Source organism: Schistocerca americana, chromosome 1 (genome assembly GCF_021461395.2).
Source record: "Schistocerca americana isolate TAMUIC-IGC-003095 chromosome 1, iqSchAmer2.1, whole genome shotgun sequence".
NCBI lineage: Eukaryota > Metazoa > Arthropoda > Insecta > Orthoptera > Acrididae > Schistocerca > Schistocerca americana.
The window spans coordinates 1,024,967,201-1,025,039,289 of record NC_060119.1 but is presented as its reverse complement, the minus strand read 5'-3'; the positions used below and the strand labels follow the sequence as shown (position 1 = coordinate 1,025,039,289).

Sequence of the window (72,089 nt, the reverse complement as noted above, 5' to 3'; positions counted from 1 at the left end):
GTGTGACATACCCGAATGTTACGCTACCTTTCCCCATACCTATTATCGCTCGTCTCTCATTTAAAAAATCTGCACCTATAATCAAATCTACAGTTAGTTTAGGTATAATCACGAAGTTGGCTTCGATCTTTTGACCTTGGCACGAAAGAGTTAACCTTGTTTGTCTCGTAACTTCCGCAGCATTGTTTCTAATAGGACCTCTTACTTTAATCTTACGTGTTTTCAGAACTGGCAATTCCTCATTGGCATTACACTGCATGAATAAATTTTCTAAGATCGCAGTCAGTTCACTTCCGCTATCAGTTACAATATTGACTGGAATATGCTTTACGATGGCCTTCACAATTGGTTGAATTTGAAAGGGTTGTTTCTGTTCTCCTTCTTCTTGCATCAACGAATCCGCCACTGAATCATACATGAGTCTTTTTAGGAATTTCCCTTGTGAGTTCGAACTTTCTGTAGGTTAAGCTTCGACTGCTACTGCTCTCTCTTTTATTTCCTCTTCTCTATTTCTTCCTTCATTTACGCTTTCTTCAACATCCTCTACTATTTCCTCATCCTCGTCTATTTTCTCCTTCTTCGTCGCTACGTCCACATAATCGCATCTAAATGCTCTAATTATCGCTTCATAACTTCCTTCAGTATATACGTTGGGTTGCGTGCCCACTCGTAACTTATTTTCAACTTCTGCCGACTGCGCATTATCCTCATTGAATTCGCTTTCCCTGGTTTCCATCTCAAATAGCTCTGCAATTCTCATTACTTCGTCCTTTCCTCCTACATTCGTTGTGCATGCCTCTGGTAATTCATCTTCCTCGTCAGTATTCTCCCAATTAATTTCGCCCCGACACGATATTGTTATTTTCTTGTCTTCGTTTTCATCTGGTCCCTGTGGATTCGTTTCTTCCTTTTTCTCTTCTCGTGATAAGGTATTTACTTCTCTGTTCAAGGTGCTGCAATTGTCCTGGGTCGGTGCGTCATTCTCTTTGGCATGGGCGCTTAGCTGTCAATTCGAACGTTTATCGGGGTTTGGTGGTCTTACCTCCACCTCTTCTATATGTATTCACTTTTCTTGTTCAGCTTGTTGATAGTGGTTTCTTTGTTGATAATTTGTCGGTCTATTGGTTCTCCAGTACCCGTTCCAGTTGTCGTTATTCCCTCTGTAATAGTTGTTGCCATTCCTGGGTGAATTATAGTTATTGCCATATTCTCTTCTAAATCCATAACCGGTTCTTTGTTGAAATCTATTGTCGTTTCTTGGTGCGAAGTTATCACATGGTTCGTAATTATTGTTTCTTCGTACTGTGTCTTGTGGATTCCACTGCTTTTTGCTTTCGTTTTCACGTGCGCTTCGTCTTTTTCTCGCGTCATCTTCCGAAAATATGAACTCTAGTTCCCTTAGAATACTTTTAAATGCTTCGACGTCATTGCCTCCGCGACCTACTAGTGATTGTTGGTATTTCAATGGAAGTTTAATCGCGCATAATTTAATCAACTCTCCGTCACTGTATTGTACATCTAAGCATTGATTTTTGTTTGCCATTACTTCGAAAAATTTCACGCGACTCTTCTCTCCTGAATTTTCAAAATATGGGTTCTGTAATAATTCGTACTTCACTCTGTTCTGTGCTTCGCTGGACCAATATCGTGAGAGAAGTTTCTCTCTGAAATCTTCGTTCGATCGGCATGTCGCTGCAACATTCTGCATGGTTTCTGCGACTGTTCCTGACATGTGTGCACATATAAAGTCTAATTTGTGTGCTAGCGTCCAGTGTTCTGGTAATCCTACTCGGAATTGATCAATAAAAGTTCGTGGATGTAATGAGTTTCCTTCTCGAAAGTGTTGAAATTTTCTGACTGTGAAGAAATGGTCATAGTTCCATATGAAATTCGCGATTCTTCGCCACTTTTGTTTCTGATCATTTTTCCCGTCGTTCTTTCCGTTTGTGGTAGATCCATTGGATATTGTCCACTGTAACTTTCGCCTACACTTGCGTAGTATCGTTGGAGTGGTAAGCAATAATTTTCTTCCATCGGTTGTGAACGTGTAGCTGAATGCATTGCACTGTACTCTTCGCGACCTGGCTTTCCATTGTCACGTATGTTACTTTCCGCCTGTGACTGGAATTGCAAATGCCTAATATCTTCGTTAACTGCTTGTTTTTCCGGTGCTGTTACAGATACGGATGTGGTTGCAGACTCTGTGCTTGTTCGATCCTGTTCACTACGCTCTTCAATGGTTTGCAACAACTCTGTTCGCAATTTCTGAAACTGTCGCTTCGTTTGCGCTTCTATTTTGACTATGCGGTTATCATATCTTTTCAGCGCTGCGTTGGTGATACGTTTGTGTAACACACTGTTTTCAACAACTTCACGCGCTGTACCTGCTGCTTGTCTAGTAATTACGTTTATCGGTTTCTCTAGTTTCTTGACTTCTCACTGGGTGTTGTTACGTAATGTTTTTATCTCGTCCTGAGTGTCATTACGGAATGTTTGTACGTCCACTTATACCTTGTCAATGTCTGTTATCAATTGATTGTAACCTGTTATTAAGTTTCCTATCACTTCTCGAGATTCTTTTGCCTCGTCTTCAATATGACTTAGGTGTAACTGAATTTTTTTGTTTTGTTCTTTAATCGCACGCATTTTTCTCGTGGTTTCTGCATTTTGTTTCGTCATTTCTGCATTCTGAATTTTAATTTGGTTCGCAGTTCCTTTATTTTGTCTTGTCATGGTTTCCATCATTAATTGTAATAATTCTACCACATTGGTGGGTCCTATTGCGTTTTCTTCCGACGTCCTACGCTCTGTGTTTTTGCCCAATTGTTGGTTTGCAACCGATTGCATTGAACTGTGCTGTGATACGTTTCTGCTCGCATTCCTTGTACTCTGTGGTGAGGGAACTCTGATTACTTGTACTATGGGTTCTACGTACTCAAGACGCAAATTAGAATCCTCATCGACAGTCTCTCTACTTTCCTGCTCCTCTGTCGTATGCTGACTTACGTTTTCTCTGCCTTGACGTACATTATCCTCGTTAAGGTGCGTTATATGTTCTATTTCTCGCGATACTGCATCGTCTGTTGTACTGTCCAATATTCTCTGTCCATTTTCATGCTGGGTCTCTACCTCAATTCGGTCAAGGTCTCGATCTGCCATTCCTAATCTTTCCAAATCCCTTATTTTCTGTTTTAAAAGCAATTCACGCGCCCTACTTCGAGTCAACATGCGCTCATACCATCTCACGCGTTTCATAAACTTTTTGTTCACACGACTTGACACTTATTATACCCAAGACTGACAATCCATTCACTTACTTGATGGGTCAGAACCAACTTGCGCTTGCATTGGGGAGAAAACTTAATTCTAACAATTGTTAAAATTCATAACTTAATTATGCTATTTTCTCTGACACTTTCTTACTATCTATCGCTGCAGCTACTGTTTTCGAGTATTTAAAACTTTAGGAAAAAAAATTTTTACTACGAAAATTTTTCAACAGGATATTTTTCTGACCTAGTTAGGCATGTGGTCGACCTTCAATCATGGTATTTTACCATCCTGGCTGGGTCGACATTTTCTAAACATTCAGCGTGGTGTCTGTTTGTTCTATATCGTGTCCCCCTACCACTTTCGCGCAACGACGCTCTGAGCGTGATTTTTAGGGAATTGACTAGTTTGAAACTGGGACCTGTTGCTGGTAAGGAGACGCCAGACCACACATGAAATGTAGAATTCAGAAGAGTTCAGTGAGACTAGCGATGATATAACCAAATACGTAATGAGTTCAGCGTCAGCTCCACTGCACTACCTGTAAAAGAATCTTAATACTAACTAAATTTAATGGAAGGGGTTCAAGGCTTTCCTATTTTTAGTTAGCTGGTAAAATAACGTCGAAAAAGCAGTTAAGTTTACCATTGGAAATTTTATTCTACTCACGAAACATTGTTTATAAATTGCACTATTGGTAAATGGAAATGTTTTAATACAGGGTGGTAAAAACCAACTGCGTTCAACAAGAATGTGAACGAATATTCCCTGAATGTGTTTCCAAGTTCTACAATGGATCGAATGATGACCTATGCCATATCACATCTATAATCTAGGTTTAAATTAAGTTTTACAAAAGAGAAAACTATCAAAATGGTCTACAGTGACTGTCAATTATCTTTAATTACTTATCTAACTTTTAAATTACAGTGGCTGATGTGGCTGCTCAATAACTATATAACTTAAAAATCATCGCGTTTCAGACTTTTACCTCAAGTGGCAAATGTGAACACCATGAGCTTTAATTGACGATCAACATTAGTATTACGCAAAAAGGGTGTGTAACAGATGAGACTTCTGCAGTTCCGAGTGAAGTTTTATGCGCTGTTATACGGCATCACGTGCGTTCATTACCTTGTCGGTGTTCGTCAGGGGGCGGCGGCCGGCGCAGCCCCATCCAGCTCGCCCTCTCTTCTCCTAACTTCTCCTTACTACAATTTGCCGAAGTTGGTTTAAAAAAAAAGTATCTGGCTGTGTTTTCATCTGACCAATCAGGGTCTCAATGTTAACATTAAGCTCTGCCTACAAAAATTCTGTCTATCCAATACTTTTCGTGGTGGGGCAATGTTTTTAAAGTTTGCAACGTAACAGAGACGCAAAAAAGTCTCACGCTAAAACTTGCGGGAGGCGTAGCCCTTTTTGTGTTATCGTAAGATCTATACTGTTCTTCTGGAGGGCTCTAGCTTTTAACATGGGCTGGGGAAGTGGTCCTAACGTAACACAGACGCGAAAAAGTCTCACCCTAAAACTTGCGTGTGGTGTCCTAGCGGTTAGCTGGCGACGTGGGTGTCCGTCCGTCCCTTAACGTAGGGCCTTCTCGCTTAACACGGTTCTGCTCTCGGCTTCTGTTCTCGTTTCTCCCCTCGGAACTGCGTCTGTCTCACGGTGGAAAGGTATGACATGCATTTAGGCATTCTTGTGTTAGTCTGTGGTATTCCATTTGCTCACTCATTACTCGTATTACTTTGGTTAATTTAATGTCACGATTTATTCAGAGCTGTGTGACATACTACTGGATTTGCTTATCATGTCAGGGTTTTCATGGAAGGTGTTAGATTTGCCTGACACCTTACAATAGGATGTGTGACATACATTCGTGCAAAGTCAATAAATGGTCACTCCCACCATGGCCAAGTAAAAGAATACTGCTCAGTATCTTGTATGTGATGTGTTGCGATGTGTGCGTTGAACTGTACGAGGTACTCTGTCCGGTCTTCCTTTGCCTCGTCAAACTGACGAAATGGCAGCAGAAAGCATGCGATGCAGGCGGTAGCTCTGCCTTTGGATCCGGCGTCTTGTGTGCACTCATTTGCGTCGCCAGGAAGCAGTTCATCATTCCCAGCAGTTGCGCCATTTGTTTACTCTGAAACTGAATAAACTGATTTAGATCAACTGCAGGCAGTACAGCAGGCGATTTTGGCATGACAGTTATAGGAAGTAAGCAACATACAAAAGAAAAGACAACAGAGCAATGCACAAAAGACAACCAGCACAAAGTAAAAATAGCAAGACAATGAAGCTGTTTATCCTTGTGAATATCAGAACGTTAGACACGAGAGAGATAAGGAAGAAGTAGGCGCCGGCCGGGGTGACTGGGCTCTTCTAGGCGCTACAGTCTGGAACCGCGCGACCGCTACGGTCGCAGGTTCGAATCCTGCCTCGGGCATGGATGTGTGTGATGTCCTTAGGTTTGTTAGGTTTAAGTAGTTTTAAGGTCTGGGGGACTGATGACCTCAGAAGTTAAGTCCCATAGTACTCAGAGCCATTTTCTTGAAGAAGTAGGCAATGTTCTAAGTCTACGGCGACACACAATTTGTAAAATGTTTTTATACATTTAAACGTCAATCTCTGGGAAGGATTGTCCAATTACGTATTGCTATTATTGTTCTCGTTTAACACGGCATTTGCATGGTCACACTGCACAATGAAGCTGTGGTGTCACCGCCAGACACCACACTTGCTAGGTGGTAGCCTTTAAATCGGCCGCGGTCCGGTAGTATACGTCGGACCCGCGTGTCGCCACTATCAGTGATTGCAGACCGAGCGCCGCCACACGGCAGGTCTAGAGAGACGTCCTAGCACTCGCCCCAGTTGTACAGCCGACTTTGCTAGCGATGGTTCACTGACAAAGTACGCTCTCATTTGCCGAGAGATAGTTAGCATAGCCTTCAGCTACGTCATTTGCTACGACCTAGCAAGGCGCCATTATCAATTGCTGTTTATCTTGTGATGCATGTACCGTCAGACCGATGTTCACCAATTATGGGCTAAAGTTAAGTATTCCAACAGCTACGTACTTTATTTGCTAGACTCAAATCCTTTAACTGTTCCAGACCTCACGCCAGCCTGCGTGAGCTTAAACGCGTGCCTTTCGGCTTCACCTCCTGGTGTCTTGGCTGTCTTGCCAAGTCACAACAGAAGCATTACGGATTTCTTTACACGACACCTACCTTGCGTTTTATATCGTACACACGAATTAATCTTGAATTATGGAGATTTCTGTGGTGAGCAGTATTGGAGGATGGTAGTATCCTTTCGCAAGCAGCAGGTAAAAATGGGGGGAGTGGTCGGGGCGACTGGTAGGAAAATGAAGAATGAATGAAGACCAGAGCGATGGCTTCACTGTATCGTCATTAGCTAATTCCTATGGGCGAGAATCAGATGATCAGTCGTGCACGCTCATCTTTAATGTAGCGTTTAGGGATGTGGGACATGAAAGTATCAAACGCTGGACCAGTTCCGACGTAACTATGACATCGGCAGGTCCATGGCATTCTTCCTTGCGCGAATGCAACGGCTAAACGAAATAAGCTTGGTAGCTAGTACCTTTTAGCTAAGACATTTGAATTGCATAAACTGCTGAGATCTGCTGCTTTGACGCGAAACGTTGCACTGCCAATGTAAGTAAACATCCATTTAAGAGTAACCACGGAGCTGATGCCCGTTGAAATCACATAGCCGTGAACACCAATATACACAACGTGTTTCAGAACCGACAAACTACGAAGGAATGTAGGAGGTGTCTTGAGGAACGGAATGCGGATAGGAAACCGTTTCCGAAAACGCTGAATACCGAGCGAGGTGGCGCAGTGGCTAGCACACTGGACTCGCATTCGGGAGGACGACGGTTAAATCCCGCGTCTGGCCATCCTGATTAAGGTTTCCCGTGATTTCCCTAAATAGCTCCAGGCAAATGCCGGAATGGTTCCTTTGAAAGGACACGGCCGACTTCCCTCCCCGTCCTTCCTCAATCCAATGAGACCGATGACCTTGCTGCCTGGTCTCTTTCCCCAAACAACCCAATCCAACCCCGGAAACGGTATGCAACGATGCTACAATGCATCGAAGTCAAGGTGCCGTTGACTGCCGCTACGCCTCTCCTCCGGCAGCAGGCATGACGTTGTAGGCCAACAGACCGCTTGCAGAACATCTCACAATGTGTCAGATGGTAGTCTGGACGTTAGATGGCCACGCCTGTCACACACGTGATGGTAGTTTTCAACACCCACAATTACCAAGTGTGGATAGAGGCAAAATCCCCATACCAACCACAACCCACGTCATCAGGGAAACTTCACCATAAACGTATGGGCTGGCATGGTCTACAATTATTTGAATGGCCCCTACATGCTTTCTCCATCGACTATCAGGCTACGGCTACAAAACGTTTATCTGGGAAGTGCTGCCGCAATTACTGGAAGACGTACCACCCGCTGTCCGTCGACGTGTGTGGTTCCGGCACGATAGGACAACCACCAACTGCAGTCGAGCTGCTACAACGAAGGTGAGACGGATGTTTGGGGATCGCAGGATTGCTCGAAGTAGCCCTTTAACGTGGCCGGCTCGGTCACCTGACCTCACCCTATTGGACTTCTTCCTGTGGGTCCGTCTGGAGAATATGTCGTATGGAACCCCGGTGGAGTCAGTAGAAGACAAAGGGGCGAAGCTACCAGGTGTAGAAGCATGAAACCGGAATTTCCCTAAAGAGGGTGCTAGCTGTCGGTGTAGGGCCCGTGAGACCACGTCTGCAGTGCCATCTGCATTCTGTAACGGCTGACGACGAATGTCAACACAACAAACCAAGTTTCATGCATCGGGCCGCGAGGAGTGACCGCGCGGTTTAAGGCGCTGTGTCACGGACTGCGCGGCCTCTCCCACCGGAGGTTCGAGTCATCCCTCGGGCATGAATGTATGTGCTGTTCTTAGCATAAGTTAGTTTAAGTAGTGTGTAAGTCTAGGGACCGATGACCTAAGCAGTTTGGTCCCTTAGGAATTCACACACATTTGAACATTTTCATACATCGGTATCTGTTTCAAACCCGTAAATATGTCGCGTTTTTTGCCTACGAACTATGATTTGCTGACAGCATTGGTTTTGTGTTATCATTTGATGAAAACTGCTGCAGAATCGCATCGAATGTTTGTCGAAGCTTTCGGCGAACATGCTGTTGGGAAAACACATTGTTTCGAGTGGTTCGCAAAGTTCAAATGTGGTGATTTTGACGTGAGAAACGACGAGCGCGGAACCACCGAAGAAGTTCGAAGACAACGAATTGCAGGCCTCATCGAATGAAGATGATATTCAAACTCAACAGGAATTCGCGGAACAACTGAATGTGAGGCAGAAAACAGTTTATCTTCTGTTGAAAGCTATGGGAAAGGTACAGAAAGTGGGAAAATGGGATCCGCATGAACTGAGTGAAAGACAGGAAGCAAATCCAAAGACCACTTGTGAAATGCTGCTCGTCAGATACAAAAGAAAGTAGTTTCTCCATCGAATGGTGACAAGTGATGAAAAATGGATCTTATGCGTCGTTAATCATGGGTGAAGCCACGCAAATCATCGACATCCACTGAAAGACCAAATCGCTTTGGAAAGAAGGCAATACTGTGTGTTTGGTGGGATCAGAAGGGTGTCATCTGTTATGATCTGCTAAAACTTGGTGAAACCGTTAACAATGATCTCCACCAACAAAAAATTATCGATTTAAATCGAGCATTACGTGAAAAATGACAGGAATAAAGGAAAAGGTAACACAAAGTCACATTGCTCCATGATAACGCCCCATCGCACACAGAAAAACGGGTCAGGGAAACGATCGAGGCAACCAGTTGGGAAATGCTAGGGCATGCGGCATATTCTCCAGATTTGGCTCCGTTCGATCATCTTCCATTTGCATCACTGGAACACGCACGCTCTCGCTGAACAATGCTTCAGTTCGTATGAAAATGAATGGAAATGGCTCGCTGACTCGTTCGCTTTAAAGGAACGGTTTTTCTGGCATCGTATTCATAGCCTGCCGCAGAGATTGGAGAAATGTTTAAATAGCAATGGAGATTATTTTCAATAAAATATGGTTTATCAGTTTCAAACGGCAGACATGTAATTATTGCCACCAAATTCCGGTTTTACACTTCTACACCTGCCGCACGCAGTGTGAGATTGTTCGCTCCACGTCCGGTATCGTTGCGCGAGTGCAGCAGTCAATGACGCGCAGTCGTCAGGAATGTTGCGACGCCGGAGGAAGGCATTTTGAGCACCTCCTATAATTATGTTTAATTCGTCAGTGGTGAAATTGGTGAAAGTGTGGAGTACTAACGGTGCAATAAACTAATTTAAACAACTGAAGGTAAGTCAACATCTTAATGGAACATTTAGTTTTAACGTTTGTTTCACATGCTATTTACTTTGCATTAAATTCCCTGTACCTAATGAATAAACAGTGACGCACATTCCTTGACTCCTGTTGTCTGATGAATACTACTGTGTCTATATGTGTGGTTGCTCCCCGTTTCCTTGCCTTAAAGGTTCCTGATGATACTTCGCAAGTCAATACGCTATAGCATTTTATTGCAGTAAGCTAGTTTGCAATACGGCTAGTAGCTAAGGAGCCGTTGGCGGTGATAGAAACATCCGTTTGTATCTTAGCGCGACTCATTCGCACCTGTCGCTAGCCTAGCCATGGGAAGCGATACCTGTGTCAATTCGAGCGACAGAATATTCAAGCCCATGAGAATCTAAATAAACTATATTAAATATTATTCCGTTTAGTTAAAAGTCAATATACTGCCCTTTGCTGTTTACAAGAAGATTGTATAAAAATTTCAGCTTTCTGTCTGTCATACTTTCGGAGTTAGAGAAAATTACCTCAAACACCCCAAACCGACACTTATATGATTAAAGTCAGTTAGGATTCGTAACAGTTTGTCTGTTGGTATCATTTGGAATCATTACTGAAGTTCACAAAATGGCTGAACAATTTATTTAGGTTTTCATAATTTAAAAAATTTTAACTACTTTTAATTTTTCGTAATATAAAATCAGAAACGATTAGTATTTATTTAATGTGTTGTTCTGTGAGTAAATGAGAATGAGTGAGTGTGTATGTGGGACATACGAAAAATTCAGTACTATCTCATGTGTAACATTACGTAAATATTTCATGGGAAAGTGTTAAACAAGCAATTTGCAGTGAAAAATGTAATTTTCCCACCGTGCTGATGACGTATGTCCAAGGGTACTTGCTTTTGTAAGAAGGCAGCCAGAATAGTTGTTTGTAGAGTAATAAGTTTTCTACAGTTTTTTCAAGATTAGTTTTCTTTTCGTTCGGATTTGTTAAACATTCTATTAATATTTGCATGGTGAAGTGACGTAAATGCATCTGTGAATTTTGATTGGCATGAGACAGTTTTAGAGCGAAAAAGAACTCGAAGGATTGTTTTGATTGGCTGGTCATTTTGAACAACCAGTCAGAGTTAAGCATTTCCCGCGCATTTCCGGTAGTTATAGGCTGTGGAAGGAGCAGCAATTGGAGGAGTCGCTTGTAAGCTATTGCGTGCAGGTCATGTTGAACGCTTGCGTCTTTATTGTGTATAAAATGAAGAAATAATTGGCTTCTCGGTTCCAGATTGTGTGGCCGTAATAGCAGTTGCTATAGGCTGTGGAAGGAGCAGCAATTGGAGGAGTCGCTAGTAAGCTATTGCGTCCAGGTCATATTGAACGCTTGCGTCTTTATTGTGTATAAAATGAAGAAATAATTGGCTTCTCGGTTCCAGATTGTGTGGCCGTAATAGCAGTTGCATTAACGGACAGTTTTGAGAAGTTTGGATCGTTGTGCTGGAAAGAGAACCGCGTTTGAACTTCCGGCCTTTGTAAAATTGCGCGTTGCATGTTTCACATTCGCCCATGGAATATTTGGTGAGCAGTTTATTTCTTAGGTATCCACTGAAAAAGGACCGAATGTGAAACTCGTATATTGTAGCAGAGCGATGACTGTAAATCACGTGATAATTCGGGTTGAACTTAAGTACATTTCTGGCTGCCTTGTGTGTGTGTACTGGGTTGTCTGAACTGTGAGCTGAGGACAGTGATATTATTCGCTAGTTAAATGCGGTCTGATGGCAAGTTTTATTTTGAACCTACAGAAATAAAAGAAATTGTTGCAGAATCTTGATGTTTTTCTAAAGAGATGAAGTAATCGCCCTCCAACCGAAAACTGTTATTAGATATTACAGGATAGTTTGCTACCAGAGTTAACGCGGACTTTGCAAACCTAAGTACTGACGGTGTTTTTCTTCAACGCTGTTTTTAACGCCGCCTGAGCGGTTTCTACGGACTGGTGATCAGACGTCGTACTGAAATAGGTGGAACTTTTGTAGTGCACAGTTAGACGAGAGACAGTGAACAAACATTTACGTCACATTTCAAACCCGCCCCGCCGCACTGCCCTTTAAATTCGATACAGGTGATACGTCTTGGATTGTCTACAATTATTCACGTAATGCGGCCGATTGACGCACACTCGTGCGGACTATGTGGCGATGGCTGCTGCGTAGGCCAGCGTTTTACCCCGTAATTTCGACGCTGTCGTCCTCTGTTTCTTACATCCTGTATACTATACCGCAAAACATTGGAGTCTGTATAGAGGTTCCCGACACTGCCAGCCATCGCGGTTACACAGCATCACATCCACACCAGACGAGGGCTGGCCTCGCGGCAGCTAGCTCCATCTGCACCACTCGCGATCGCGGCAATCAGCAGCGATCATCTAAAATCAAAAGCGAAAAGTCTCGAGCTACACGAGATCTGTTCGTGTACAACGTCACGCTTTCTGCTGGTGAGGAAGCATAGCGGCAGGTGCCTGCGCCTGTAACTTGGACGTTATGTCTCTACACAGGGTTCCTATCCTTAGTTTGAGCCTCAAAACGCCGCCTAAATTCCCTCGAAATTTGTTGTTCTAATTTTGAAACACCCCATATATGTTTTACTGCAGTGTCTGTGCTGTTAAAAAGAACGATAGAATGCATGTCTGAAGGAACACTGCAATAGTAGCAGAGACATTGCAATATCCCCTTTATCCGTCGACACCAGGGAGCGACTTTCAATTCAGAATCTCCTCTGCTGTATGGGAATTACATAATGTGAGTACGAGTACACGCTGTGACGCAGGAACGACGGCTTATGGAAGTTTGGGTGTGGCCATGAATCGTGCACGGATAGCCAAAGCGCTTGAGGAGACAGCTCGCGTGACGCGGGATATCCGTTACAATCACACGAAGGATTCAACGTCACAGAGACACAAAAGCGATGTTATTTTACTCTGTTATCGACTCAGGATGCACCGATGATTAATAAAATCACAGAGATAACTGTAAGCAGTAAAAATGTCTACACTGTTTTCTTCTGCGCCGCTCTTCTCCCACTTTCCTTGCCTCTCTCAGGTATTCGCTTTCCCTTCTTCTGCAACATGTTTTTCTTTCTATTACCTTCCTTCATTTTTGTCTTAACTTTGTCCGTTCACCTTGTCAACAATACCTAATCATTTTTCGAAATCATTGATAGGTTTGCACAGTCAATTTCTCACGTACATTTCACGGCAACAGTTTGATCAAGACCCTAGTGCATTTATCATCAGTAATAGGTTCGTTTAAAATGTAATTTTGTCGCAGTATTCATACAAGAAACAGTTTGCCATCCTTTACATTCTGTTCTGTAGTTGTTGAGCAAGAAATGTTTAATATTTAATGCGCCATTGTTTTTCCTTGGCTCAATATCTGACTCATTAATCATTGAACACTGAACAGTAACGCGATTACGCCACATATACCGCTGTTATCTATGTGTCGTACACGCAGTTCTATGTTTCCTTCGTCATTCAGAATACGTCAAATTCTGACCTGCTTCGTGAAATTAGCTGGGTTAAAATGTTAATGAAATATGACGATGTGAGATCTTGGTAAACCACTGATACAATATTTCCAGAACATCAGACAGTGACAGACATTTAAGAAGATGAGTTCTTCCTTGTGGAAGACGTTAGCTGTTATATTAACAATATCCAGCAGAGAGAGAGAGAAGAAGCAGATAATCTACACATATCAATGGTATTCCCCAGGTAACAACAGATCTTCCACATTACATATGAATTGATAATCTACTTCATGAACGAAATAAACTACAGACTTCTGTAATCAGAGAATCACTAACATCCTTGTCATTAATAAAATTCTCTGTGCGAAATTGAACCAGAAATCTAATACAACATTGAGACTCTTGGGATACACTAGTTTTCTTCAGGACCAGAACTAAAATATGGACACTTGAATTTCAAGTGTGCCTATAGCACCAACTGAGCTGCCAAGATTGGAGGGCGGCTAAGACTTACCGGTTCAATCAATCAATAGACTGGACATACGAACCAGATCGCCATGTTTCCGTGGGTACCCTTTAACACAATGGAGATTTGGATTTGGCAGACACTCTTAATTCGTCAGAAGACGGTTTAGCTAGTCATATGTGAGAGGGAGACATTAAAATACGCATGTCTGCCTCATCGATCAATCACAACCACATACCAGTGGATGCCAAAACATTATTTCTGTGGTAAATGCTTAGTTTCAAGTAATCTGAGCGAAAACGAAAGTTGAAGATGTTCCTGTTCTGTCACGAGCACCATTTTATAATCATCCAGTTCTATTACATGCCATTTAAACATTAGCAGCCTTTACATTTCGCTTTAACTCAGCATTCTCAGCACAAAACTTCAGCCATTTGTCTTTTTTTGAAACGGTGAAATGTAAACTTTAATCATTTACTTTCCTCTCACTCTACATCCCTTTGTGTGGAGAGGAATTAGTTCCATCTTTTCCGCTTTTCCGCCAACATCCACGCGAAACCAGCAAAGAGAAATTATGCACAGGTAGAAGCAAATGCCCCAATATCTATGATGTTAAAATGACCGAACAACGTATGAGATGTAAAGCATATGGCTGAACGCTAGCGCAGACCGCAGTGAATTCCCGTTTAATTAAAAAAGCGCAAATCACTGTGGTATCTCGTTAACGTTCACTGCACTGTAATGAACAAAGAGACCTGACTTCTCTCGCTAATTATTCGCGTCACCGTATGGGCAATGAGACTGTTAAACACACCTGCATGTTCCCTCATTTCACGCATGCTACGTACGATAATATACCAGCGCAGGTGGCTGCGTTAACACACCTTCGTGTTCCCCGATGTTAACTGCCTTGTGCAAAACATATTATAAACGCATAACTTTGCTCTAGAAATACTTGTGTAGTGTGAGTCTCTCATTCAGTAAATATATTCAGACGCTTGAATGATTTAGTAAATTAAAGAGAAAACAATCGTGTCGTTGAAGGAGGAAAAGCTGGGTCATTCAAATCTTCTGATCGTTTGGACTGGAGACACATTATCCATATACTACTCTGGAAATACACTGGCTGTCTATGGTAAAAATAAAAGTAATGTTTTGGCACACGCCCGTGACTGGACTATTGGTCTGACTGCAGTCAGTGTGTAGCCAAGCCAACCAACGCGGCAATGGAAGGGATGGTGTGGGGGGGGGGGGGGGGGGAGATTTGGGGGCGGGTGGGGGGAGTCCCATCCTCCTACCGTCTTTTACCCCTCCCCCCCAAATGATCTTCAGTACTTATCCTACCAGCAGGCTGAGTGTATTTCTGTCAGTTCTGGAGAGACAGGAAAGGGGAATGTACCCACTCCATCCAATATTGAATCTAGGACCTCCACTGCCACAGTTTTGTGCTCTACCATCTAGACCACCAGACAATATACACTGAGTGGCGGTAGAATAAATTAATCAAGATAACCTGTTTAAGAGTCATACAATGTAAGATTTCACTGGTGGTACTGACATCGTCTCAAATTTCCGGGCTACAAGGCCGTGGTCGATGCATAAAACTTTATCCTAACGTTTCCTCTCCGACTGCGGGAGACATCTTCAGAGAACTACGGCCATTTTACGTCAGAAGATGTCTACTGCAGTCGTAGAGGAAACGTTAGGAGAAAATTTTATACATCGATCACGGCCTAATAGGCTGGAAGTTGTAAGTGATGTAGTTTAAGAACCATCACATGAAATCGTAAACCGCGAGAAGCTACAACATATAACCATGAATCCATAATAAATACTGGCAAAATAACGGAATAGACAACTGCTGGTACGTTGCCTCATAGAGGTCGCTGGCCATATCCTAAAACAACATGAGATACGTTGATTTTAAGATCCGGCAGAAAATCCGATGACACAACCAAGAAAGCCTACGCAGTCACGTACTGTCTTATTCATTGCCCTACTGATAACGTACATTTGAGCAATTTTTAACTGGAGTTTGCTACAGAACACTCTTACCTCCTGTTACGTACTAGATACTATTCAATAAAAGCTGTAATTCCGGTGGACACATACTTGCATTTTTAACGTAGTGATTTAAGTGACTCTCTACGCACCTGCACTGTCCATAATTGGTCACTTGTGATGGCGCAAGAAGTGTTAGACGGTGATAAAGTGGTAAAGGAGGTAACATCCACGGTCAGTAATGTAGCATATGCTAGAGGACAGGTGGCGGTTGTATTATGCTATCAGGACAGGAAAGCGTTTATCTTATGGAATACAATGAAAAAATAACTTTCTAGCGGTCGTTTAACTGTCTTGTCGATGTCACTGTAGTTAAAGAAAGATTACTAATACTGTATACGACGTAAGGGGATGACAAAGTCGTACTACCTGCCTCAAATGAAGACCAGTCTCGGAAATTCTAAGGCACCAAAAAATAAACTGCTAAATCCGCGAACTTTAATTCTGAGTTCTGTGATGTTGGTAAGATAAATGTCCTATGTATGAATGTGTTTAAACAAGTAAAATCCTATTCGGTGAGTCTCAATTTGTCGCATTCCTACACGTGGACTATTTGTCCTCTGGAGTCGATGGCACGTCAGTGTAGTGGTAGCAAACGATGTAGTTTTTACATCACTAATGCCTTGGCGAGAACATCTATTGTGAGATATATCCACAACAGTGGAGAACAGGAAAATATATGCCGATAATTCAGTTACGATTTATACACCCCTTAGTGCAACACGAGATACAGTTCATTTCTCAGACAAACTTTCCTTATACAGGGTGGTCCATTGATTGTGACCGCGCCAAATATCTCACGAAATAAGCGTCAAACGAAAAAACTACAAAGAACGAAAACTGTCTAGCTTGAAGGGGCAAACCAGATGGCGCTATGGTTGGACCGCTAGATGACGCTGCCATAGGTCAAACGGATAACAGCATTTTCTTAAACAGGAACACCCATTTTTATTACATATTCGTGTAGTAGGTAAAGAAATGTGAATGTTTCAGTTGGACCATTTCTTTCGCTTTCTGATAGATGACCATGTAATAGTCACAAAGAATGGCTCACAATTTTAGACGAACAGTTGGTAACAGGTAGGTTTTTTAAATTAAAATGCAGAACGTAGGTCGTTTGAACATTTTATTTCGGTTGTTCCAATATGATATATGTACCTTTTTGAACTTATCATTTCTGAGAACACATGCTGTTAAGCGTGATTACCTGTAAATACCACATTAACGCAATGATCAAAATGATGTGCTTCAACCTCAATTCATTTGGCAATACGTGTAACGACATACCTTTCAACAGCGAGTAGTTCGCCTTCCGTAATGTTCGCACATGCATTCACAATGCGCTGACGCATGTTATCAGGTGTTGTCGGTGGATCACGATAGCAAATATCCTTCAACTTTGCGCACAGAAAGAAATCCGCGGACGTCAGATCCGGTGAACGTGCGGCCCATGGTATGGTGCTTCGACGATCAATCCACCTGTCATGAAATATGCTATTCAATACCGCTTCAACCGCACGCGAGCTATGTGCCGGACATCCATCATGTTGGAAGTACATCACCATTCTGTCATGCAGTGAAACATCTTGTAGTAACATCGGTAGAACATTACATAGGAAATACGAATACATTGCACCATTTAGATTGTCATCGATAAAATTTGGGCACATTATCCTTCCTCCCATAATGCCGCACCATGCATTAACCCGCCAAGGTCGCTGATGTTCCATTTGTTTCAGCCATCGTGGATTTTACGTTGCCCAATAGTGCATATTATGCCGGTTTACGTTACCGCTGTTGGTGAATCACGCTTCATTGCTAAATAGAACGCGTGCAAAAAGTCTCTCGTCGTCCCGTAATTTCTCTTGTGCCCAGTGGCATAACTGTACACGACGTTCAAAGTCGTCGCCATGCAATTCCTGGTGCATAGATATATGGTACGGGTGGAATCGATGTTGATGTAGCATTCTCATCACCGACGTTTTTGAGATTCCCGATTCTCGCGCAATTTGTCTGCTACTGATGTGCGGATTAGCAGCGACAGCAGCTAAAACACCTACTTGGGCATCATCATTTGTTGCAGGTCGTGGGTGACGTTTCACATGTGGCTGAACACTTCCTGTTTCCTTAAATAACATAGGTATCCGGTGAACGGGTACATAGCACACGCAACGCATACATAGCAAACGCCCGTTGGGCATTTTGATCACAATAGCCATACATCAACATGATATAGACCTTTTCCACAATTGGTAAACGGTCCATTTTAACACGGGTAATGTATCCCGAAGCAAATACAGTCCGCACTGGCGGAGTATTACGTGATACCACGTACTTATACGTTTGTGACTATACTACAGCGCCATCTATCACAAAGCGAAAAAAGTGGTCCAACTAAAACATTCATATTTCTTTACGTACTACAGGAATATGTAATAAGAAATGGGGGTTCCTATTTTAAAAAACGCAGTTAATATCCGTTTGACCTATGGCAGCGCCATCAAGCGGGCCAACAATAGCGCCATCTGGGTTCCCCCCTCAAGCTAGACAATTTTCGTTCTATGTAGTATTTTCGTTTGATGCTTATTTCGTGAGATATTTGGCCCGGTCACGATCAATGGACCACCCTGCATATGAGGATGACATACATCTTATAGTACGTAGCACGGTGTTGCTTTGGGATGGAGTGGGAGAATTGTTGTGAGTTGGAGGGTGGTGGAGCTTCATGCAATGTAGACAGGCTGACTGTTGGCAAAATTATTCGTTATCAATCACACGCGAATGTAGAACAGCGCTTATGCAGAAGGCATACAGTAGACGGCAGACAGTTAACATTTGTGGTAGCACGTGTGGCCCCACTAGTCTACGGCCAAGGACTCCTGCCTATACGATGACTGAGAATCAGTGTTGATCCCAACTTTCTTGAATTGCTTGGGGATTTACACCTGTCCATACAAGCTGGATACGGAAATTCACATACCATCTCTTATGAATCCTGTCTCATCGGTAAGTAAAATCTTTCATGTGAAAAGAGGATCTGCAGCACACTTCTGCAACAGCCGTTGACAGTACCGCCGTCTGTAATGTCGATCCCGTGGCCTTCGGGCCTGAAAGCGCTGTATATGGTATGGGTACAGCCTTTATTGATGAGTACCTGCCCCCACCCCTACCCTTCCCCAGATAAGAGAGTGAGATACTCCTTGTGCTGCTGTTAATCGCCGCACATTGGTCCCAGTGTTTTCTTCCACTGAACATAGCACACGCTCCTCCATGTCAAGCGTGTCGACTGGGAGGGGCCTTCCACTGTCAGTCTTCCGAGTTCCAAGGTTACCGGTGCCCCTCAGACGTTCGAAAAGTCTGCCGAACGGGTTATAAGAGGGCTGCTGTGGATATTTTTCAGCGTAGTGGGCACGGGCTCGCAGGGTACGTGCATTTGACAAACCGTAGCAGAATATCCTACCCGTCATTTCACTTGTCGAATAGTAGGCGTCCGTTGCTAACAAAAGGTGAAAGAGAGAAAATGTAAATGTAATACACTATTTGTAAGTACAAACAGTGTAATAAAAGGAAATACATTAGTGTACACGCCTATGGCAAAAGTAAAACACCAACATACGTACCCAGAGTTCACAGTACTGTACAATAAGGCACACAAAGACGACGAAAAGGAATGTAGCCTACTACACGACTCGAACCACACAACTGACTGGAGACCACCTAACGGTAGGTAGAGTACTGTGTGTAAGACATCATAATACGCTGCCGACACATTTGGTGGAGCACCAATGCAACTACTGTGCAAATATACGCAACCAAGTGTCGTGCAGCCCTTCCTGTAAATACGTGCATATGTCGGAAAGTATAAGTTTCCTCGTCCATGTTTGTTGGACCTATTTTTCTTGTTTCGATGAGTACTACCATCTTTCAAAGTATTCGACAGATTTTTGGAACACCCTCAATTGTAAAAACTTGATCTCCTGCCTGATGGATGATTGAATAAATAAAAGCAGTAGTTGCCTGGCGTCTTAGAATTATTATTATTTTTTTATCATAAAGCTCAGTGTAGGTTCACCTACTTTGAAGTCTTCAAAATCAAATTAAAGAATAAATGAAGATGATTATTCGCGAGGACCTGACACACAGAGCTCCTGGCGAGACATATTATGGCAAATGAAGCAAACAGGCTACCTTTAAAAAATGCAATAAATTAGTGTTAAAATCAAGTGTGAAACTGCATGCTATTAATTAAATCTTCATTAAAATTTATGTAAACACCTGTTTAAGAAGGATGTACATGTTGGAAACATTAGGTTAAAAACTAAACTCCCCCCAAACAAGCCATGAAGGACCAACGGTACCGACCGGCCGCCGTGTTCTCCTCAGTCCAGAGGCGTCACTCGATGCGGATATGATGGGACATGTGGTCATTCAACTAGCTCTCCAGTTTGGTTCGCAAGGGCTGACTGTACCCAGCTTGCCAACAGTGCTCGGAAGACCTAATGGTCACCCATCCGAGTGCTTGCCCAGCCCGACAGCTCTTAACTTCGGTGATCTGACCGGAACCGATGTTATCACTTCGAAAAGGCAGTTAGCATAGAGGTCAGGTTATCATTGCTAAAAAAAATGAGATAGCCTAAATACTTGTTGAAGCAAAATATCCATTTAACAGGGTATAGACTACTGAGACCATTCCTATATTCATAACTAAAATGGGAGGTATCAATTAAATATCTCATTAAAACCATCAGAACTTCCTACTGGTGATGATTATTGAATGCCTTCAAAACTGAATTTATCGTGTTTGCTATCATTGTCCATACACTGAATGAGATATCGTAGGTAAGTGTTCAAAGCGAAAAGATGTGAAAACTACAACGATGCTGACGCTCTGGTAGTCTAATAGATCAACCCAGTTCATCGTGGAGGTTTACCTCCATGCAGTTCTCTCCCTTCAACATTTCAAGAATCTTTCTCTTTGTTGGCATCCGCAAGTCGTGATAGCTTGCCTTGCTTACTTCTTCCCTGACTGCACAGATTTATAGGCTAACTAAGACAACGGAGGTATGTTTTTCGCAAACATGAACATTAAACATGCTGGACATGATTTGAAATTTGAAAATGTAACAGCCGGCCGGTGTGGCCGAGCGGTTCTAGGCGCCTCAGTCTGGAACTGCGCTACCGCTACGGTCGCAAGTTCGAATCCTGCCTCGGGCATGGATGTGTGTGATGTCCTTAGGTTAGTTAGGTTTAAGTAGTTCTACGTTCTAGGGGACTGATGACCTCAGCAGTTAAGTCCCATAGTGCTCAGAGCCATTTCAACCATTTGAAAATGTAACAAGTAAAAATCAGTAACAGTAAACAAACAGTACTCTTTTCGGAATTCTACCTTTAGCAGCTATCGAAGGAAATACATTTAAAGAGGATTTAAATTGGTTAGGAAAGCAGCCTTTCCAGATTACATAGTTGTCTTCTTGGTTGTTTGAAATGTACAAACATAAATAAACTTACTTTTACAAGGGAAAGCGTGTCTTTTTGCTGGATCAAATACGGGTTTGAGAACAGAAAAACGTTGTCAGCCGCCTTCCCGGCAGTTTTGTTAACGTAAGCAATGTAATATTTACCATTCTGAACAACTATCGCGTGCACTCGACAGAAATTACGAACGAACAAACCATTTAAAAAATACTCTGCTAATGCTTGGGACATCTAATATGGTGGCCCCAGCTTGAAAACAACGTATACTGCAAGTCTGTTGCGACCTCTCCACTTACTTTAACCGCCATGCAAAATACAGTTGTGCTATAACATCCTGTGAGATCAATAAGTACTGAGTTGATTGTTGACATCTGTGATTGCTTAGTCTTAGTTTTTTTTTTTTTTTTTTTTTTTTTTTACAGCGAATAAGAATTACGCATTAAGTGGCGTAGTAGTTAGTACCCTTAAACCTATGTTTCACAGAAATCTGGTACCAAAACGATCCGTACAACTAACTAACCTGTTACATATCCATCATGTAGGCTAACACAAGTTGACGGTTGCTGCAGTTGTGTAACAAAAGATGCCATTGTTGAAACAAATGTTTACGAGAACTAAGGATGCCTGGCGGTAATAAGAATTAGACTTAAAGACTGGCAGCTGATTCTAAACAAGAATGAATAAACGACTCGCCAGCAAAAACTGGTGCGGGCTTACAAATAAAAATGAAATGATGTGAAGTGGTGGCCCTCAACCACGTACCCTCCGACTCAACGTTGAAATATTAAAAGCTTTGGCTGGTTTCGTTGTCTAGGGGCTGGGATACGTAGTTGCCGTATTACAGGCCAAATAATGCTGAGTCTACAGTATACAATAAGAATACACACATGAATCGAATGGTCGAAGGTTTCTACCACTCGGCAATTGCGAATTGTGAATGTAACATAGAAACTTATAAATGAAAGATTTCAAGTAAATAAAATTGCAGGTAATATCTTAACGACATTAAATGAAGAGTGCGATAGTAGCAGTACTTTTGAGAATGCTGAATATTTCTGCAAAACACTTATTGGTGTCGATGGTCCAGCAATTAAATAAAATATAAGTTGAATAATAAGGAAACAATAGATTCCTACTTCACGTAATTAGTTACGAACAACAACACAGCTAGCGAGGTATTCACTTCTAAACGCACACTACATCTTCACTGTAGAAGACACAGAAATCTCGCCAGCCGGTGTGGCCGAGCGGTTCTAGGCGCTTCAGTCTGGGACCGCGCGACCGCTACGGTCGCAGGTTCGAATCCTGCCTCGGGCATGGATGTGTGTGATGTCCTTAGGTTAGTTAGGTTTAAGTAGTTCTACGTTCTAGGGGACTGATGACCTCATAAGTTAAGTCCCATAGTGCTCAGAGCAATTTGAATCATTTTTTGAACGGAAACCTCACAAGTGCACAAGTCCGCACTCCGGAGTATTTCTGTCAGCCGCGACCACGCACAAACCGCTCCGCACTCTCCAACTGTCTCACGCGACCGTGTGTCCGCCGCGCTGTCCAGCACTTCCGTGTCCTGTTCCGTACTGTCAGCACTCTTCATCCGAACTCGCTTCTGTCCAGTCTACCCAATCACAAGCGGAGTGATTGGCTATAGTGCTCGCACCATGTTTTCATGCCAATGCACCAACACAAACATAATGAAACACATACGAAGTACTAAAATTATGTAAATATTCCTACGGCTGGACCATAAACACGCTCTAACACCCATTATTAGAAACACAAACAAATTAAATTATCATATATCAAAGCACTAGAACAAAAGGTTACACCAGTAGCCTAATACCTCTATGCTTTCTAAAACACAGTAAATATTTAACCAATTTCTTCAAGAATAGTATATAGCGGATATAAACAAAGACAGAGACGAATAATTATATTTATAAACATGATGCTACCGTTTTTCTTGTAACTGTGGAGTACTTATGGCCTGATGCGATTGATAGTAATAGGCCACTTTGGCCTCCAATAACTCGTATACTATTCAAGTTACATGCCTGTAATTTATACCAATTTAGGTTTATACTAATAGCTTTCTAAAGACACGTCAATCGACGACATCAGATGAAGCGTTTAAATTTAGGAAATTCGTTGTTGGGTATTAGTTGTATAATTTACCGTCAGATACTAAACTTTAAACTAATAAAGATATTGAAAATCTGATTACACCATCAGAATCGTCGTGCAAATAATAGTAATGTTTATGTTTCTTTTTGAGGTATCATGATTCATCTGGCTACTATCAATTTCTATACGAACTGTGAAATGTCTGCCGTTAAGGTTTCACAAATTCCGCCATCTCTGGCCGTCCCGGCGCACAGCGTCACCAAGGATTTCTCAACCGCGTGCTCGATGGACCACGTGGTCCGGCCGTTGTGAGACACCAAGCGAATGCTAACGAGCTCGGCCCTGCCGCACGTCCCGAGCGGTGCCAGCCAACTCTGAACTTAGACTATCTCCAGGGCGCCTCAACTCGCCCGTTTCCTCACAATGGTAAGCGACAAATCAGTAGTTCTGAGAAAACGGACCACAAATATTTTAATAAAAATCCTATAAATCATATATTTGAAATACATACAAAAACATTTTCTTTTTCGGGCACAGCATTGCTTTATTACACAGCGGCACTGATTAAATATTTTTAGTATGTAATATCAACTCGAAATTTTTTTTCTTAATTTCATAAACATGTACTTAACATTATTTATCGAAACATTGTAATCTTAATACACTTACTTAACGCACGTACAAAAGAGGATCAAAGTCATAATATTAACATTCTGCACAGTTCCAAAGACAATAAAACGCCAAAACTATACATCCACTGTAGTTTTCATTAAGGAACATATACACTGACGTTCTCCCACACACATTCTTTAAAAAAAATCTTGTAAAAGATGAGCATGTGAAATAAAGAAACTCTATAATAACAGTTCTGTAACTTACTACCGATTGATGCTAGAAGGTTAGGTATTCACATATGGATAAATTTACAGATCCTCAGAAAATTAATCAGGATTTCTTACTACGATAAGTAAGTAGTCGTAAGGATAGTCCTTAACATTATTGGCATCACATTGCCAAGTAAATTCAGGTACATAATGTTAAGGAATGCAACTTAACACTGTTTACTTGCAGAAATAAATATTCATATTTGTAGCTTGTTTTTCACACGAACGTTGGACACTATACTCTCACTTGCCGGCCGGTGTGGCCTAGTTGTTCTAGGCGCTTCAGTTTGGAACCTCGCGACCGCTACGGTCGCAGGTTCGAATCTTGCCTCGGACATGGATGTGTGTGATGTTCTTAGGTTAGTTAGGTTTAAGTAGTTCGAGGTTCTAGGGGACTGATGACCTCAGATGTTAAGTCCCATAGTGCTCAGAGGCATTTGAACCATTTGAGCCATTGTTTACCTGCACACGAATCGAAAAAGCTGCCAACAGCGATTATCTGAAAGTTGGCAAAATGACGCCATCTATCGATTTTTCGTGGAACATTTTACTAATATGAGTGAAACGTGCCATCTCTGACATTTGACAATTAATTTACAGACTGTTTCTCGCCCCTTACCATTGTTTACTGCCGAACCCCTCAAATATAGTGCAAGCACACATCTAAACTGAAAGAAATGATATTCTTTGTGAACACGATCGGAGTTCAGTCACTGCAATCTTTTCAAGTTTCTTTCAATATCTTTTGGGAGAAATCTGAGGAAGGAATACGACATTGAACATACTGTAGAGAGAGGTAACGGCAGAATGAGACTTTAGCGCAGTATCACAACCACGAAATTATTTAAAATGGAATCTTGAAAATGTTGGACAAAATGTTACCGAAAAACAGAGTTTGAGCTTAGCTGCAGTAACATGCACCGTGACCTAATGTCGGTCGAAAATCTTGTCCAGCCAGCATGACAGTAATATTCTGAGACGTTTGTCAGACAGAAGTGTCACTTCTAGGCGGCACATGGGTTGTGTTTATATGTTGGTCGTCGTCACTATTGCACGCTAACTTATTAAAGTATTGAAAATACATAGCGGGTAAACACAAACACACCGACATGCAAACACAGGCACACAGAACACAAAGAGACAGCACAGAATCACACATAAGACCAACAAACACCTCGTACACACTCAGTTATGAGTTTTAGGCAGCCGATGAGGTTGACAACTTACAAAACATAGACTATTATTATTACTACTATATGGCATTACAGAAGCTACACAGTAAATTTACAGTATTAGGTTTAAATTTGACGTTCAGATTGCAGCACTTGATGTCACTTCATGCAAATCTCTCTGACCGCCACAATGTCCGTTCCTGCGTATCACACTTCTCTTACATAACAGACCTGCTGCTTGTAGATGTAGCCGGCCGGCCGCCGTGGTCGAGCGGTTTTAGGCCCTTCAGTCCGGAACCACGCGGCTACTACGGTCGCGGGTTCCAATCCTGCCTCGGGCATGGATGTGTGTGATGTCCTTAGGTTAGTTAGGATTAAGTAGTTCTAAGTCTAGGGGACTGGTCGCCTCAGTTTAGAAGGCTTTCGACACCGTTCCTCACAAGCGTCTTCTAAGCAAACTGCATGCCTATGGAATATTGCCTCAGTTGTGCGACTGGATTCGTGATTTCCTGTCAGAAAGTTCACATTTCGTAGGAACAGACGGAAAGTCATAGAGTAAAACAGAAGTAATATCCGGCGTTCCCCGAGGAAGTGTTATAGGCCCTTGGTAGTTCCTGATCTATATTAATAGGAGGCAATCTGAGTAGACCTATTAGATTGTTTGGAGATGATGCTGTCATTTACCGTCTTTTAAAGTCATGAAATGAGCAAAACGAATTGCAAAATGATTTAGATAAGGTATCCTTATGGAGAGAAAAGTGGCAGTTGACCCTGAACAAAGTAATTTGTGAAGTTTTTCGCATGAGTACGAAAAGAGATCCGCTCGATTAGGCGATATGTCACACAAACTTAACGCTGTAAATTCTATTAAATACTTAGGGACTACAATTAGAAATAACCTAATTTGGAAGGATCACATAGATAATGTTGTGGGTAGGGCAAACCAAAGACTGTGATTCATTGGCAGAACACTTAGAAGGTCTTTCTACTAAAGAGACTGCTTACACCACGTTTGTCCGCCCTATTCTGGCGTATTACTGTGCGGTGTGGGATCCCCATTAGGTGGGACTGGCGGCTGACATCGAAAAAGTACAAAGAAGGCCATCTCGTTCAGTATTATCGCGAAATAGGAGAGATAGTGCTACAGACATGATACGTGAATTGCAGTGGCAATCATTAAAAAAAAAGGCGTTTTTCATTGCGACGGGATCATATCATGAAATTTCAAGCACCGGTGTTCTCCTCTGATTGCAAAAGCATTCCTGTGGCACCCACCTACATAGGGAGAAATGATCATCACGATAAAATAAGAGAAATCAGGGCTCTCACGGTAAAATTTAAGTGCTAGTTTTTCCCGCGCGCCGTTCGAGTGTGGAACGGTAGAGAGACAGCTTGAAGGTGGTTCATTGAACCCTCTGCCAGGCACTTTATTGTGAGTAGCAGAGTATTCACGTAGATGTAGATGTAGATCACATCCAAATTTGTAATAAAATTTCAGTCACCTAAGACACAGAGTTGAAATTTTCGGACAATTACCTCTCGTCTCCCAAAGCTCAAATTCATAATTATAAAAAAAAGAACCTCCTTGTTACCTTAGTAAATATGGCCAAATCAACTAGCAATTCCCCCTCTTTATAACCCGATAGGAATATGGGCGTAGGCCTGAAGAAATGTTATCGGTTTCCGCCCTAGTTACTGAGTGAGTTGGTTTGTGTGCGTGTCTTGTTAGCCATTGCGTGCAGTAGTGTTTTATCAACAATTAAAAATTACCGTCGTACGCACACGAAATATTATCATGCACTTTCAATCACAGCATCCAGTTGCGAGAGATAAGAATACTTCGTCACACTAGTGTATGAGCACCAAACAGGCAAGCGGGCAACCAGCACAGGCCAGCACCCCAAACAGGAAAGACGGTTACCGCGCAGTTCCAAGCAGACAGCTGTCGCATCGTAGATATTCAAAGACGCTAGCAGGTCATCTGCAGCGACCTGGTAGTGAACAAAAGCACGGTGAGTCGTTGGGCGATGCGTCTGTCATCATCGCAACAAGGTCGCGCAAACATGTCCTCATCTCCAGCGTCCCGGCAGACCGGACATACTGTAACTCCTGCAATGTTGGACCGTGCAGATTTTCTCATTCGACGTGATCGACGGACCACAATCGAACACCTCGCTGCGCAACTACACGGCTCTGTAGGTAGTGATGATACATTCGCCCCTCAGTTGGGGAACTCAAAAAGTGTGCCTGCTGGGTTCGTCGCCGCCTAACAGAAGAACGTAAAGAGCAACGAAAGACCATCTGTGCGGAGCTGCTTGCACGTTTCGAGGCCGATCGTGACAGTCTTTTATCGAACACAGGGTTCGTCACTTCGAACCGGAAATAGCATCGTGGTTGACCGTCAGGTATAGAGGTATAGAACTATCGTACGCTACGGTAAACTACCATAAGTAACCGTAGATTTCAGTAGCCGGTAGCTTTCTTACTAGCCTTGGTCAGTTAAGGTCGTAACCACGTTACTTGCACATTAGGTATTTTGCATAACTTCCGGGCGTTACCTAATTTCGATCATTTTGTTCGGGTATTTGATCAGTGTCCGGTCTGCCGAGCGCTGTTGGCAAGCGGGCTGCACTCAGCCCTTGTGAGACAAACTAAGGAGCTACTTGACTGAGAAGTAGCGGCTCTGGTCTAGTAAACTGACATACGGCCAGGAGAGCGGTTTGCTGCCTACATGCCCCTCCATTTCCGCATTCAGTGACGCCTGTGGGCTGAGAATGACAAGGCGGCCGGTCGGTACCGTTGGGACTTCCAAAGTATTTTCCGACGGAGTTTACTTTTAGTTTCATTTGATCAGTGTGTCAGTAGATTCCTGAGAAAGGGAAGCGGTGAACCGCCTAGAAAATGAGTCAGATTGTGTAAAGGGTCATGTAACCGATGCAACATTTTTAATGTTCATAGCTATCTCCCTGTCTGTTGCTTGTGAAAAGGCAGTATTTATAGAAAAATGGAGACTACACTGAAGCGCCAAAGAAACTGGTACAGGGATGCGTTATCAAATACAGAGATATGTAAACAGGTAGAATATGTCGCTGTGGTCGGCATTGCCTGTATGAGAAACAAGTGTCTGGCGCAGTTGTTAGATCGGTTACTGCTACTACAATGGCAGGTTATCAAGATTGAAGTGAGCTTGAACGAGCTGTTATAGTCAGCGCACGAGCAATGGCACACAGCATCTCCAAGGTAGCGATTAAGTGGAGATTTCCCGTACGACCGTTTCACGAGTGTACCGTGAATATCAGGCATCCTGTAGAACATAAAATCTCCGACATCGCTGCGGCCGGAAAAAGATCCTTCAAGAACGGTACCAACGACGACTGAAGAGAATCGTTCAGTGTGACAGAAGAGCAACCCTTCCGCAAATTGCTACAGATTTCAACGCTGAGCGATCAACAGGTGTCAGCGTACGAACAATTCAAAGAAAGATCGTCGGTCAGGATATTCGGAGCTGAAGGCCCACTCGTCTACCCTTGATGACTGCGCGACACAAAGCTTTACGCCTCGCCTGGGCCTGTCAACAACAACATTGGACTGTTGATGACTGGAAACATGTTGTCTGGTTGGACGAGTCTCGTTCCAAATTATATCGAGCAGATGGACGTGTACGGGTATGGAGACAACCTCATGGACCCATGGACCCCGTATGTCAGCAGGGGACTCTGGAAGCTCTGTAATGGTGTGGAAAGTGTACAGTTAGAGTGATATGGGACCTCTGATACGTCTAGATACGACTCTGACAGGTGACACGTACATAAGCATCCTGTCTGATCACCTGCATCCATTCACTTCCATTGTCATTCCGACGGACGTGGGCAATTCCAGCAGGACAATGCGACACCCTACACTTCCAGAATTGCTAAATTGCTACAGAGTGGCTCCAGGAGTTTAAACACTTCCGTTGGCCACCAAATTCCGAGACATGAACATTATTGAGCATACTAGCGATGCCTTGCAACGTGCTGAGATCTCCACTCCTCATACGCTTACGGATTTATGGACAGCCCTGCAGGATTCATGGTGTCAATTTCCTCCAAAACTACTGAAGACATTAGTCAAGCCTATGCTCACTTCTGTGTGCTCTTGGGAGCCCAACACGATATTAGGCAGGTGTACCAGTATCTTTGGCTCCTCAGTGTATTAATGTTTAATTCAAGCTGTATTCGAAACATGTTAATTTGTAATGTGAAACAGATAGGTGTTGCAGTAATAATTTAAAAACTGAACAGCTTTACTACACAACTCTAGAAAACGCAATGTTCTCAATTAAAAGCTAAAATTAAAAATATTTTATGCTTTTTAAGGTTAAAAATACAGAATGAACTAACAGTGAAAAATATGCGGTTCTAATTATGTGCAAAAGAAACAAACAAAGCATAAGAAAAATTATCCGCTCCCTATTCCTCTTTGACATATCCATTTATGTTATTATCCATACCAACGCTACCAGTGTTACCGGTAACCCTATAATTTACTACGTCACTTAGGCCTATAAGTATACTCTGTTGGCTGGTAATTTTGTTACCGGAACGTATTGTTATTTAATAGATAAGAAAAGGATTCCGTTATCAACGATAACCTACTTAACAAATGTAGAAATGCATGTTACAATGGATACGTCAGTGTGAATTTGAAATGAGCTTAACAGTTAATATGTGAATGGACGAGCTTACTGATTATAAGGGGCGTGTTAATAATGAAACGTGTTCTTACTGTGAAAAAGAGAAATGTATAGAATAATAGAGTGATGTGTCGATGCACGAAGAGTGTGAAAATATTTGTCGTCGCCAAGGAAAATCGTGGATGAAACGAAAATCTACAGTAGTTCGAGACAACGAACGATTCAACAACGCACATGGAGCGGCGCAGTTTTCAGCACCGCACTGCGGGAGAGAAACCAAAATTCTCAGAAACAAATGGAAGTACTGCAATAATGTCAGGTGTGTGCGATTTGAAATAGCCGTTGTAAGCGAAGCTTTTGAATCAACTGGCGTGTGACGTGTTTTGTGTGAAGGAAGTTAGGTATTTGTTTTCTACCTTTGCCTTTTTAAATGTGAAAATGTCATTAGCAAAGGCAGAAGTTCCAGTAGATGTAACTGTCAGAGCTCACCTCAGTAAGGGTGAAGATTATGGTAATGCAGGATTAAAAGATTCCGATTCTGAACATGTGACTAACGGAGAATCGATAGGAAAGCCCACAGCCAAAGGCAGTCGTACTGCACAGACCTGTGCGCAGAAGAGTAATCGAAGCTGAAGCATAGCGTCGTCGCCTGACAGAATGACGTAAATATTATGTAGTGGAATAGGAGGCACAAAAATATGGCGAAAGGATAGACAACGATACGTTTGTTCCTGTTGTATGTCCGCAAGAAGCCTGGGTGCCTCACACAAAATAACAAACCTGTCAAATATCTATGAACAGCGATATATTTGGTAGTCAGAAACGTTTGTGTTAATGTACTTTATGCATTGTCATAGCAGCAAGGTAGAATGTCGTTTTTAGTGAATAGCTGAATGTTCTTTCTTCGGACATCTTGCAAATGTAACACTTGCTGTGGACTTACGGAGAAAATAGAAGTGTTCTGCACTGTGCATGCTTTTATTCTTGTTGTGGGCACAGATGCTGTGCCACACTATTGTATTTGCTGTGCATGTTCGCTGCGGGACTGACAACATTGAACGGAGATTCAGTGCCACGCCGTGCCTTACTTGCTGTAGAAGATGGGAAATAAGTTGTGGGTGCACAGGAAGGGCTGCGCACTCGCTCTGTTTACTCCTCGCCGTAGCAGCCAGAGGTGGCCATCCCTTGCCTGCGCAGCCACCGAGAGCTCCCGTCTTCCAACCCACTGCATCTACTACTGCTAGGAATTCCTGTCAGTGAGTGTTGCGGATGCTTGAACTGTTTTGCGGAAAGTAAAACGACAATTAGACGTATGTCTGCAATTGTTCTTTTTCAGGACACTAATCATCAGCTGTTATTTCACATAACTTACACAAATAATAAACTTTTATATCTTTCTTTTTGTTATGCTAACTAGTATACTTGAACTATTACTCAGACTATTTTTACTGTGTATTCATGTGTATTTGAGGTATAAATGTTTCCAATTTTTTTTCTATGCCTATAGATGTGCCGAAATATAGTAAAAATTTCCTTTTTTTTATTAGAAGTATTGAAGCAAGTGCTAAATGTTCTTGTGCTTTGTTTTTGTAGCTTACTCTATTGGCACATCCAGAGTAAAATAAAAGTGGGCTGAGACGTGAATGGGAATTTGGACTGAGGAGCGAGTCGTTTTAGGATAGTCCTTTCAGTTGTGCAAAGATACTTGAAGCAATTCATATTAGATGCTCCAACTTCATTAATTCAGTTTTATACAATTTATAAAGTTACTTCTGTTACTGTGGAATAGTAGGTGGTTATAAAATTTTGCTATTAAGAGAGATATAAAAATGGTTCGAAATGGCTCTGAGCACTATGGGACTTAACTACTGTGGTCATCAGTCCCCTAGAACTTAGAACTACTTAATCTCCCCTGAAAGCATTTCCCTCCTCACCCTTATATGACACCCTCCTTCTACCTGTACATGCTCCCCAAAATCCACAAACCCAACATTCTTGGTACCTGGTTATTGTGCCCCATTGAAAGAATTTCGGGCCTCATTGGTCAACACTTCTAACCAATTGCCAGTGATCTACCCTCCCATGTCAAAGATACCAACCACTTCCTTCACCGATTCTCCACCATCCTCACCCCCTCACTGTTGATGCCACCTCCCTATACACCAACATCCCTCAAGCTCATAGTCTTACTGCTATTGTGCACTAACTTTCACAGCGTCCTTCAGACTCTGAACCCACTACCTTATTCCGCATACACCTTATTAACTTCATCCTAACCCACACTATTTCTAATTGGAAGGGAAGGTATATAAACAAATCTGTGGCTCAGCCATGGGCACCCACAATGCACTCTCCTACGCCAACCTTTTTATGAGCCATCTAGAGCAGACCCTCTTAGCCTCCCAAAATACAAAATCCCTAGTCTGGTTCAGGTCCACTGACGATATCTTCACGATTGGGACTCAGGGCAAAAACACCCTATATTCATTCCTTCACAACTGCAGCACCTTTTCTCCCATCTGCTTCACATGGTCCTCCTCAAGCTAGAATGCCACCTTCCTACATGTTGATCCCCTCCTCTCAGATGGCTCCATCCACACCTTTGTCCACATTAAATCCACCAGTCAACATCAGCTGCCACTGCTTTCACACGAAAATATCCCTCCCATATAGCCTGGCTGCAGTGACCAAAAGTTCCTTGCCCACTAAGCTTTGGTTCTCAACATGCCCTTTACAGACAGGCACTATCCCCCAGACCTGTTATGGAAATTGATATCCTGTGCCATTTCCCCTCACACCCTCAGTCCTCCCAAGAACCAACCACAAGGGAATGTCCCCTTCATCACCCAGCATGACCCTGGACTGGAACATCTGATTCATGTCCTTCCTCAGGGCCTTATTTACCCAACATCATGCCTTGAAATGAGATACTTCCCACCATTCCTTAAGTGCTGTTCTGTCAACCACCTAACCTCCACAACATCCACGTCCATCCCAATGCCACTCCCAACCCCTCCCCTCGCCACAAGGGTCCTATCCAGATGTGAAGCTGGCCCAATCCACCTACCCAGTACTTCTTATTCCAGTGCTGTCAAAGGTTTGTTGTGCTGTTTTGGGGGGCCAGCCACCTGTGAGAGCAGCCGTGTCATTTATCAGCTCTGCCACAATCATTGCATACCTTTTTGTATTGGCATGATAACCAACCAGCAGTACACCAGTATGAATGGCCCCTGCCAAGCTGTGGCCAAGAGGAAAGTAGACCACCCCTGCACCACAACACGCAGCTGAAGATACCACACTTTATTTCAATGGCTGCTTCACTATCTGAACCATGTGGACCTTTCCTTCCACCATCAGCTTTTCTAAACACTGCAAATGGGAGTTATCCTTATAACACATTCTCTGCTCCCATAGTTATCCCAGTCTCAACCTAAGGTAATTCACTGTCCCCACACTCTCCACCCAAAAGTTTCCATCCCGTTTGTCGTATCATATCCTTGAAATTCTCAACTCCCACCCTCTGCCAACGCATCCGCTCTTCTTTCCGCGCTGCTCTCCTTTTTTGCTCCTTTTTCCGCATCTCCCTGCCCGACAACCTCCTGACACCGCATCTGTTGACAGTCTAGCCCTTCGCACTCCATCAGACAGCATTCGTCTCTCTCCCCACCCATACACTACTATCCCATCCCCTTTCCCTTCTCCACCCCCTCTGCACTGCTGCTTGCATCCCACACGATGATTCCAGCCCAATATGCTGGAATTGGCGATCTTGTGTGCGTGAGGTGTGCTAACTTGTGTGTGTGTGTGTGTGTGTGTGTGTGTGTGTGTGTGTACGTGTGTGTGAATGGTGTGTGTGTCTCTTTCTTTTCTTGACGATGGCTACGGCCGAAAGCTTTATTGTAAATGTCTTTTATTGTGCCTGTCTGCAACTTTAAAGTAAGTTGCAGTCTGTCTTTTCCTACATTGTTGATATTCCTACCAGAAATTTCCACTGAATAATATACTGTAGCGTAGCTACAGTAAGACAGATGTTCGAATGGCTATACAAAACTAAAAGCTTTGTGCCACATATTCCTAGCTCAGATAGAGCACAAAGACTCCCCACACAATGATTTTGCCTGTGGTCTTTTTACACACACTGCGTGGCCGGTTTCCAAATTCTGTAGAAAGAGAACAACTGTTCAGAATGACGTCAAATTTGAACTGAATGTTATTGACATTGGGAGAAACGTCATGGAATTAAAAAAATTAACGAATTTTTTTTATATGTATTACAGTTAGCACTCGAGCGTCAGAATATGGAAACCTACACACTTGCAACACAGCTGTTTCTCAGTTTGCGTCAGAGACTCCCAGCGTGAAGTATTGTGAGCTTCTGATAAAGCTCCGCCGCTGGTAAAGCTCTTTTTACAAGAATGGTGACTTTGCGCCAGTAGCCCTGCAGATGCTCCGGATACTCAAGGGTATGAAAAAATCCGTTGGTCTGATGATTGCTAAGGTTTGGAGAAAATTCTTACAAAATTAGAAAGAGCAAGTTCTTTTGAAGTGCAGGGACAGAGGAATCAAGACAGTTAATCTGATGCCAGTTGAAGAAGCCGCCACAGCATTACAGCAGGGTTCGAGTGATGCTGTCAAACATGCAGTGCGAGGGAAAGTGTCCGAAAGTCGCACACGTGTGCGAGCATTGTGTATTAAATCCTACGAAACATCGTGCATTGCTATCCATAAGAAACAGCCTATGCTCAGGAGTTGCTTCCTGCTGACCTGCAATCAAGACAAACGTTATGTTAAGCCCCATGATAATATCCTTGATGGGCACTAAAAATTCGTCCAAGTTCTACTTTGGCGACTCCCAGAAGCTGAACTACCTGTGTGATTGACCAACAGACTGGAGGGAAATACTGAGCGAGTTTTGGCTAACACGGAGCGTATTGTTGTGCCAGGGAATGATCGAGCACCAAATCTGCAAGAAAATCATAACGTAATTTTTTGGTAACCGAGACACCGTCATACTAGTAACAAAACAGAGTGTTGCAAAGAAGACCTAGGTACAAAGCGACAATTCAGGTGCTGAATCAACAGAAAAGAGCCTCTGGAACGAGAGGCTGTGAAAGTCTGAAGACAACAAGGGAAAACCAGGACACATGAAGTCATTGCAATCCCCACTACTGCAGAGGGCACAGAAAGAACCAGAGTATATACCCCAGCCTTCTTAATAAATGTCTCATTTACTGGGTGCTGATTGCTGACAGCCCAGTGTGCGTTCCCAGCCTTTGCCCCAGTTAAAGCTATCCGGTGAGAAGGGAGGCTACGGAAGTCGACCCACAGCATGGCTAAGCATATTCGATCATCTATGGAGCGACAAGTCCTCCTGGAAGGACCCATCTCCTGCCACCTGCAGGGGCGCTGATGGGGCGCGGAGTCTGCTATCAGCCTGCAGGCATGTTGGAGACTTGACCTTCGTGACCAGGACGCTGTCCATCATCTTCCTTCAAGAGGAAGGGCAACTGCTGCTGCCATTCCTTTGGCTGCCGGCTCCTGTCCTCTAAATGGGGGCTCAGAGTTGATTCCTGCATGACAGTGAGTAGTGTAGGTGGACCTGGGGATGTGTCTCCCAAGTCTTCGCCGTCAATAAGAGAACGTTGGAGATGGATACGTAGAGCGGGAGGCCACTGGCGTCCACGGGATAGCAACCGCCCAATGACATAACCGCCAACCGACGCCACGCTGCACCGGTGGAAGTGCAAAATGAATCTATGCCGGCCTCCCCCAGATAACGAGTCCGCGGCACAGCCGGCCCAGCTGAGCGTCGCGTCTTGCAAGACAGTGATGTATTACGGCTTAACAAATATGTTATTGCCGATAATGTTTTCTTGGCGCCCTCGTGCGTAACTATGTCCGTACCATCGCATCCTGCCCGGCTCTCTGCTGACAACTGTAGGGGATCAGTGACTCGATCGCTATAGCTTGCTCTGCAATTTCTTGCTCGCGTGGACGTGGACAGTGAACGGCGGTGGGATATTCTATGGACAAACAATGCCCAATTCCATCTCCAAGAACACGTCTGTATAAAGAATTGCAGAACACGAGGAATGGAAAATCCGCATTCAAATCTACTACTGACACTTCATTCTGCAAAGGTGACTTCTTGGTACAGGTTGCCTTCATCGTTTATCCTAGGGCACTAGTTTCTCGAGGACGTGAGTGATACGTGATTCCTTAATCGTACCACACTTACACACCATATCATAAATACCATAAAAGAGGAAGCGGGATGGAAGTATGGTGGTAGTCACAATTTATAATTAAGACAGTTTATCGACATTAAACCTCTTAAAAACAAGTTGACAATTACAAACTGTCGTCAAGCTACTAGATAAAATTTTGCAAATACAGTTAGAAACCAAACGTAGTCAGTACTCTAACAAACAATTCCAAATTAAGAAAAGAGGTTACTGACAAACTTGAGAACTTCAAACTCCCATATAGGACTTCTCTCAAAACAGATATAATGAAAAGAATTACAGGTAAGGGGTGACTTAATAACACTTGAACACTAGTGCTAGGCTAAGTCGCCATTACATAACATGATAGAACCAATTAAATAAAAACACTACAATAGAAACACTGACCTTTAGAAAATAAGTGTTCACGTGCTCAGACGTGTTAATAGCTGCACAAGGAACTCAGCAGATGCTATGCAGTTTAAGGTTTAGCCAGTTTCCAGTCCCTAATATTTAAGAAAACAAGTTCATATACAAACAGGTTATATAGCAGCTTAACCTGCCTTGACAGAAGGAAGATAAATTGGAAGGCGATATGTGAACAACTCCGGTATTGGCCACGTTCTTAAACACTGCCAGGCCTAGACCTCGGAAGACATTTCGCTACCCGCCAAGGCGCTGGCACAATCAAAATTTTCTGCCTGAATCACAAGGACATTATAATAACTCTGAAACATAGAAACACACGGCAGCACCTTTGACTCACTCATACATGGAAAACTGTATTAATAGAGTGCAGGCTCTAAAACGCCAACATAAAATCATTTGATTGCAAGAGACACAAAGCACTAGTAAAACTTCTGAGAAAATTTTCAAATAACGGCCACCATTGAACTAGGACAACTGAACTCTTCCACACCGTCTTAAGGTTCGACTACGAAAGTCTCACCATATTAATAAAGTTTAAAATCTCTGAGTGCGACGACTAACTCACGTACGCAATGCGAGGGAGCGGGTTCCACAGCTTCACCGCATGGTAGATGGTTAGGGCTGTTTTTAAATTCCGATTAACTCTTTCGGGAAATGACGCCTGAGGATAATGAGGCGTGGTGGTAATATGTCTAATACCCTGATTGAAACAGACGAGATAGAAAGGCGGGTGCATTTTTGCTTACCAATGACTTCGGCGGTCCGAACCAGGATATAACCTTCTACAATTGCTGGCTGGTGATTTCCGCCGTGACTCTCCGAGTAGCAAGCAGCCATGTAAACCGAGAGAAAGCATCCACGACAACCAAGATGTAACGGTTGCCTTTCTTTGTCCGGGGCAACGGTCCGATATAGTCGATAAGATCTTTATGAATGGGATACTGCTCCCGCTGCGAGTGTAGAAGCCCACGAGACACCCCAGAATCAGGCTTCACCCTTTTGCAGAGATTAAACTGCCCAACCAGTCGTCTAACGTCGTGGTAAAGAGAGCGCCACATAAAATGTTCGCGGATCCTGGACGGAGTCTTATACAGGCCCAAATGGCCACAACAACCGAATCGTGATAATACCGGAAGACCATCGGTAAGTCTCTTAGAACTTAGAACTGCTTAAACCTAACTAACCTAAGGATATCACACACATCCATGCCCGAGGCAGGACTCGAACCTGCGACCGTAGCGCCTAGAACCGCTCGGCCACTCCGGCTGGCCCTCCATTGTCGATCGCCGCTACCCTGCTTACACAGTACCCCTTGTTGGAGGCAATAACCCGGGACCGAAACCACAGTCATGACCCTTTCTCGAATCGGACCACAACACGGGTCCCGCTCCTGCTTCTCCTTAAGCCCACCAAACAGGTTGGGAAGGTCGGACAAAACCGCCCCAACAATAATGTCGTGTTCGCCTTGCTCCTGACCTTCTTGGGAGTCGGGTGTAAACATGCGACTCAGAGCATGGGCATTTGCATTATCGGAGCCTTTAATATGTCTGACTTGAAAATGAAAGGCAGATATACGGAATGCCCAACGTACAATTCGGCCAGTCATCCTCGGCCTAGCCAAGACCCAACTTGGTTGTCCGTCTCTAATACAAATTTTTTATGCTCCAAATAGAAACAAAACTTTTCCAAGGCAAAAACGACGGCCAGAGCCACTAATTCATATACAGAATAGTTGGATTCAGGAGCCGTCACTCGCCGTGAGACCTAAGCTTGAGGTCGCCTCTCTCTTTATGTTCTTGAAGTAAAACTATCGCTACCCAGGTATAACAGCCTATAAGGGGCCTGACGGACAGTCACTGTTAATTGGATGTCATAATTAAGAATTTCTGTCTCCCTCAACTTACCCGACAAGACCTCGGGATAGGGCTCCAAGACCTGGTTGAGAACCTGCACTTGATGCGCCGTAAGACAACCCGTGTCAACCTGCACAATGCACACATAGATCACATTCCCTGCACAAGACCTCCGGCACGAACACAAAGAGAGACGGTGGTGAGGGAGCAAACTTAAAAGAAAAGACACTCCCGCCATAGTCGAATACCAAACTGGCATGCTAGATGAAATCACACCCGAGCAACAAAGGGACCCTCAAATTCTTAGCTATGAAAAATCAATGAGGCCATGACAATTTACCGACTTGCAACCACCCCCGTATCTCCCCTACTAGAGGTAACTCTCGCCCATCGGCGACCCGACATCTCTGAACCGGAGACTACAGAGACGAAAACCTGCACTAATGTCTGTATTCTATGTACCAGTCATAATCAACTAGGGACACGGAACTACCCGAATCCAACAATGCACACACTGGTTCCTGTCCTACCCTAGCACAGACAAAAGGGTGCCCCGGAACATATGTCGCCTGAATGGCTTTACAGTTAACTTGCCATTTAGTAAACTCACCCTCTTTTCCAATCCTCTGGCGTCAGCTATTTGAACAAGGGTTCCTAAGTACCAGACAATCCCGTACTAAATGATCGACTGCATGGCAACGGTATCAACGCCGAACTACTGAATTAGAACTGGTATTAATAGAGTTACTACATGTTGGTGCCTCAGATATCACTTTCCCTTGTGCAACAGAACGCTGTTCATCCGCCCAAGAAATAGCGTGAATAGTATCCACCATATGTCGAACCTGTTCCATGGAGCAAGGGCTTTGTACAAGGTTCAACCTGGCGCGATCCTGTACCCGCATGCCTTCATGCATATGTTCTATACAATCAAGATCGGACACACGCATATCCAAAGCCGCTACAGCCATGCGAACCCTCTCAAAATACTGCGCTAAGGTTTCGTTATGCGCTTGGACCTTCCAATAACATTGCCGTTCTAATTCGACACGGCTGCACGCCGAGAGTCTCCTACTAATAATACGCTGACGGAGCTGAATTAAGGTTCTCTGTTGTTCCAATTCCTTGGCTATCATGCTACTAAGCACACCCTTAGCCATCGTATATAATAATGCTAATACGACCGACTGTGGAACATTCAACGCATCAGCGTGAATCTGGAGACGGACTAACAACCACAGGAAAGATTGAATCTGGCTCAGATTTTCGATATACAAGACAGATATATCCTTCATGACATTAATAATTGGATTAGGTAACTCGGAAAATAAAGTCAAATATTCTTCGTTACCCTTAACGCGTGTGATCTCACTCACATTTTCAGGCTCAGAATCAGTATTTAAACCTCCTCCGCTTAAAGCAACGCGACGGCGCTTGGCTGCAAACCCCCGGCAACACCAAACAACTTATGACGGAGAGCACCCATTGCATCATTGAGATCGATTGAAGCGATATCCGATAAACAATTACAGTAATGGGCTAAATGCGCCTGCACGCGACAAATTTGTTTATGCGTCGGCAGAGTAGACGCCAGAAATTCAATTGTGCGACCTACATCATTTAAAGCTGTTTCGATATTCGACAGCAAGTCACCTACCTCGCTAACGATGTCAGTCGGAAGGGTAACGGGAATGTCAACCGCCGCACGAAGCCTGGCCACCGAATCAGACACATTTCCGTCGACCGACAGCCAGCGCACACGGAGTTCATACATCAACAGGTCTTTCCATACATCAACTGGTCTTTCCGTAAACAAGTTATGCCGGAGGAAGCTCGGAGACTCATGTTACGTAACTTCCTGAAACAGGCAGACAGGTCTCAAAACACATTAATGACAATTTTACAGCTTACTAAGCCACGACTACCAACCGTAGGAGAGGACAGGAAAAGCAAATCTCCCCCCCCCCCCCCCCTCCTAGCTTCTGTCTCTGCTACCAAGTATTGCCATGGAGAAAAATTTAGACTCTCGTCACATTCTGTTGATTCAAAGCAGTACACATTAACAATTGCTGCCTCATATTCTACACAAAAGCAACGAAATGAAGACCACCGCAATGGAGAAATGATTTCAGCTGTATCAGTGTTGCATTTTGTAGCTTCCAGTCTTCTGCATTCTGCTTCCCAGGTACTCAGTTGCTGCTGATAAATGTCAAATATCCACGGTTGACAACCTTGACAACAACATTCTTCCAGTCATGGTTCTTCCGGTTTGGGTGGAAGAGCCAGAGAGGGACACGGCATGTGTACCTTTGGATGCACGGAACTATTATTAACTTCTTGCTCACCATTGTGTTGATTCATCTTGTCAGCTTGCCTTAAATAATGTTCTACTACTGCAGTCTTACATTCAAAATGTACAGTTGAATGTCTTAACCACTTTCTTTGAAGCACTTTTAACAATGTTTCACAAATAAACAACTATATCTCCCTGCTTGTCTCTCAAGAAGCCCTTATAGGTCCACCATCCAAACCAGTTTGCTGTCAAAGTTGCCTCAAGGGATGAGCGCATGCTATTTGTAGTACTTCCACTTTCCATCACAGAAGTACCATTCTCACCACCTCCACTACTTGTTGCTCTACTGGGGTAGTCATCCGAGTCAACCTTGAAACGAGTTACTGTAGGATTTGTTGCGAGAATATTGCGTTGCAGTTTGTCGAACTGTGGTGTTGCTGGTGGCTGGGCCTGCAGCTCAGGTTCCGTGTAATAGTTATTTACGTAGTAACCAACACGGATGAATTCCTGGCCACACAATAGTGACACCAATAACATCTGCCAGTGTTTTTTTTAATTTTTTATTGCCGTCCCTCTGGCACAGGTCCCACATTCAAAGTATCTAGTATCTGATCAAATGCTTAACTTTCTGCTGAACCAACATAAATTATTTTCCATTCGAGATCTTCCTGGGAATCTTCTATAGACTCAAATGTTATTTCAAACTGAAATGGATTCAAGAAAGCTGACGGGTTGTCGAGTACAACAACATTCATCACCTTGTCCTCAGCCATGTTTTAAGTGCACCAATGTTTAAGTTATTCCCAAGATCAACGTTTTTAACTGCACCACGTTTAAGTATTAACTCGGGATCAGAACTCTCGTCACTGAGAATTCGTGGGCCTCTTTCCTGTTCAAAGTTCAGCAACTTCAGTCCACACGACCCCTGCAGGAATGCGAGAAGCGTGCTGGGCCCGTAATCCAGAGGTTTCTATGAATGTAAGTCAAATGACAACCTTAAATATTTATTTAAATATTATTTACTGTGCAGAAGTGATACAAAGCTGTATCACTTTTCAACACAATCTCCTCCACGCTCAATGAAAGTCCTCCAGCGCTTACAAAGTGCATAAATTCCTTTAGAAAAGAATTCTTTTGGTAGTCGGCGCAGCCACTCATGCACCGCGTGGCGTACCTCTTCATCAGAACGGAACTTCCTTCCTCCCTTTGCGTCTTTGAGTGGTCCAAACATATGGAAATCACTTGGAGCAAGGTCTGGTGAGTATGGTGGATGAGGAAGGCACTCAAAATGCAGGTCTGTGATTGTAGCAACTGTTGTACGGACAGTGTGGGTCCTTGAATTGTCATCTTGCAAAACGACACCTGCAGGCAGCAATCCACGTCGCTTTGGTTTGCCTGCAGGCCGCAGATGATTTTTTAGGAGATCTGTGTATGATGTACTAGTGACAGGGCCCCTCTAGGCATGTAATGCTCCAAAATGACGCCTTTTTCGTCCCAAAAGAGAGTCAGCATAACCTTCTCTGCTGATGGTTCTGTTCAAAGCTTCTTTGGTTTTGGTGATGAGAAATGGCGCCATTCCTTGCTCGCTCTCTTCGTTTCCGGTGGAAGTGAACCCAGGCTTCATCCCCTGTAACGATTCATGCAAGGAAGCCATTACCTTCTCGTTCAAAGTGCCGAAGAAGTTCTTCACAAGCATCCACACGTCGTTCTCTCATGTCAGGAGTCAGCTGCAATGGCACCCATCTTGCAGACACTTTGTGAAACTGGAGCACATCATGGACAATGTAGTGTGCTGACCCATGACTAATCTGTAAACAAGCTGCAATGTCATTCAGTGTCACTCGGCGGTTTTCCTTCACTATGGCTTCAACTGCTGCAATGTTCTGTGGAGTCACAACTGGTTGTGCCTGAACAGTGCGAGGAGCGCCTTCCACTGAAGTTGCACCATTTGAAAATTTCCTACTCCATTCGCAGACTTGCTGCCGTGACAAACATGCATCACTGTACTGAACCTTCATTCGTCGATGTATTTCAATAGGTTTCACACCGTCACTACGCAAAAACCGAATAACAGAACGCTATTCTTCCCTAGTGAAAATCGCGAGTGGGGCGGCCGTCTTTATACTGATACTGCGACGGTATATGTGCATCTGTACTATGCTGCCACCTACAGGTCATTCTGCACGCTGTCTATAGCACGCTTATCAACTTACAGGATTGTTGTTGTTGTGTTCTTCAGTCCTTTGACTGGTTTGATGCAGCTCTCCATGCTACTCTATCCTGCGCAAGCTTCTTCAACTCCCAGTACCTACTGCAGCCTACATTCTTCTCAATCTGCTTAGTGAATTCATCTCTTGGTCTCCCTCTACGATTTTTACCCTCCATGCTGCCCTCCAATACTAAATTGGTGATCCCTCGATGTCTCAGAACATGTCCTACCAACCGATCCCTTCTCCTAGTCAAGTTGTGCCACAAGCTCCTCTTCTCCCCAATTCTATTCAATACTTCCTCACTAGTTATGTGATCTACTCATCTAATCTTCAGCATTATTCTGTAGCACCACATTTCGAAAGCTTCTATTCTCTTCTTGCCTAAACTATTTATCGTCCACGTTACACTTCCATACATGGCTATACTCCTTACAAATACTTTCAGAAACCACTTCCTGACATTTAAATCTATACTCGATGTTAACAAATTTTTCTTCATCAGAAACGGTTTCTTTGCCATTGCCAGTCTACATTTTAAATCCTCTCTACTTCGACCATCCTCAGTTATTTTGCTCCCCACATAACAAAACTCCTTTACAACTTTGAGTGTCTCATTTCCTAATCTAATTCCCTCAGCATCACCTGACTTAATTCAATTACATTCCATTATCCTCGTTTTGCTTTTGTTGATGTTCATCTTATACTCTCCTTTCGAGACACTGTCCATTCCGTTCAACTGCTGTCTCCATGGATTTTAATACCTACTCCGAACTTTTCTTTTGTTTCCTTTTTGCTTGCTCAATAGACTGAATAACAGCGGGGATAGGCTACAACCCTGTCTCACTCCCACCCCAACCACTGCTTCCCTTTCATACACTTCGACTCTTATAATGCCATCGGCTTTCTGTACAAATTGTAAATAGCCTTTCGCTCCCTGTATTTTACCCCTGCCACCTTCAGAATTTGAAAGAGAGTATTCCAATCAACATTGTCAAAACTTTCTCTAAGTCTGCAAATCCTAGAAACGTAGGTTTGTCTTTCCTTAATCTTTCTTCTAAAATAAGTCGTAGGGTCAGTATTGCCTCACGTGTTCCAATATTTCTACGGAATCCAAACTGATCTTCCCTGAGGTCGGCTTCTATCAGTTTTTCCATTCGTATGTAAAGAATTCGCGTTAGTATTTTGCAGCTGTGACTTATTAAACTGATAGTTCGGTAATTTTCCCATCTGTCAACACCTGCTTTCTTTGGGATTGGAATTATTATATTCTTCTTGAAGTCTGAGGGTATTTCGCCTGTCTCATACATCTTGCTCACCAGATGATAGAGTTTTGCCAGGACTGGCTCTCCCAAAGCTGTCAGTAGTTCTAATGGAATGTTGTCTACTCCCGGGGCCTTGTTTCGACTCAGGTCTTTCAGTGTTCTGTCAAACTCTTCACGCAGTATCATATCTCCCATTTCATCTTCATCCAAATCGTCTTCCATTTCCATAAAATTGTCCTCAAGAACATCGCCCCTGTATAGGCCCTCTATATACTCCTTCCACCCTTCTGCTTTCCCTTCTTTGCTTAGAACTGGGTTTCCATCAAAGCTCTTGATATTCATACAAGTGGTTCTCCTTTCTCCAAAGGTCTCTTTAATTTTCCTGTAGGCGGCATCTATCTTACCCCTAGTGAGATAAGCCTCTACATCTTTACATTTGTCCTCTAGCCATCCATTTTGCACTTCCTGTCGATATAATTTTTGAGACGTTTGTATTCTTTTTTGCCTGCTTCATTTACTGCATTTTTATATTTTCCCCTTTCATCAATTAAAGGATAACGGCGCGAATTTTGATTTGTTATTAAAATTTTAAGGTTTTCATTTGACTCACCCTCGTATGTTTCAGAGTTATTGGAATGTCTTTGTGATTCGGGCAGAAACCTTTGATTGTGCCAGCGCCTTGGCGGGTAGTGAAATGTCATCCGAGGTCTAGGCCTGGCAGTGTTTAAGAACCTGGCCACTACTGGGAGTTGTTCACATACCGCCTTCCAAAGTTTAGTATTTATCATCCTTCCGACAAGGCTTACTATTACAAACTTTAGTCTCGCTGCTAGTCTCGATCTGGTCGCTATGCACTGTCATGGCCTGAGTGAGTCAGTGACTGAGCCCTGGCGGCCTAAATAAGTGCTGTAGAGAGGGCGTTCGCGGTACGTCGCCTATCTGTGTGTCTCTGGCCCCTCTCGTGATAGGCGCCCTTTATCCAGCGCCTATTATAGATCTTCGCGCTATATCTTTGCCGATCGCTGTGCTGGGGGCAGCTTACGCCAGCGCGCTAACATCATTCCAAACCTTCAGCAACGTAGATGTGTCGGTAAGAACATTTTTAAACTATCTGGTGGTCCTCCGCAAATTGCACAGCCTGTGAAGCGGCTGCTTCAGAGGTCTTCCGGATGTGCTGGAATTATCGGCTGTCATTTCCTGGGGCCTGATTACCCAAATCACCTGATATTAATCCTTCTGGCTTCTGATCGTGGGCTTATCTGAAAGACGTTGTGTTCACCGATGTCCTTTTGCTTTTTACGCCGTTTTTGGCCTCAGGAAAAATAAAAACCGATTTTTGCTGTCCGATGTCGTACGACCTTGCTGTGAGATATGGGCATACTTAACCAACAGTGCCACAACTGTTGACTGCCGAACTTGTGCACTCATGTATATTGGACAGTATGTATAGTGTAATGTGCAACGCAAACCATAGCTGCCGTATAGCTGTCATTTGTTGCCGTCAAAATTTACTTTAAGGCACTTACAGCACCATCTATTGCCGAAATTTTCGTTGACTTAGTTTTCATTGACCCTGCGTCAGCAACATGCTGTTCAAATTTGAATTCATTCTGACAGTGGTTCTCTTTCTGCAGCGTTTTGTAATTCAGCCTTTAATTATGAATGCCCTGTATTTATTACGAGTAGCGTTCTGATTGCTGGGAGCTCCATCCGGCGACGGACATTAAATCGACAATTTATATTGGTTCTCAGGCCCGGCCTCTTGCCCATGATACAAGTCCTTGTTGCGTCTACAATCGTCTCTCACCGGTGAAAAGTGCAGCAGCGTAATGTCTGATCAAGTGCATTGATGTTTTCGCCGATAGCATCCTCCTGAAGAACTGTACCGTGTAATTGTGACTTAAAGTCACGCAGAAAGAATACGACCATATTGAAAATTAAGAGGAGTGCTGCACAATCGCTGTATTGATCACTAAATAAGAAGCCACCAGGTGAAACCAATGACTTCATTTCACGCGTTTCGGGTGGAACCCTTCTTCATGAAATCTCATGAAATCTTGGTGATCAGGTGCATAAAGACAATACGTGACAGAAAAAACCAAAGGGTTCTTGATAATATGAAGAGGTTTGTAATGTTATGTGAGCCTCTCTGCCCTTTTCGTAACTAATTTGAGCCTAATTTTATTCCGAGAAGCTAAATAATGTATGTAAATACCAAGTGAAGCGCAGTTGGACAGCAAGAAACTCTTTAGCGCGCAATCCCTGCAACGATAGTAGTTGTGAATTTTTGAGTATGGACTCTAAGAAAAGAAAGACAATATATTTATTTAAAAAAAGCTGACTGTTAATCTATATCTTGTGGAAAGAGGACGTGTTGTTAGGCCGTCGCTCAGAACGTATTGTTACATGTAATGAAAATTGCTATTGTAGTGATAAAACTGAGTAAAATGTGTGTAAGTGTTGCCAAACATTTATGTATAGAAATTTTCTGGAAGTGAAGAAGAGAAATATCTTGTTTTTGGAAAAGGAGGTGAACTTCATTGTCGTCGCCGGCAACCAATCGACAGAATCGTAAGTGTACAAAGTTCACTAAAATACAGGAAAGGAAATGCATTCTCTATAGTTTTCATTCAATACGTAACAACCTCTCATAATTTCTTAATTATAGTAATTGGATTATAATCTTGTAAAATAGTATGGTGGTGAACTCCACTGACCAATTTTGATGAAGCAGAACGTGTAGTTCGAAGGAAGTTTGTGTGCGATTGCTGTTTGATCCTATTTACTTACAACATTGGTCCCTTAGTATGATAAACTACGAAACCTTGGGCTCAAAGATATCCGCAATACGGCCAAGTAAGCAATAGAGTCGTACTTTAAATCTGAAAGAACAATAACTTCCTTCAAATTATAATACATCTCCAACTGGTGCAGAAGCTGATCATTTAAGGAGACAGCAACCAAAATTCAGGTACCAGTTACGACTTAAAATAAAGTCTCAATCAAAATCAATCTGCCTCTCTCCAAACACCTGTATAAAGATTCATCTTATTAAGATAAAAGTCATTTTATAAGGTTTCTATTCGAAACAAGTTACATGAATCTTTGCTTTATCGCCTAGTGACCTCGCTGTTTAGTAAAGATACAGCAATTGTACAGAACTGGTTTTCAACAATCGTACGGTCGGACGGTAATGACACAGGATCGCTCCGCAGCGCGTTTGATATCTGGGGATGTCCACTCCATGATGTGTGGTCAACAACATCGGACCGAAAGCGGTCGCTACGTGTGACTGGGTTGCTCATCACTGTGTGAGAATAAATTTCCGTCTATGAACCTGTTCCTTATACGAATTTGCTCAGAGTATACTAAGCCATCAATTACTCCGCAGAACCAGGAACATTTATCTGTTTACAAGTAGCACCAAAGTTATTGAGCACTTTCTATGTTTTCACATGTTCCTACATGGAAATTTTTGTTGATTTATGTCAAAAGAGGTAGGGCTGTCAATAAGGAAAATAGAGAAAATTCATTCCGAAGTAGGGTTTATGCTGTCGATACGATTGCCGAACATTCGTCAAAGGATAAAAAAAACCATATAGTTAAATAAAAGGAATATTTTCATACAGCATCACTTTACAATTTCTGTGGTCTATCATGTCCCAGGTTAAAATTTTAATTTGTAGTTGCATCACTTTTCTTCTTCTCTCGAATTCTCGCAGATATTTTCTTGCGAATCAGTCAGGACGAGAACGTCACGGCAAGAATACTTTGAAGGAAACGACATAGCCGCAGCTTAAGCATACAATCGTTTAGGTTGTGTGTTAGACATAAGCTGAAGCCTAGTGTTGGAAGACGCATTCAGAAATTCAAATGTGTTCATAAGGTATACACAGATACCGCGTCATAAATGTAGTACTTTATTAATTTATTTAATGTTCCTAAACAGCTGTTTGTCAATGCGCTGTCTGTTTAACATTCTACACCAAAATTGAACGAGTACCAGGAATAAAGACGAATACACAGGTGTAATATCAAGTGCTGACTTTCATAAGCTTCGACAGCACTAATCTCTTATAGCGATACCGTAAGAATATTTAGATGACTTGCGCACAGTATTCAAAATCTTTGTCACACTTTCTTTTTTCTCTCGTTACATGATGAAAATGATAAAGGAACTTTTATTTTCCTGTTTTAGCAAAATAAATTTATTGTAAGAATGTATAAAATGAATTAATTGCAAACTGAATTATTGGTGATAAAGGAAAGAATCTTATATGTAAAACATGAATCAGTAACATTTTAAATTTGGAAGAGTTAGCTTCTTCATTACGTTATCTTTGTGCAGCAATCTCTGTCTTTTGTCTGACATACTTCATTTGCCACTTCTTTCTTTACCTTTTCTCATTCTAGTCATAATCTGTTAAGGTGTACATAGTAATGTAAATTCCTTTAACTGAGAATAGCTATTGATATACGTTGAAGCTTTGTCTCATGTTCTTTTATTTGACACTTGTAGCACCTTTAATATGTTACTAACAGGTTTTCCACGGGAAAGTGTGAGTGAGTTAGTGTATGAACGGAAAGAACCGGCTTGGGGCGCTATCTGCTTAGTAGACGTTGCGGCCATCTAACCGATATTACTAAGAACTGTAGTAATTGCTTACATCCTTCACATCATTTAATTAACGAAGTCCGAGGGCCCAGTGTGAATGAAATCCGCGCACTCCGAACTTTGAAGAATGCAGAAGTATGAAACCAAGCTAGTTATTCCGAGAGAGACATATTTAGAGGCTCGTAAAAGTTCACGCTATAGAGTTGTCGTTAATTTAACTCACCCGTTCTTAAAAAGTTAGAGTTAAACTGGAAACCCCTCGTATTACTGTTAAAATAGATCATTACTGTGGTGTATAAGTGATAATATTACAAAATAAGTCAGTTTCATAAATATTTGTTTATTTCCACGTATGTCAACAATATGAATGTGAGATTTCAAGTAACCATCCTATGATTCACGGAAAGCAGGAAAACCGTATCTGTAAATGCATAGAATTTATCCAAGGCTAGTAAACTGAATAAAACTGCAAGAAGACAAGATTTGTAAATTCTTAAGGACATAGGATTGTTAACTGTTACGACACGAGGTAGGTCAATATATTACTCATACATCCATAAAGCATAGTTCCGCTTAATGCAGAAGTAAAATTTATTTATTTGAGGCTTCAAGCTTAGAGTTATAGTTATAACTTAGAGTTTTAACTTATAATTGCTACGCAGTTATTCTACGTCTTGTAAAGAGTACGTCTTGTAAAGAGTACGTCTTGTGTAGAGCACGTCTTGTGTAGAGTACCACAAGCGGGCAGATGTTTGTAGATAAATGCGTGCATCTTGCACTGGTGACCTGCAAAAGTTTTTTAAGAAAGCATTTTATTTATCTGTCATAATTCCGTGTGTGGAAACATCATCCGTTAGCTTTTCACATGTTAGCTGTCGAAGACAACCTGTGTTGCACGTTAATATGGATTTAACGAGAATGCAATTCACTATGATGGCCTCTTCAAACCCGCAAACCAAATCTGATGAGGTAGCAGAGGGCAAATTCAGCATTGCAAATTCAAATGAATTTGTAGCTGCGACGAGTGAAATTACGTCGCTGGCTACAGGCGGAACTATTCCTGTATCTGTTAGTGCAGAAGTAGATCTTATCATGTTAATTTTACAAAAATAGATGCCACGGAAAGTAATATGGCCAGTATGAATCAGAGGCAAGAGAGTATGACTAGTGGTATATCCATCATGAATCAAAGAGAAGAAAATATTACCAATGGCATAGCCACTGTGAAACAAAGGTAAGAAGTGTGAGTAGCGATGCACCCACCATCAATCAGAAGCAAGAAACTATAAAGCAACAACAGGACAACGTTTCTAATCGAGTTGCGCAAATAACTGAACAGATCAGGAATCAAACTCAAACTGAGTAGTCAGAATCCATGGGTACTAGTCACGTGACCAATGTGTTGCGGGCCAATCTAGAAACCACAACTAAGATGTGAAAAATACAGTTAGAGGTATTCCTGAATCTTAGAGAAACGGAGTGAATTCTTGCTACTAGGCAAGGTACTTCGAAATCTACCCTTCGACAGGTAATAATCCAAGTAGATCTCTCCGCTGGTCACGAAAGAAAATCAGATGAATTGTTAAGGGAAGAGGACGATCAAACTACAAAAAGACTATGAACAGAATTAAAGGAACCAGCGCGGGAAACTGTTACTGAAGTGTATTCCGAACAGAGCACTTCAGTACACCTTAATGGTCAGATGGATAACAAAGAGACAGAATTAAACGTGGTAAAGAAACAGGCAGTTCAGGTAGCTGAGACATGTGATGTTTGTCATAGCCCAGCACGCAAAAAATACATACATTGATGAAATGTATTGTACTAATCATATGCCACAAAGTCATACGACTAGGAGTATTGGGGCAGAACCCACTCCTTCTTCTATTTTATTAGACAAAAATCTGCTAAAACACAAGAAGCTCAGGAAGTTTACCTTTACGACAAACAGTAATGAAGACAGATGACAAATACTGCAATAACAGTCCTTTGCGAGTTATTTCTCGCAGCTTCCTGAAAAGTAATTTTGGCGGTCTACGACACAGGATGGAATCGTCAATACAGTGACGCAGACAATGATGCGCCCGCCGCGTTACACCCGGCCTGTAGAAACTCAAACCACAGGGCTGACCGCTGCCGCGCTCCCTGTTATACGAAGTGTCTTAGCGGTAGGACACCCGGACGACGGCTGTCCTCAAGAACAGAAGCGTAGCTGGCCACAGGAGAATGCTCCTCAAGGTCATTGGCGAAGCCAGAGTGCGCAACATAAATAAGTAAGCGAGGACCTGGTGCAGTTGTGCCTGCTTCACCTCAGAGAAAGCCTCGCTAGACTGCTGATCATAAGAACTGCATGCCAACCGTCAATCTAAAGGTCTGCAAAATAAAAGCCTTGACTCCACTTGTTGAATCCACCAAACTGCTGAATAGTCCGAGACCTCACCATACGCTGAGCAAGGAAATGATATAAAACGGGTCAACTCCGTTAAGGGGAGGTTTACTATCTTTGGTCCGAAAAAAGCATGTTATTTGAGAATTTTTTTCTGTGGAAGTGGTATAGATATCAATGTCAAATTTGGTCAAACTTTTTTCAGATATCTCCTCTACAGACTGGAATTTTTTTGACCAGAATTGTAGAAGAGCAAAGGCGGAAGTGCCGTCGGAACGAAACAAAATTTCCATGTAGAACTCCACGCGCGGTATGTCACAGGTCAGCCGTGTCGTCTGAAATCAAAATTGAGTTGACGTTAGCGAAGTATATATGATTCTTTAGGAGTTTTGGACAATAGGAAACAAAATGGCGGCCACTTGATTTTTCGACTTCGTCGGCCAAGTCAAAATATTTGTAGTTGACGGATCGGAATAAAAGTGGTACAGCTCCTAGGCAATTTAGTTAGCTTCGTCGGAAACAAAGAATCATGCCAATCGGTTCAGTAGATTTGAAGTTACCATACCGCGCGATAAAAAAAGTCATTTCGAGGAAAACGCGTTTGAAGTTTTGACTACATTTAAATGCAATACTATGCGACGTATGTTCAATTTGCTACTCCAGGTCCATAAACTAGTCCTTCCTCTTTCTCAAAGAGGACTTTCTGCTCGATCTTGTCCATCCTGCGCTGCTCCAGAGCCGCTCGTACGGCCGGTGACTAGCGGCTTTCGGCCACTTGAATCCGGTAGTCGTCCGAATGCTTGGCGAACTGCGTCGAATGACGTCCATCGTTGTCATGGTCTTCAGAATTGCTGAATACCCTTCGTTTAAGCTGCTCACTGCCAGGAAAGTCGCAGTCTCCACAGTCTTCACATCAGAATGCAAATGCTTGGGGGCTAACTTCCAAATACACGCGTTCAAACTTTCATTTGAATTTTGTGTGTGAAAAAGGCAGATATCAGGCACGTGCCCTTTTTTGTTCAACCGCGAATAACAAACATTTCCGTTGTGTATACGGATTCTGGATTCTAAACACTTTTGTGGGTCCAAAAATGCAATTTTAAAAAAATCGATTTTTGAATCTAAAGATAGTAAACCTCCTCTTAATATGCGTATCCCAAGCGACGGATAATATGGAGCCAGGAAGAAGAAGATATAGTAAAAGTTACAGGATGCAGTGATGACTGTACAAAGTTCAGAGTTAAGGCTGAAATAATCAGGTAAAACGAGGAGCAAAAACACCCTGACATCAACCAAACAAGGAAACCGCAATTCCACCTGCGGCTCACTATGCGCTGTGGGTATGTCTGCGCAAATCAGAAAAAAAATGTCTGCTGCTTGTGACAAAATCACAACTGTGTATATTTAAACGCTCTCTGCATTCTTTACTTGTCTCTGTAGATGTGAGCCACTTGACGTCAAACTACACAGTTGATCTTGTAACGTACTGTGTTACTCAGAGTGATCAGCTGTAGTTCTGTCCATGTAAGAAAGCGGCGCCCGCATCTCGTGGTCGTGCGGTAGCGTTCTCGCTTCCCACGCCCGGGTTCCCGGGTTCGATTCCCGGCGGGGTCAGGGATATTCTCTGCCTCGTGATGGCTGGGTGTTGTGTAATGTCCTTAGGTTAGTTAGGTTTAAGTAGTTCTTAGTTCTAGGGGACTGATGACCATTGATGTTAAGTCCCATAGTGCTCAGAGCCATTTTTTAAGAAAGCGGCACTAACTTAGCTGTCGCGATGAAGTTTGTAGATAATCCTCAGAGACTCTACTACGGGTAATAAGGAAATCAAACGTGCGGTAGCGTGTTAGCCGGTAAACCACGACCGATGTACGTGCAGGCCGCAGGTACGCTATATTGAACCGCAGACAGATTTGTGAGCAGCATGATCAAAATAACAATTTAATTGAGTTTAAAAATGGTTCAAATGGCTCTGAGCACTATGGGGCTAAACATCTGAGGTCATCACTCCCTAGACTTAGAACTACTTAAACCTAACTAACCTAAGGACATCACACACATCCATGCCCGAGGAAGGATTCGAACCTTCGACCGTAGCGGTCGCGTGGTTCCAGACTGAAGCGCCTAGAGCCTTCCGGCAACAGCGGCCGGCAGTTCAGTTTACATTCATGTGGTTGACGTATGTTAGAATCCCCTCTGTCCATTTGCTTCAAACGGTAATCCATGTGTAATTGTATTTTCAAATAAACACCAACAGCAGTCTATATTTTGGTGGGGTTTTACTTCGCGAGGCTATAACCTAAGGTAGAAGGGCTATGCGATTACATCTGCTTAAATAATTCACGCAAAAAGACTGCCCCACTACGGCTTACCGCGTTCAGTTACACACATAACAGACGAGGGTGTTAACGATCGCATGATTGTGAATGTTAGTTAAGGGCATATGCGATTTTGACGCTGCACAACACGGACATCCTAGTTTGAGTTTGATTCCGATCAAACAACTGGCTACAGGATGTAGTGGTAACACCTAAACCTGGATAAATTGCTACATTTTAACTTGTACGAAGTCTAGAGTTGTTTTGTAAACAGATTCCTGGAAAATTATTTAAAGAATGGATCCCTATCCAGGCAGGTTCATTAAACATCAGCGGTAAAGATCAACCGACGATTCATTTCTTGGTTATGCTCAGTGGGAAGCTGCATGTGCTACCTCATTATGTATAAGTTTGTAGTGCTGTATTGTGAGCTATAGTGTAAAAGACGAGTAACTAGAGCAGTGGTAAATAACAATGTACATTTTAAAATATAGATTAACAGAAATGGTCTAAGTAGTTAAAACCTCACCAGTAGGAGTAATTTAAATCCTTGTCAAATTTGTGTCATTATTTGAGGAAAAGATGTGAAGATACTACTAGGTCATTAAAGAAAGATTTGAATCAGTAATAGCTTAGTAGAGCTCGAATACGGAGTACACTGATGTAACACACCAGTTATGGGAAACTTCGAGTTTTTGTATACTATGGAAGACGGCTTTTGAACGAGTTATTTGCGTTACTGTTGTTTGAATTTTTCTGTAAACTGACTATTGTAAGAGAAGGTGTGTAATTTTGAGATGGACAAAAATTTGCAGTATGAATCTAGTGATTGCTTTTAAGAAAAGACTGTTACTCGGAAGTGTACATGTAAATATAATGTAGTGGTCAAGAATAGTATTGTAAACCCCTCAGCCATGGGTCAGCGGGTTGAAGAAGCGTCGACAGCTACTTCTGGGGTGTATAAGCCGGCTTTATTTATAATACCACAATTCAGATATGCGCTGCTCTTGTGGCGCAGGTTTCTCGACTGGTTGATCTAATACATCAAGGGGGATGCTGCACCCCCAAGTCCACGACTTATTTTCTTGTGTCGGTGAGTACTACCACCTCTCAAAGTAATCGACACTTTTTTTTACACAGTGTTTATAAATGCGTAAGTATTTGCAAAACACGTTGAAACATTATTATGTGAAATTGGTTAACAGTACTACTGTGTCAGCTTTTCCTTGCGTTTCTTTTTCTGTGGCTAATCTGTGTTTCTGAGGTCCATATGCCAGATGCATTTCCCGATCCCATAATTCAAGTATCTACTGCTGTGGCGCAGGCAACAGAAATAGTTCCACATATCAGCTAGTGCTGCGTCGCAGTCACTTCGTCAGGGGTACGTTGATGTGCTGGAAAAATGAAAACTCGCAAATATTTTCAGAAAAAGACATATAATACGTCAATAAATGAATAATAATGTGAGAGGTGGACGGAATAATATCTACAGCCGTATGTGAGGGTCCCCTTGTCCATTTTATTCCGCTTGCCGGAGGGCTGATCTCTCCTGGAGCTTCATGATTATCCACTCACTTGGTGTACAGACCTCAAATCACGAGAATTATTGAACTAGCGAGACAAGAAGGAGGGGTTTTTCTGTCATTTTTAAGTCTTTCTGTTGGCCTAGAGAGAGAAGGTGGAGGCGGGACTTCATCTTCACGCCAGTTTCATGTCATACGACTGGCCTACATCGTTACCAGTCCCATACTGCGCAGTGGATCTCTGTCGTTACCAGTCCCATACTGCGCAGTGGATCTCTGAACTTCATTTTCTCGCCATTTTTATGCCATACAATTCCCGGAGAGGCGTGGGAGAACGCTTCACAGGTATCAGGTTACATTGCGACCTTTATTATACCACATGCAGTTGCACTAAGTGTGATGATCACAGGTGTGCCACTTTGTTCAAGAATACATGTGTTATCCTTTACTGTGTCTTTTGTGTGTGTTGTTGCTGCAGTTTCTATGTTGCATGCGTCAGGCAGGTGCGTACCCATAAAGCTTCCGCAGTAAGACTGGCGAACAGAAACAATAGTTATGTCTCTAGGAGTGACAATATATGAAGTACCGCATAAGATTTTCATTGTTTTGTACGTAAAACGTTTTTCAATAATACGTTAATTCTGCTTATTGCATTCCTATTTGAAGTTGAAGGGTCTCTACATGAGCCTCTTCATCATTTTGCTGAACGTTTAACTTAATGTACCCACCTCTGGACCCTCAGTTCTGGGTGCAAACTGTAAACTACATGAAAAGGACTGAGCATCTGAGTGTGTCTATAATGTCCACAAGGTATATTATCTTTATTTCACTAAGATTTTTGGTAATTATCAGAGCCCCTCATTCATATTGAATACATCTATATGCAATATGTCTGTATGTACATCCTTTCATGCTCTCACGTGATGAATGAAAAGCATGAATGGGAATGTACAAATAAATTTCAGAGTCTAGATCTGTGGGAGAGAAAGTAGTCTGCTACTGTGGCAGAACAGCCAATCCTAAAAAGCGCGAAACCAGGTAAGAAGTAAGAAAGAGGTTTCTGTTCGCCTTGGACAAAGCTCTTGTACAGGTTGGCACCACACAATAGGGAGCTCTCTAGGCACTTCCGAAAGAATGGGACTTGCTGATTAAAACAAAAGAGTTCGCTCGGTAGTTGGGTTGAGTTGTTTGGGGGAGGAGACCAAATAGCCAGGTCATCGGATTAGGGAAGGAAGTCGGCCGCACCCTTTCAAAGGCAGCGTACCGGCATTTGCCTGGAGCTATTTAGGGTAATCAAGAAAAACCTAAATCAGGGCCGGCCGGAGTGGCCCTGCGGTTCTAGGCGCTAAAGTCTGGAACCGAGCGACCGCTACGGTCGCAGGTTCGAATCCTGCATCGGGCATGGATGTGTGTGATGTCCTTAGGTTGGTTAGGTTTAATTAGTTCTAAGTTCTAGGCGACTGATGACCTTAGAAGTTAGTCGCATAGTGCTCAGAGCCATTTGAACCATTTGAACCTATATTAGGATGCCCGAACGCGGGATTGAACCGTCGTCCTCCCGAAAGCGAGTCCAGTGTGCTAACCACTGCACCAACTCTCTCGGTCGCTCGGTAGTGTTCCGGGCGACACCGACTTAGTGAGTGTGCCTACTCATAGTTAATCCATTATCTTATTTTTGTAGATTTCAGCACCAGTCAATATTAACTTCTTGCTCTCATTGCTCGTTGAGCAGTGTACTGAATTTTTCTGGCTAATTTCGAATCATTACAACAAGTTGCACTTGGCTACACATGCAAGCCATCGTTCTGCTCTACCTCTACTCCGACATACGTATTCGTGATGAATCTTATCAGTTCAGTCTAATTGAGTTAGTTGGTGATCTCACTACTATTGTGTAACTGAACAGATTTCTGAAAGGGAGACGAGATACTGGCAGAAGTAAAGCTGTGAGAACGGGGCGTGAGTCGTCCTTGGGTAGCTCAGTTGGTAGAGCACTTTCCCGCGAATGACAAAGGTCCCGAGTTCGAGTCTCGGTCCGGCACACAGTTTTAATCTGCCAGGAAGTTTCAGATTTATAAAACTTTGATTATGTCGATCTCAGTTCGTTATCTAGTTTCCAAGTGTCTTTGTTGTCTCAGCACGTTTTAAGTACGGATCTGAGAGCTTTAAGTTCGCAGATCATGTCTCACATTACTACTCTGTCAATTTGCATAGCTATTCTGAATTTTACCACTCATTTTATGCAAAATTGTGTTTGTGACGACCTCGTATTCGCGGATTGTGAGAATCGTTAGATATCACGGTTACTGATTTTCGCGATAAAACTTCCAAATTAGTTTCAGAACTTCTTATATGGTGCAACTATTAACAGTTTATTCTTGTCGATGAATTCTTGTTCACTTACTTCGTGCACTCAAACCAAGGGAACAACCGTTCGCCAACAACGTGCATACTGGTGAAGGTTTTCTTTACTCTCATATTTGTCCAGAATATCTATTATATGTGTATATGTGCCAGAATTTCACTATTGAAAGATTCCTCTGACCCTTCCATAATTAATAATTAATGATAAATCGAGCTGTGGTCTCCAAGCCGCAGTTGCAAATGTAATTTTGTAACTCAGCTGAGAGTGTTATGAAGAACACCAACCATCACCCATTCATATGTTGTTTAGTTTATCATTTGTTCAGCTGTGGCCTCAATAAACGTGATATTTTTATCAGGGCAGGTGCTTACGTATCCCTCGATATCTTCCATTTGTACGCCTTACTGCTATGCGCTATGCAACAGATAAATGTGACCAAATTATTTATTTAATATTTATTCAACTATCATAATGCGCAGATCCGGCAACTCAGTTCATTTAAACATCAATACCGCCTTCCACTTTAACAGATACATTTTTATGGACCCCTTCATCATGAGTGCCGATCCCCAAACAAATCCTTCACCTACGGATACCCCGCAAAGTGATTTGTCCATTTGATTGTACGAACTGGTAGAAACGTGATAAAACGTAATTTTTATTTCTATTAGTATTAATTGCACTGTAAATACCGATTGCTTTTACGTTCAAACAGTATAATATTACATGCTAAGGAATACATTATAATTCTGTGGAGAGAGGACTGTACTTTACGTTTTCCGTCCTGGATGTATAGGAAACCAGGTGACTATGATCAGGCAGGCTGAGGTACTGCACAATACTGAAAAAGAGACCTTTAATAAGTCAATTCTTGACACAAAATGATGAAGATGAACAAGAAAATTATCACTGCCACCAATAAAATGTATTCCAAGATTAATTTCCATGGCATTAAGTTTTCTCCCTTTTTTCTGTAATGATGCAGTAGTATGATTAGCCAAAACTGGTTTAGGTGAGTTATCTATAACTGCGGGAGAGTATGTATATGTCCGTCACAGGGCATGGTATAATATACTTGACACGGTTTCTCTTGTCTTTATGGCGCCGTTTGTGCGTAATTCTAACCACAGTGGCGTAGCAGAAGACGAATATAGTATTACATTATGTTCAACAAAGAAAAATAAATGTTCCATGTGGCAGTGTGCAGAAGGGAAGGATTAAATGAGATAGAAAGACGAGAGCTAACCTGAATTCACATAAAAAGTATGTCACTGTTAGCAGAGTACTTCAGATTAACGACGCGCTGTGAAAGTAAACTTTGTCTGCTTTCAATGTGGCACATTTCTTTGAAATCCAGAGAAGGCAAAAATACAACGCAGTGCCATAACAGTTTGAGCGCATATGAGACCGTGGTGTGATTTGATATTTTTATTTCTTTTTGGGTCATGTCATTTATTTTCTACGATAGCAGGTATTTTTTCAACCACACAACCAACTAAGCGTCTGGAGTTACCTGAATTTGTAGCCGTACGGGAAAAACGATATCCAGTATTCAGCGCTGCAATGCTTTTAGCAGACGTTTCTCGAACGCGTGAATAATGTCCAAACAGTTAAAAGGTAGCTACGGTTCGTGGAAATAGATTTCATAACCCGTATCGTTAAAGTGTAAAGTGTTAATCTAGCCGCTGCTGTTACTTTTTCCATTTATATCACTATAAACAGCGTAGGAAACAAGTGTGGTGTTTGCTTATAACACGTCCCACAACATGTTATTTCCCACCTTATTCCGTTTTATTAGAGCATTAACTTCATGATTATAAAAAAAAATTTATTTTTAAGAATCTGTAAGTCAACAATCGTACACGTTGTTAGGTTTTCACAATACATTTGTTTCTGCATCTGCCTATTAGTATTTATACCTGAGGAAACGTTGCACCATGGGTAATACACAGCTTATATAGTAAATTGCGAATACAGATTTTCAATTCTGGTTTCATCGGCATCAGAGTATGCTCCGGAGGAAAGCTATGTATAAAGTAGGAAGCACTTGAGGTTGTACAGCTATGGTATCCGTTCACTGAGGATATTCGTACACATGAGACATCGCCTCTGCCAAGTAGGTGATGATCGTTAGCGTTTATTATTACGTTGGAAAGTACTACTGTATGTAATAAATCACGAGGCAATGTGTGCATTATTCTATTGATTGACATCTTACTAAGAGACAGTATATACTCTGGGCAGACTAATTACGTAAGTGTAGACCAGATGGGACTTAAATTCAAAGAAATCGTGTTGTTTTCAATTGAGAGATTCATGCCGAATAAAATAATAAAAGGTAGTACTGATTCCCATGGTACTGACACCAGGTCAGAAAACTGTTGCAGAAGCAACAAAATAAGCAAGTCAAATTTAAAAGAACCCTAAATCTTCAAGCATGGCGATGTTTTACTGAAGCTCGAAAATTCTGTCTCGAAATCTGAAAGAAAATCTAAAAAGATTCTGATCGTATGCGAGGTACACCAATGGAAAGACACAATCAATACCTTCCATGTGCGATACTGACGGTAATTTTACCAACGGTAGCACTAACAAAACAGAGTTATTAAACACAGTTTTCCGAAATTCCTTCGCCAAAGAGAACGAAGTAAATAGTCCAGAATTCGAATCGAGAACAGCTGCCAACATGAGTTATTTATAACTATATATCCTCGGTGTAACGAAGCAGCTTAAACCACTTAATAAAGGTAATTCTTCCATCTCAGACTGTATACCAACTAGTTTTCCTTCAGAATACACTGATACAATAGCTCCATACCTAGCTTTCATATGCAACTGGCCGCTCGACGAAACAACTGATTCTAGAGACTATAACTTTGCAGAGGTCACATCAGTACTCAAGAAAGGAAATGGGAATTGTTAATATAGAAGTTGCCCGGGTATGCTACCTCAAAATAGTGTAAAAAACTATACTAGAACAACAATTATTTCGGCCTCTTCTGCGTCCATTGGTGTGTTTCAAGTGTACAGAATCACTTATACTTTATCATTACTGCTCATTGAACATAAAATTACGTCATAATTTTAAAAGATTGTTGTTATAATTGGTCTCTTGTGGCAGAGGGAGTGGAAACTTTGTTGTAATAGGTTTCTGCGGTGGAGAGAGTAGGGACATGCTGTTATGCTTTGCTTCTTGCATTGTGTGCCATGACCGGTGAATGAGATGTGTGCTCCTTGGTTTCCGTCCGTTACTCCCTGGTAGCGCTCGCCTCACGTGTTTTTGGTGGGTTCAAAAATGGTTCAAATGACTCTGAGCATTATGGGACTTAACTACTGAGGTCACAATCCGCTAGAACTTAGAACTACTTAAACCTAACTAACCTAAGGACATCACACACATCCATGCCCGAGGTAGGATTCGAACCTGCGACCGTAGCGGTCGCGCGGATCCAGACCGTAGCGCCTAGAACCCCTCGGCCACTCTGGCCGTCTATTTGTGGAGATTGTTGGACTCTTGAGGGATGGAGTCCAGGATGGGGCAATAATGAGTCCATCCTTTCTACTCATGTTGTTAGGTTGTTTCAGTATTTCGATGGCTTTTCTGATTCTTCGTTTTACCAAACCCAGTATGCAGGAATCGTTACTTTGTATTCCTTGCCGCAGTCCTGCTGGTGTTCGGCCGCTATTGATTTGCTATGTTGCCCGAGACGAATGTAGCGTTCGTGTGCCCGTATGAGCGTTGTTATTGACCTGCTGGCTTCATTGATGTATACCTCTGCACACTAACACGCCTTGTGCACATCTGACAGCCCAGCAGGATCCACCAACAACACGTGACGCAAGCGCTACCGGCGAGTAACTGCGACCACGGAGCCTATGTGCAGCAGGAGTAAAATAGGAACCCACACCTCATTCGCCGATTACCACAAATCATGGCACACAATGTATATCCCCACTGCCATTACAGTAGTAACCTCTTACAGTAATGTTCCCACACCTTCCGCCTCAAGAGACCAGGTGTATCAACATCTTTCGACCTCTTAAAATTGTGACATATAGTCATGCTCAGTGAACCGTACTGACGGAGAATAAGTGACTCTGCACAGACTAAAACACCCCTGAAGACCCAGAAGGTCGCTCGAACCGTGCCCAAAACTTTGGTTTCTCCAGTATAGTTTATACATTACGACGCGGTACCATTCCCACAAACCGGCTCCAGCCGTGTTATCGTGAAGCACAACTACCTCTTACATTGGCGTGAAGTAATGATTTCTATCGACAGAGTACCCCAGATTGATTCCATATTTCTAGATTTTCAGAGGACTTGTGGCACCGTTCCTCACAAGGCTTCTTGAATCAAATTGCGTGCCTATGGCGTATCGTCTCAGCTGTGCGACTGGGTTCTTGAGTCCCTGTCAGAAGTAAAACAGTGCATAGTAACTGACGGAAATTCATCGATTAAAACAGAAGCGAGATCTTTTCACGAAAGTTTCAATCACCACATTTCTCCACCGAATCCGAAAATAATTTATTGAAGCCATCATACATAGGGAGAAATGTTCATCCTGGTAAAATGAGAGAAATCAAAACATGTACAGAAAATCTAAAGTGTTCGTTATCCCCAAGCACTGTTAAAGGTTGGAGTAGCGGAGAAATAGTCTGAAGATGGTGAAACCTCTGCCAGGCACTTGCTTGTGAATTGTAGAATAGTCATGCATGTGTGTGTCCTAGATCAGATACAAGGCTATCCACTGAGGTGGGACGATATTACTCTTTGGTGAGTTGAGACTATGAGCCTAACTGGGACTTGAACCCAGATACTGATATTTCTCTGCGTGTGCTTTACGCAGGAGACATCCGAAAATGGTTTCAGACTACCTCACTGTTTTAACTAGCCAGTAACGTCCTCCCACGTGAGCTAAAAAGAAGCTGCTTGTTCTGTGTAACTAGCTTTCGGAGAAGAATGAGTGCAGAAAAAAAAAATTTCCACACAGCTTCTGAATTATTAACTCCACAAATATTGCTAGTGCAGTTGTTGGAGATCGACACATGCATCACCTCACGTCTTTATCTTATGCAAATCACTTCGTCTTTATGTAACTCCTGGACTCGACATTCATTGCTACCTGCTGCAGCAGTCAAGCTTTAGTATATAATTTTACTCCATCACAAATCCCTCCATTACGAAACAGCCTATTTGTTGGTCAGGATGTGTCCAAGTTGTGGAATGATGTTTTCCCTCCAATACGATGTAGTACTTCATCTAAACCTAAAGATAATTTTATGTTTGTATTTTTCATTCCATTTTCTAGGATTGTCCGTATTGTCTCGCATGTTTCCACATTTCTTTGGAACTCTATCCGATCATCCCCAATGCCACTTTCTTCTTTCGCTGATACTCATGTAATATTTTTTGAACGAAAACGTTTGTGCCTTTACTTGTAAGTTTTGCTTCCAACGAACATGATTATTCTTGTAAAGGTATGGTCACTTGCAAGAGGGCACTCTGAATTAAAGTACATATTAAGAACTATACATCATAACTCGAATTTAAAGTTAATATCTGAAACTTGGGGTCTTCTGTGAGCTATTTCATGACACTTGGTTCTGAGTTCAACAGGTAGTTTGTCTCCAAATCATCCTGCACAATAAAGAATATTTCTTTTTGTACCTCTCTCTCTTCTGCGGTACCCTTCAATAAATTACCTGTCAATCCTTAAGTCTCTTTGTTAAGTGCGTCATTAAAAGTTGATCTACTTTTACTTTTGTCTTGTGTTGTCGGTTGGATGTTCTATATCTGGTGAATCTGGTGTGATGTATTAAACTTTTCATTAATTTTCCTAATCTTCATTTTATTAGCTATTTTATGGTAATAATTGTTGACTATTGGTTTAAGGAAAGTAACTGTATATGTGCTAATAGCTAAAAGGGGCGATCATATTAAATATAACTCACTTCTTTGCTAAACAAAACACTATTTATGTATATGTTTCAATTTCTGTTCTTTTTTAAATACAATTGTAGATATTATTTAAGAATCTTTAATCATTATTATTATTCCAATCACCTCTGTTTCTAGTACATTTTATTATATGTAATCGTATGTCATTGACTCCACAGATAGTTTGTTATCATAGTTCATCCACATCATTTAATTCAGTAATTAGGCAATGTACATGATTACTTAAAATGTTTTTCTTGTTGTCTTTCATACCATTTGACTCACTTCATTTATATTGTAAACAAGTATTCAGCTAATTGGAAAGTCAATTATTTGCAGATACAATCGTAGACAGAATCATGTAACATTTATGATATCTATTGTTACTATTAGTGGCAGTGGAATGTTCGTAGTAGATGTAGGTAAAAACAGACATCTAGAATAAGCAAACACATTAATATGTTTACATACGATAACTACACTTATGAAACAGTTCACTTATATTTTTCCTCACATTCATGTAGTGTAGACGTCACATGTTATAACGAACTATATTTTTAGTACTGACAACGTATAAAATAGTTTATAATGGATAAGCATAATATTGAAAAAGAAGTTCAACAATCCTAGAGGAAGTTTCCATTGTTTGATCTTTGAAGAAAAGTCTTACTTATCTAGCAATGGTAGTCTCAGTGTCAGAGTTTCTTCCAGTGTGTCATCGTAACCTACAAAAGGATTTGCCTTGGGTTCATGGTAATGACTAAAGCTAAAAGATTATAGTTACTATCATAGTAGTTGATTCAGATTTGTTTCAAACACTACTTTTGTTAACATTTTCATAACCATTTCTTCAAATACACCTGGTATAAAACTTGATCACACTAGACCAATATCATATTCTGCCTGTCATGATAAACAATCTGATGCCACATTACAACAACCTGAAGCTATCTGCCACACTTGGTACCACAATACATTGTATAAGTTACGAATCCAGCTTCCAGCACGTTCTGGAATACGAAACAGTTCAAATTCGTATTAACATGGCTTTTGTAATTGGAATTGTTTATCAGTCTTATCAATTTTAAGACATATACTGTTTTCTGAAGGTATTTATTTAAGTAAAGATTTTAGGAGTAATCATTAATATCAAAGGTTGCAAATTTTGACAATAATAGAAATAGCAGCTTCCTGTTATTTTATGATCTATACTAAAATTATAAAGATTGTAAATGGAGACAGCTATTTTATGTAAAGATAACACTGAAAAATACACATTACTGTACTGACACAGACTTGATTTCATATCACATACTTTTGAAAATGTGGTTACTAATTTTCGTGGTGTCATATCGATACCTGATAATATATCGAAGCATTAGCGTAAGTATCTATGTACAACCAAATTTTATATGACAGTTGGAGAACTTTAGGGCTTTCACATATCAGAAATAAATAATATACGTAAAAAATCTATCCAAGTCTGGCTAAATTTAGATAGTATCAAACATTTCATTACTTGAACAGAGGTTCCGTGGAGGTTACATTCATTGCACACATAATAACTGGAATACTACAAGCGATTGCAGAAGTCTACGGAGACTTGGCAGTGAACTATAGAACGGTGAGTCTTTGGATGAGGCGTCTATCATCATCGCAACAAGGTCAAGCACATCTGTCCCATCTTCAGCGTGCAATGTCGGACCGTGCGGACAATCTCATTCTGTTCGTGACTTGTATTCGCGTTTGCGGGTGAGGACAATGATCAATGTATAATGCGATGACTACAATGAAAATGTGAGCCGAACCGGGACTCTAACCCGGATTTTCAGCTTGTCAAGAGCGGTCGCCTCACCGTTAGGCCACCCGAACTCGACGCACAGCCAAACCAAAACTTCTATATGCGACAACATCCTGTACTCTTACATCCGTTTGTATGTTCCCGTACAGGGGAAACATTTGTAATGAAAGTCCTTTGCCGACATCTAAGGATAAATACCATATACAAGCTTATGTGTCCGACGGAAATTTGCATCGTACATCCGAACTAACACAGGCGCTACAGTATGTAAAGACATACCTTGACATAGTACGTATGTATCATTTATTTCAAATATTCTTTATTTGTTAATACATCACATTGTTTCTTCATTCATTTAGCTACTGTTTTATATGTTATATTGTACGAATATGAATGTTCAGGATTTATATGCTTGGTATATCTTAGGTTAGGCTAGGAGAAGTACAGTGTCAGAGAGAGAGTGAACGATTATCGATAGAGAGCGTGCGAGTTGTTGTACTATCGTTGCCGGTTCGCGGTGGGAGAAACGTTGCAAAGTTCGGTGTGAAAGACGGTGATAAGCGGAGGAACAATTCATTACAGTGCGTCCGCTTTGTTAATATGAGATCGTGCATTATTAAGTGAACAGTAAAACCTGAAAAGTATATCGAGTGTTTGCGTTGATAATTTTACGTACTGTGTGAACTTTGTGACAGTTAGCTGTGAACCAGACACCATTTTCATGTGGAGACACTGTCAGAGCTGCATGAAAGTGGAACAAACCAAAATGTTAAGTAAAAGAACAGTGCTGTGATGTTATCAAGAAACATTTATTATATCATCCAAACCGACTTAAAGACGACGACGTAAATTGAACTGATGTTTAACGGACTGTTACAGTGATAAACACATGTGACTGTTTTCCTGTGGCAACACGGTGAAAGAACTGTGCGAAGTATTGACATTAACCGGCTATATATCGTAAATACTAAAGACATAGCATAATTCCGACCTACCCGCACCGCGTGATTAATAAACTTTTAATAATAAAACGTCGCGCGCGTAACGACAACGCACACACTGGAACTATGCCAGTTGATTCGACTACAACGGAGACGTGGACCACCGCCGTAACCGGAATATTAATGAAACAGGAGGATCCATCATTATCTTCACGCTACGAACCGTGATTAACTTCACACAACGTCCGCGCGGACCACCGCTGACGTCATTGCACTGCCTGCAGCAACAGTTAAGACATTAAAAGAAAATTATTACGCTCTCTCTCATTTCAAAATTAAAGACAATTGCAGTTAAATTATCTATTTTAAAAATACTGTCACAATATCAAGGTTCAATTTTGTTTAGTTCCAATAAATATTCTTTCAATTATTTCGTCTTGTTGACAGTGTTAGAAACCCGCCAAATTAAAGTTCAATTAATAATTTTCTTTCAAAATTCTTCTCCGACATTGTGCTGCTCATCATAATTTTAATTTACTGTTTGTGTGTAATTCCTTTTGGAGGGAGTACATGTTTTATTTTTTGTGCAGTAAAATTAGCTATCATAAAATTATGTATATTACCAGCTGATGCTGTCCGCCATTACTACTTGAAAACTGACCAATAGTACCGTATGTTTGCACCTATTTTCTCATTGGCTGATAGCTTCAAAACAAAATTACGTATTTCGTGGGCACCTAGCAGATGTGCGATGTCTATGTAGGCCCCTACAATATTTTTTTTTTTTTTTACTTTTGCAGGTTTACTGGAATTATATTGACTTTAATTGTCCATTTGGCCCCAGTTAAAGTCATTTATCCCATCCATTTAAAAATTGTACTGAATGACCTAGTTTATTTTTCTTTACGTAAACATTGGCATACCATATTTAGGTTAAAATTGACGTCTTATTGGCTTCACATAAGATTCTGCACGTTCTGACAAGGACTATGCCAATTTTATTTTGTCCATGACTAACAGGGGTAGTCAGATTCCTTGTATAGGTCATGTTTTATTATTTAAAAGGTTTTTTTTCAGAAACCAGTTTCTTTACAAGTACCGTATCGTAATCTCATTCGAGGTGATCGACGGATCACAATGAAACACCTCGCTGCTTGACTGAACATCCAGTTGGGGTACTCAAAAGTGTATGTCCGTTGAATTCCTCGCCTCCTAACAAAAGACCCAAAAGGAACGAAGGACCATCAACGAAGGAGCATCTATGCGGAATTGCTTACGCCTTACAAAGCCGAGAGTGACAATTATTTCTCGAACACCGTTACAGGCGATAAAACATCAGAACATCGCTTCGAACCGGAAACGAAACGCAGTACTTGGAGAGGGGCCACACCACCTCTCCTCCGAAGAAAAACTTCAAAGCCACACTCTCAGCCGGTCAAGTCATGTCAAAGGTCATCTTGGACGCTGAAGGGGTCATTCTGTTTGATCTCCTCCCCTTGGTGCAACGGTCAACTCAGAAGTGTATTTTGCTACCCTAAGGAAATTGAAGAAACGACTTCAGCGTGGGCATCGCCCCAAAATTGCAAACAAACTTATCCATCTCCATAAAACTCGAAGCCTTGCACAAGTATGCGCACACGAAACCCTTGCACATCCATCTCTTTAGCCCAGTGAGGATGTACTCCGCGGGGAAGCAGCACGCGGATGATGGTGAAGCTATTGATGCAGCAAGAAGCTGGCTCTCATGTCGACCAGTAGAGTGGTACCTTGAAAGCACACGGGCCCTCCCAGTAAGGTGGCGTAAGCTCGTCATTTTGAACGGAGTTTACTTTGAAAAATAGTGTTTTGTAGCCAAAAGAGTAGGGAGTAATGCTTTCAGCAAAAAAAAAGAAAAAAGAAAAAAAATTTACTTATTGAACGTTCCTTCTATTATGTGGTCGAAACTACTTTCGCTGCATGTAATTGACTTTACATAGGCGGAGGTCATGTGATATGTAGTACATTAATGTCACTGGAGAGATAGGTTTCAGCACGTAGGTCGTACTTATTGATTTTCCATAACTTATGTGATGTTTTCTTTGATTTTAGTACAGAGTGAGACAAAGTCTTGCCCTGATTATAAAAATTTATAACAGAATAACCGTTTGACATAATAAGCTGCATTTGAGGCCGTTACATATGTTAGTGTTACTAGTTTTTTTTTTTTTTTTTTTTTTTTTTTTAAGACCACTTACGTTGCGTTAGTAAGCCTCAACTTGTGCTCCCTTGGTAGCTCGGAGAATTTCGAGGCGGTATTACAATTCCCGCCAGGTGTTTCGTAACATCTGTTCTGTCACAGTGCCAACAGCTGTTTGTATCCTAGCCTTGAGTTCGTTGACGTCAGCAACTGGCGTGACGAAGACACTGTCATTGATATAGCGCCCAGAAATAAAATTCAACGGGCGTAATATCTGGAGAGCGGGGTGGCCGGGATGTTGGACCGTTCCTTCCAATCTACCGATCCGGACATTGCTCCCTTCTCCAGACATTACGCCCCCTGACTTTTTTCTCTGGGGCTATATCAAGGACAGAGACGGAGAACAGAAGGCAAACCAACCCAATGGGACAAGTGCAGCTCCGGAGTACAGGTCCCAAAATCCACAAGCGGAAGTGTCTTACGCAAAAATAAGATAGGACGGGTGGTTTCCAGTGAAAATCAACATGGTCACGACGCCCATATCAGCAGACGGTCACTCGCTAACAAGGATAGTCAACCGGGCGCATCAGCGTAGAGCCCAACACCCCGCACCAATGGGACCCCGGTACAAGTAGCGTCCACTTGGGCGAGCGACCACAAATCCGGCCCCGTAACGGCGTGCTCACCGTTCCCTACGCGTTCCTCTCTCTCACTACCCCATCGTCCATCAACAACCTGCCTCCAACTCCCTCCAAACAAAGAGTCAATTACTACACGACCGAAGCGCCACCCGGTTGCGTGACAGGAAAACGAATCGCACCAGTAAGCAACGATATAGCAGCTCGTAAAACAAGCCGACACGACTCATAAAGTTAAGGCTATGAGGACCACACCAGCGTAATGCTCAGTCACGCTCTGCTATATACCATAGTGCAAGATTTGAGTACAGAAGGTTTGAGCTGGAGGTTGTGTGGGCTTGGGTTGGGTTGCATTGTTTGGGTGAGGAGACCAGACAGCGAGGTCATCGGTCTCATCAGATTAGGGAAGGATGGGAAGGATGTCGGCTGTGCCCTTTCCAAGGAACCACCCGGCATTTGCCTGGACCGATTTAGCGAAATCACGGCAAACCTAAATCAGGATGACCGGACGCGGGATTGAACCGTCGTCCTCCCGAATACGAGTCCAGTGTGCTAAGCAGAGCACTCGTTTAACAATATAATTTGCCCTAATATCACAAAATAGAAGACGCAATTGAAGGAATTATCCGAATACTGTTTCGAAATGAGCTCAGATGACCAGCGAAGAAACATCTGGAGACGCACCGACGGCGTTCGAATAAGAACCTGCTTGTCTCCCGCCCTAGGGTTCTTGTTGTGGAATGTCATTTCATTTCTTAGCACTATACCTTTGGTTGCATCAGCGGCACCCTTACAGTACAGCGATAAGTCGATGATATTCTATGCCCCGTTTTGTTGCCATTCACGGCTAGCAACCCTCGGCTTAGATTTCGGCAATATGATGGCAGCCTGTGCATGGCAAAAGTTTCCACTGCTTGCCTTCGTCAGCAAGGTCGTCGGATATTTCTGTAGTTGAGAACGTTTTGAGCATTACGGGCAAGGTCCTCCAACCAGTTCTGGATTTTGACCATCTATCTCCCCAACTGGATAGAATCTGACACTAGTTTCTTCAAGAGAGCTCCCAAAAACTATCAATTAGGGCCAAGCCGAATAACTGGTTGCATAAGGACCAACACATTATTGACTTGCTCAATTTATGAAGCTCATTCTCTTGAAATTTTAAAATCGTAATAATTTGTTTGTCTGTAGAAGTACATCACATCTACTGATTTACGTCCCATTCGTATACTTTCTTCGTGGTGCGCCTGTCTTTGTCTCAGAGTCTATTAGCTCCCAAACTCCATGACAGCAGTAGCCACGATTGGAAATGCATACGATATTAACAATATTTTGCTCAGAAATAGTTCTTATTTTAATGGACGTCTCACAATAATAAATCACAAATGCGAAACTTTTCTCAAGCAAATATAGTGTGTAAACTCAAATTCGATTCAGCTTCTGTAATACACAAGCTGTCAAAAACCAAGAACAGTAGACTAAATCTTTCAATTTTAGCCCATAGTACATTTCAAACACACTACCGTAATAACACAGTATGACAACTGAATAAAATCGCAGTAGGAGCTACCTCTACGACCAAGAGACTCCACCAGCTAGTCACCGCTGCTACACAAAACAGAAATGCAACAGGCAACGTACTCTACAGACAAGCAATTTTTACATGGCATTTTAAACATTTATAACATGCAAGACAGCTGAACATACTTTTGGCTTGATTAGGAAACACAATACAGAACTCTCTCTTGTACGCAGTTGAACACAAACTCAGCGTGGTAACGAAACACAACACAGAACGCATACTATTGTGTTCTCTCGGTCACATCATACAACACCGTACTTCTAACATATTGTATTCATATGTACGCACCTGCCACATACTGCCTTCACTGTACTGGGTACTGGTACATAATGACATTAACCCGGCAGTTCGGCAGATGCCCGCCAGTCGCACTGTACACCCATAGCAGCGCTCGCTCTGTGCACTACAACGTAACAGATCACCTCTGATCCAATCTGTATCTGTAGTTACCGTCTTCTCTGATCACTGGGAAAAGACACCGTCCATCCTCCAAGTAGACAAGGTTTACAATAGTTTGGACATGCCCCAACTTGATCATTGTGACTGTGTATCGTGTATTGAACGGGGGACCTACAAACAACGGAGAGGCTTCATCCGGCAGTAGCCCTCAGTGCTTCACAACCCCCCCAACAGTCCACAGCAGTCCACCCATCTCACCGCCGCCCCACACCGAACCCAGGGTTATTATGCCGTTCGGCCCACAGCGGAACCCCCACTCCCCCTCCTCCCCCCGCCAGAGAACGTCTCATACCAGACAAGTGTAATCCCAATGTTTGCGTGGTAGTGCAGTTATGGTGTACACGTACGTGGAGACAGTGTTTGCACAGGAACCGTCGACATAGTGTTACTGACGAGGAATAAGGGTAACCAGCTCGCACCACACCGGACCTCGACGCTAATCCGTCGGGCGGATTCGTGCTGGGGAATTGTGACTCCACTGGCTCTCCAACATCTCCGGAACACAGTGTTGCTGACTGACACTTCAGTGCAGCTTAGTGGCCACCAACCACTCCCTGCTCCATCTATGACCTAGAGCGATAACGTGAGACCACCACAGCACATCCAAAACATGTCTGGAATGAGCACCGTACCATGCCTAGTGCTGCATGCTGATTCGTCCACCACTAGCCACTGCGGCCGCTGGTAGTAGCTGAGTTTCTCATGGTTGCCTCTCCCTACCTTGTTGACTAACACACCCAGGCCCAGACCGCTGATACAGACAGTCTTGGATGACACGCTGATCCTTTACCCCAACGACGTATGGCATGTCTGCCCCCTCCATCATGGAGCCGGTGCCGGTTACCAGACGATGTTGTCATCAGATATGCTTGAAGCTGTCTAATACTATAGATACTGCATAAACGAATAGCTCTGAAGGCAGTAGATTTGAGGAGGAATGTACATCTCTGAAAAAGACTTTCGAAGAAGTTGGAATGAAAAAGATATTTTCACAGAAGGTTACTGCAAAGGAAGCATGTGTAAC

The 72,089-nt window shown here is 42.4% G+C and overlaps 1 protein-coding gene across 1 annotated transcript; it reads right to left on the bottom strand.

The window, feature by feature from the left end:
* Positions 1 to 41,025: 41,025 nt before the first annotated feature.
* LOC124596032 (histone chaperone ASF1A-like) lies at positions 41,026 to 41,627 on the bottom strand. The gene is made up of 2 exons (XM_047134998.1): positions 41,496 to 41,627; positions 41,026 to 41,361 (listed from the first exon to the last, which is right to left on the bottom strand). Exons 1-2 carry the CDS (start codon positions 41,625 to 41,627, stop codon positions 41,026 to 41,028), a joined length of 468 nt encoding a protein of 155 aa, XP_046990954.1.
* Between the last annotated feature and the right edge of the window lie 30,462 nt (positions 41,628 to 72,089).

Excerpts from the sequence above, each read along its gene's own strand:
- LOC124596032 (XM_047134998.1), bottom strand. The coding sequence starts at position 41,627 with ATGGCTGAGGACAAGGTGATGAATGTTGTTGTACTCGACAACCCGTCA. Across the intron at positions 41,362-41,495 it reads TCGAATGGAAAATAATTTAT|GAATTCATCCGTGTTGGTTA; the intron begins GTTGGTTCAGCA and ends TTGTGTGGCCAG.